Here is a 72089-nt window from a genome sequence, read left to right on the forward strand (position 1 = left end):
GACAGAAAGGATTTTTAGGAAAAGTGATATTTCAATGTTATCTTCTCCTTTTTTTCCTTGCCTATATGGCTCTATGCACTGCTTTGCCCTAAATGGGAATGATGACTTAAATACCCAAAAAACAAAAGTTTGAAAGAAAGGGCTTCAGCTTTTCAAAGTTTTGCATTTGGCATTTAATGCACTGGCATTTTAACAGTTACAGCTAATATTTATTGGTTATTCCTGACTCTTAACCTATTTAACCCTGAAACAATGCTCATCGAGAACACCATTCGGCTCGCAATTAGTAATGACAGAATACTCCTCAAAAAATAAAATGGTAGCACAGTTCATACATTTTCTTTGGTTTAACAAGTCTGTTGAGTGTTTTAAAGCTAATATATTGATGCCCTAATATATATTTTCCACTCAAATGAGTTTAAGGTTGCGTTGATTCTATGGAGACAATCTGAGCCCCTAACCATAACCTCCCAAACCCTTAGCTAGGATTAGGGTTAGGATAATTAGAAAACATAGAGGATGTTAGATGGTTTGGTTGTGTCCTAGGACACAAAGGATTTTTAGGAAAAGTGATATTTCAATGTTATCTTCCCCTTTTTTTTCTTGCCTAGATGGCTCTATGCACTGCTTTGCCCTAAATGGGAATGATGACTTAAATACCCTAAAAGCAAAAGTTTGAAAGAAAGGGCTTCAGCTTTTCAAACTGTTGCATTTGGCATTTAATGTACTGGCATTTTAACAGTTACAGCTAATATTTATTGGTTAATCTATTTAACCCTGAAACAATGCTCATCGAGAACACCATTCGGCTCGCAATTAGTAATGACAGAATACTCCTCAAAAAATAAAATGGTAGCACAGTTCATACATTTTCTTTGGTTTAACAAGTTTGTTGGGTGTTTTAAAGCTAATATATTGATGCCCTGAGATATATTTTCCACTCAAATGAGTGTAAGGTTGCGTTGATTCTATGGAGACAATCTGAGCCCCTAACCCTAACCTCCCAAACCCTTAGCAAGGGTTAGGGTTAGGATAATTAGAAAACACAGAGGATGTTTGATGGCATGGTTGTGTTCTAGGACAGAAAGGATTTTTAGGAAAAGTGATATTTCAATGTTATCTTCTCCTTTTTTTCCTTGCCTAGATGGCTCTATGCACTGCTTTGCCCTAAATGGGAATGATGACTTAAATACCCTAAAAGCAAAAGTTTGAAAGAAAGGGCTTCAGCTTTTCAAACTGTTGCATTTGGCATTTAATGTACTGGCATTTTAACAGTTACAGCTAATATTTATTGGTTATTCCTGACTCTTAACCTATTTAACCCTGAAACAATGCTCATCGAGAACACCATTCGGCTCGCAATTAGTAATGACAGAATAGTCCTCAAAAAATAAAATGGTAGCACAGTTCATACATTTTCTTTGGTTTAACAAGTTTGTTGAGTGTTTTAAAGCTAATATATTGATGCCCTGAGATATATTTTCCACTTAAATATGTGGAAGGTTGCATTGATTCTATGGTGACAAACTGAACCCCTAACCCTAACCTCCCAAACCCTTAGCTAGGGTTAGGGTTAGGATAATTAGAAAACATAGAGGATGGTAGATGTTATGGTTGTGTTCTAGGACACAAAGGATTTTTAGGAAAAGTGATATTTCAATGTTATCTTCACCTTTTTTTCTTGCCTATATGGCTCTATGCACTGCTTTGCCCTAAATGGGAATGATGACTTAAATACCCTAAAAGCTAAATTTTGAAAGAAAGGGCTTCAGCTTTTCAAAGTTTTGTATTTGGCATTTAATGCATTGGCATTTTAACAGTTTCAGCAAATATGTATTGGTTATTCCTGACTCTTAACCTATTTAACCCTGAAACAATGCTCATCGAGAACACCATTGGGCTCGCAATTTCTAATGACAGAATAGTCCTCAAGAAATAAAATTGTAGCACAGTTCATACATTTCCTTTGGTTTAACAAGATTGTTGAGTGTTTTAAAGCTAATATATTGATGCCCTGAGTTATATTTTTCACTCAAATATGTGGAAGGTTGCATTGATTCTATGGTGACAATCTGAGCCCCTAACCCTAACCTCCCAAACCCTTAGCTAGGATTAGGGTTAGGATAATTAGAAAACATAGAGGATGTTAGATGGTTTGGTGGTGTTCTAGGACACAAAGAATTTTTAGGAAAAGTGATATTTCAATGTTATCTTCACCTTTTTTTTCTTGCCTATATGGCTCTATGCGCTGCTTTGTCCTAAATTGGAATACTGACTTAAATACCCAAAAAGCAAAATTTTGAAAGAAAGGGCTTCAGTTTTCAAAGTTTTGCATTTGGCATTTAATGCACTGGCATTTTAACAGTTACAGCTAATATTTATTGGTTATTCCTGACTCTTAACCTATTTAACCCTGAAACAATGCTCATCGAGAACACCATTCGGCTCGCAATTAGTAATGACAGAATACTCCTCAAAAAATAAAATGGTAGCACAGTTCATACATTTTCTTTGGTTTAACAAGTTTGTTGAGTGTTTTAAAGCTAATATATTGATGCCCTGAGATATATTTTCCACTCAAATGAGTGTAAGGTTGCGTTGATTCTATGGAGACAATCTGAGCCCCTAACCCTAACCTCTCAAACCCTTAGCTAGGGTTAGGGTTAGGATAATTAGAAAACACAGAGGATGTTTGATGGCATGGTTGTGTTCTAGGACAGAAAGGATTTTTAGGAAAAGTGATATTTCAATGTTATCTTCTCCTTTTTTTCCTTGCCTATATGGCTCTATGCACTGCTTTGCCCTAAATGGGAATGATGACTTAAATACCCAAAAAGCAAAAGTTTGAAAGAAAGGGCTTCAGCTTTTCAAAGTTTTGCATTTGGCATTTAATGCACTGGCATTTTAACAGTTACAGCTAATTTGTATTGGTTATTCCTGACTCTTAACCTATTTAACCCTGAAACAATGCTCATCGAGAACACCATTCGGCTCGCAATTAGTAATGACAGAATACTGCTCAAAAAATAAAATGGTAGCACAGTTAATACATTTTCTTTCGTTTAACAAGTTTGTTGAGTGTTTTAAAGCTAATATATTGATGCCCTGAGATATATTTTCCACTTAAATATGTGAAAGGTTGCATTAATTCTATGGTGACAAACTGAACCCCTAACCCTAACCTCCCAAACCCTTAGCTAGGGTTAGGGTTAGGATAATTAGAAAACATAGAGGGTGGTAGATGGTATGGTTGTGTTCTAGGACACAAAGGATTTTTAGGAAAAGTGATATTTCAATGTTATCTTCACCTTTTTTTTCTTGCCTATATGGCTCTATGCGCTGCTTTGCCCTAAATTGGAATACTGACTTAAATACCCAAAAAGCAAAATTTTGAAAGAAAAGGCTTCAGCTTTTCAAAGTTTTGCATTTGGCATTTAATGCACTGGCATTTTAACAGTTACAGCTAATATTTATTGGTTATTCCTGACTCTTAACCTATTTAACCCTGAAACAATGCTCATCGAGAACACCATTCGGCTCGCAATTAGTAATGACAGAATAGTCCTCAAAAAATAAAATGGTAGCACAGTTCATACATTTTCTTTGGTTTAACAAGTTTGTTGAGTGTTTTAAAGCTAATATATTGATGCCCTGAGATATATTTTCCACTTAAATATTTGGAAGGTTGCATTGATTCTATGGTGACAAACTGAACCCCTAACCCTAACCTCCCAAACCCTTAGCTAGGGTTAGGGTTAGGATAATTAGAAAACATAGAGGATGGTAGATGTTATGGTTGTGTTCTAGGACACAAAGGATTTTTAGGAAAAGTGATATTTCAATGTTATCTTCACCTTTTTTTCTTGCCTATATGGCTCTATGCACTGCTTTGCCCTAAATGGGAATGATGACTTAAATACCCTAAAAGCTAAATTTTGAAAGAAAGGGCTTCAGCTTTTCAAAGTTTTGTATTTGGCATTTAATGCATTGGCATTTTAACAGTTTCAGCAAATATGTATTGGTTATTCCTGACTCTTAACCTATTTAACCCTGAAACAATGCTCATCGAGAACACCATTGGGCTCGCAATTTCTAATGACAGAATAGTCCTCAAGAAATAAAATTGTAGCACAGTTCATACATTTCCTTTGGTTTAACAAGATTGTTGAGTCTTTTAAAGCTAATATATTGATGCCCTGAGTTATATTTTCCACTCAAATATGTGGAAGGTTGCATTGATTCTATGGTGACAATCTGAGCCCCTAACCCTAACCTCCCAAACCCTTAGCTAGGATTAGGGTTAGGATAATTAGAAAACATAGAGGATGTTAGATGGTTTGGTTGTGTTCTAGGACACAAAGGATTTTTAGGAAAAGTGATATTTCAATGTTATCTTCACCTTTTTTTTCTTGCCTAGATGGCTCTATGCACTGCTTTGCCCTAAATTGGAATACTGACTTAAATACCCAAAAAGCAAAAGTTTGAAAGAAAGGCTTCAGCTTTTCAAAGTTTTGCATTTGGCATTTAATGCACTGGCATTTTAACAGTTACAGCTAATTTGTATTGGTTATTCCTGACTCTTAACCTATTTAACCCTGAAACAATGCTCATCGAGAACACCATTCGGCTCGCAATTAGTAATGACAGAATAGTCCTCAAAAAATAAAATGGTAGCACAGTTCATACATTTTCTTTGGTTAAACAAGTTTGTTGAGTGTTTTAAAGCTAATATATTGATGCCCTGAGATATATTTTCCACTCAAATATGTGGAAGTTTGCATTGATTCTATGGTGACAATCTGAGCCCCTAACCCTAACCTCCCAAACCCTTAGCTAGGATTAGGGTTAGGATAATTAGAAAACATAGAGGATGTTAGATGGTATGGTTGTGTTCTAGGACACAAAGGATTTTTAGGAAAAGTGATATTTCAATGTTATCTTCACCTTTTTTTTCTTGCCTAGATGGCTCTATGCACTGCTTTGCCCTAAATGGGAATGATGACTTAAATACCCTAAAAGCAAAAGTTTGAAAGAAAGGGCTTCAGCTTTTCAAACTGTTGCATTTGGCATTTAATGTACTGGCATTTTAACAGTTACAGCTAATATTTATTGGTTATTCCTGACTCTTAACCTATTTAACCCTGAAACAATGCTCATCGAGAACACCATTCGGCTCGCAATTAGTAATGACAGAATACTCCTCAAAAAATAAAATGGTAGCACAGTTAATACATTTTCTTTGGTTTAACAAGTTTGTTGAGTGTTTTAAAGCTAATATATTGATGCCCTGAGATATATTTTCCACTTAAATATGTGGAAGGTTGCATTGATTCTATGGTGACAAACTGAACCCCTAACCCTAACCTCCCAAACCCTTAGCTAGGGTTAGGGTTAGGATAATTAGAAAACATAGAGGGTGGTAGATGGTATGGTTGTGTTCTAGGACACAAAGAATTTTTAGGAAAAGTGATATTTCAATGTTATCTTCACCTTTTTTTTCTTGCCTATATGGCTCTATGCGCTGCTTTGCCCTAAATTGGAATACTGACTTAAATACCCAAAAAGCAAAATTTTGAAAGAAAGGGCTTCAGTTTTCAAAGTTTTGCATTTGGCATTTAATGCACTGGCATTTTAACAGTTACAGCTAATATTTATTGGTTATTCCTGACTCTTAACCTATTTAACCCTGAAACAATGCTCATCGAGAACACCATTCGGCTCGCAATTAGTAATGACAGAATACTCCTCAAAAAATAAAATGGTAGCACAGTTCATACATTTTCTTTGGTTTAACAAGTTTGTTGAGTGTTTTAAAGCTAATATATTGATGCCCTGAGATATATTTTCCACTCAAATGAGTGTAAGGTTGCGTTGATTCTATGGAGACAATCTGAGCCCCTAACCCTAACCTCCCAAACCCTTAGCTAGGGTTAGGGTTAGGATAATTAGAAAACACAGAGGATGTTTGATGGCATGGTTGTGTTCTAGGACAGAAAGGATTTTTAGGAAAAGTGATATTTCAATGTTATCTTCTCCTTTTTTTCCTTGCCTATATGGCTCTATGCACTGCTTTGCCCTAAATGGGAATGATGACTTAAATACCCAAAAAGCAAAAGTTTGAAAGAAAGGGCTTCAGCTTTTCAAAGTTTTGCATTTGGCATTTAATGCACTGGCATTTTAACAGTTACAGCTAATTTGTATTGGTTATTCCTGACTCTTAACCTATTTAACCCTGAAACAATGCTCATCGAGAACACCATTCGGCTCGCAATTAGTAATGACAGAATAGTCCTCAAAAAATAAAATGGTAGCACAGTTCATACATTTTCTTTGGTTTAACAAGTTTGTTGAGTGTTTTAAAGCTAATATATTGATGCCCTGAGATATATTTTCCACTTAAATATGTGGAAGGTTGCATTGATTCTATGGTGACAAACTGAACACCTAACCCTAACCTCCCAAACCCTTAGCTAGGGTTAGGGTTAGGATAATTAGAAAACATAGAGGATGGTAGATGTTATGGTTGTGTTCTAGGACACAAAGGATTTTTAGGAAAAGTGATATTTCAATGTTATCTTCACCTTTTTTTCTTGCCTATATGGCTCTATGCACTGCTTTGCCCTAAATGGGAATGATGATTTAAATACCCTAAAAGCTAAATTTTGAAAGAAAGGGCTTCAGCTTTTCAAAGTTTTGCATTTGGCATTTAATACACTGGCATTTTAACAGTTACATTTAATATGTATTGGTTATTGCTGACTCTTAACCTATTTAACCCTGAAACAATGCTCATCGAGAACACCATTCGGCTCGCAATTAGTAATGACAGAATACTCCTCAAAAAATAAAATGGTAGCACAGTTCATACATTTTCTTTGTTGGGTGTTTTAAAGCTAATATATTGATGCCCTGAGATACATTTTCCACTCAAATGAGTGTAAGGTTGCGTTGATTCTATGGTGACAAACTGAACCCCTAACCCTAACTTCCCAAACCCTTAGCTAGGGTTAGGGTTTGGATAATTAGAAAACACAGAGGATGTTTGATGGCATGGTTGTGTTCTAGGACAGAAAGGATTTTTAGGAAAAGTGATATTTCAATGTTATCTTCTCCTTTTTTTCCTTGCCTATATGGCTCTATGCACTGCTTTGTCCTAAATGGGAATGATGACTTAAATACCCAAAAAGCAAAAGTTTGAAAGAAAGGGCTTCAGCTTTTCAAAGTTTTGCATTTGGCATTTAATGCACTGGCATTTTAACAGTTACAGCTAATTTGTATTGGTTATTCCTGACTCTTAACCTATTTAACCCTGAAACAATGCTCATCGAGAACACCATTGGGCTCGCAATTTCTAATGACAGAATAGTCCTCAAGAAATAAAATTGTAGCACAGTTCATACATTTTCTTTGGTTTAACAAGATTGTTGAGTGTTTTAAAGCTAATATATTGATGCCCTGAGTTATATTCTCCACTCAAATATGTGGAAGGTTGCATTGATTCTATGGTGACAATCTGAGCCCCTAACCCTAACCTCCCAAACCCTTAGCTAGGGTTAGGGTTAGGATAATTAGAAAACATAGAGGATGTTAGATGGCATGGTTGTGTTCTAGGACAGAAAGGATTTTTAGGAAAAGTGATAATTCAATGTTATCTTCACCTTTTTTCTTGCCTATATGGCTCTATGCGCTGCTTTACCCTAAATTGGAATGATGACTTAAATACCCAAAAAGCAAAAGTTTGAAAGAAAGGGCTTCAGCTTTTCAAAGTTTTGCATTTGGCATTTAATGCACTGGCATTTTAACAGTTACAGCTAATTTGTATTGGTTATTCCTGACTCTTAACTTATTTAACCCTGAAACAGTGCTCATCGAGAACACCATTCGGCTCGCAATTAGTAATGACAGAATACTCCTCAAAAAATAAAATGGTAGCACAGTTCATACATTTTCTTTGGTTTAACAAGTTTGTTGAGTGTTTTAAAGCTAATATATTGATGCCCTGAGATATATTTTCCACTTAAATATGTGGAAGGTTGCATTGATTCTATGGTGACAAACTGAACCCCTAACCCTAACCTCCCAAACCCTTAGCTAGGGTTAGGGTTAGGATAATTAGAAAACATAGAGGATGGTAGATGGTATGGTTGTGTTCTAGGACACAAAGGATTTTTAGGAAAAGTGATATTTCAATGTTATCTTCACGTTTTTTCTTGCCTATATGGCTCTATGCACTGCTTTGCCCTAAATGGGAATGATGACTTAAATACCCTAAAAGCAAAAGTTTGAAAGAAAGGGCTTCAGCTTTTCAAAGTTTTGTATTTGGCATTTAATGCACTGGCATTTTAACAGTTACAGCTAATTTGTATTGGTTATTCCTGACTCTTAACCTATTTAACCCTGAAACAATGCTCATCGAGAACACCATTCGGCTCGCAATTAGTAATGACAGAATACTCCTCAAAAAATAAAATGGTAGCACAGTTCATACATTTTCTTTGGTTTAACAAGTTTGTTGAGTGTTTTAAAGCTAATATATTGATGCCCTGAGATATATTTTCCACTCAAATGAGTGTAAGGTTGCGTTGATTCTATGGAGACAATCTGAGCCCCTAACCCTAACCTCCCAAACCCTTAGCTAGGGTTAGGGTTAGGATAATTAGAAAACATTGAGGATGTTAGATGGTATGGTTGTGTTCTAGGACAGAAAGGATTTTTAGGAAAAGTGATAATTCAATGTTATCTTCACCTTTTTTCTTGCCTATATGGCTCTATGCGCTGCTTTACCCTAAATTGGAATGATGACTTAAATACCCAAAAAGCTAAATTTTGAAAGAAAGGGCTTCAGCTTTTCAAAGTTTTGTATTTGGCATTTAATGCATTGGCATTTTAACAGTTTCAGCAAATATGTATTGGTTATTCCTGACTCTTAACCTATTTAAACCTGAAACAATGCTCATCGAGAACACCTTTGGGCTCGCAATTTCTAATGACAGAATAGTCCTCAAGAAATAAAATTGTAGCACAGTTCATACATTTTCTTTGGTTTAACAAGATTGTTGAGTGTTTTAAAGCTAATATATTGATGCCCTGAGTTATATTTTCCATTCAAACATGTGGAAGGTTGCATTGATTTTATGGTGACAATCTGAGCCCCTAACCCTAACCTCCCAAACCCTTAGCTAGGGTTAGGGTTAGGATAATTAGAAAACATAGAGGATGTTAGATGGTATGGTTGTGTTCTAGGACACAAAGGATTTTTAGGAAAAGTGATACTTCAATGTTATCTTCACCTTTTTTTTCTTGCCTAGATGGCTCTATGCACTGCTTTGCCCTAAATGGGAATGATGACTTAAATACCCTAAAAGCAAAAGTTTGAAAGAAAGGGCTTCAGCTTTTCAAACTGTTGCATTTGGCATTTAATGTACTGGCATTTTAACAGTTACAGCTAATATTTATTGGTTATTCCTGACTCTTAACCTATTTAACCCTGAAACAATGCTCATCGAGAACACCATTCGGCTCGCAATTAGTAATGACAGAATACTCCTCAAAAAATAAAATGGTAGCACAGTTCATACATTTTCTTTGGTTTAACAAGTTTGTTGAGTGTTTAAAGCTAATATATTGATGCCCTGAGATATATTTTCCACTCAAATGAGTGTAAGGTTGCGTTGATTCTATGGAGACAATCTGAGCCCCTAACCCTAACCTCCCAAACCCTTAGCTAGGGTTAGGGTTAGGATAATTAGAAAACACAGAGGATGTTTGATGGCATGGTTGTGTTCTAGGACAGAAAGGATTTTTAGGAAAAGTGATATTTCAATGTTATCTTCTCCTTTTTTTCCTTGCCTATATGGCTCTATGCACTGCTTTGCCCTAAATGGGAATGATGACTTAAATACCCAAAAAGCAAAAGTTTGAAAGAAAGGGCTTCAGCTTTTCAAAGTTTTGCATTTGGTATTTAATGCACTGGCATTTTAGCAGTTACAGCTAATGTGTATTGGTTATTCCTGACTCTTAACCTATTTAACCCTGAAACAATGCTCATCGAGAACACCATTCGGCTCGCAATTAGTAATGACAGAATAGTCCTCAAAAAATAAAATGGTAGCACAGTTCATACATTTTCTTTGATTTAACAAGTTTGTTGAGTGTTTTAAAGCTAATATATTGATGCCCTGAGATATATTTTCCACTTAAATATGTGGAAGGTTGCATTGATTCTATGGTGACAAACTGAACCCCTAACCCTAACCTCCCAAACCCTTAGCTAGGGTTAGGGTTAGGATAATTAGAAAATATAGAGGGTGGTGGATGGTATGGTTGTGTTCTAGGACACAAAGGATTTTTAGGAAAAGTGATATTTCAATGTTATCTTCACCTTTTTTTTCTTGCCTAGATGGCTCTATGCACTGCTTTGCCCTAAATGGGAATGATGACTTAAATACCCTAAAAGCAAAAGTTTGAAAGAAAGGGCTTCAGCTTTTCAAACTGTTGCATTTGGCATTTAATGTACTGGCATTTTAACAGTTACAGCTAATATTTATTGGTTATTCCTGACTCTTAACCTATTTAACCCTGAAACAATGCTCATCGAGAACACCATTCGGCTCGCAATTAGTAATGACAGAATACTCCCCAAAAAATAAACTGGTTGCACAGTTCATACGTTTTCTTTGGTTTAACAAGTTTGTTGAGTGTTTTAAAGCTAATATATTGATGCCCTGAGATATATTTTCCACTCAAATGAGTGTAAGGTTGCGTTGATTCTATGGAGACAATCTGAGCCCCTAACCCTAACCTCCCAAACCCTTAGCTAGGGTTAGGGTTAGGATAATTAGAAAACACAGAGGATGTTTGATGGCATGGTTGTGTTCTAGGACAGAAAGGATTTTTAGGAAAAGTGATATTTCAATGTTATCTTCACCTTTTTTTCTTGCCTATATGGCTCTATGCACTGCTTTGCCCTAAATGGGAATGATGACTTAAATATCCTAAAAGCAAAAGTTTGAAAGAAAGGGCTTCAGCTTTTCAAAGTTTTGTATTTGGCATTTAATGTACTGGCATTTTAACAGTTACAGCTAATATTTATTGGTTATTCCTGACTCTTAACCTATTTAACCCTGAAACAATGCTCATCGAGAACACCATTCGGCTCGCAATTAGTAATGACAGAATACTCCTCAAAAAATAAAATGGTAACACAGTTCATACATTTTCTTTGGTTTAACAAGTTTGTTGAGTGTTTTAAAGCTGATATATTGATGCCCTGAGCTATATTTTCCACTTAAATATGTGGAAGGTTGCATTGATTCTATGGTGACAAACTGAACCCCTAACCCTAACCTCCCAAACCCTTAGCTAGGGTTAGGGTTAGGATAATTAGAAAACATAGAGGGTGGTAGATGGTATGGTTGTGTTCTAGGACACAAAGGATTTTTAGGAAAAGTGATATTTCAATGTTATCTTCACCTTTTTTTTCGTGCCTATATGGCTCTATGCGCTGCTTTGCCCTAAATTGAAATACTGACTTAAATACCCAAAAAGCAAAATTTTGAAAGAAAAGGCTTCAGCTTTTCAAAGTTTTGCATTTGGCATTTAATGCACTGGCATTTTAACAGTTACAGCTAATATTTATTGGTTATTCCTGACTCTTAACCTATTTAACCGTGAAACAATGCTCATCGAGAACACCATTCGGCTCGCAATTAGTAATGACAGAATACTCCTCAAAAAATAAAATGGTAGCACAGTTCATACATTTTCTTTGATTTAACAAGTTTGTTGAGTGTTTTAAAGCTAATATATTGATGCCCTGAGATATATTTTCCACTCAAATATGTGGAAGGTTGCATGGATTCTATGGTGACAAACTGAACCCCTAACCCTAACCTCCCAAACCCTTAGCTAGGGTTAGGGTTAGGATAATTAGAAAACATAGAGGATGGTAGATGGTATGGTTGTGTTCTAGGACACAAAGGATTTTTAGGAAAAGCGATATTTCAATGTTATCTTCACCTTTTTTTCTTGCCTATATGGCTCTATGCACTGCTTTGCCCTAAATGGGAATGATGACTTAAATATCCTAAAAGCAAAAGTTTGAAAGAAAGGGCTTCAGCTTTTCAAAGTTTTGTATTTGGCATTTAATGCATTGGCATTTTAACAGTTTCAGCAAATATGTATTGGTTATTCCTGACTCTTAACCTATTTAAACCTGAAACAATGCTCATCGAGAACACCTTTGGGCTCGCAATTTCTAATGACAGAATAGTCCTCAAGAAATAAAATTGTAGCACAGTTCATACATTTTCTTTGGTTTAACAAGATTGTTGAGTGTTTTAAAGCTAATATATTGATGCCCTGAGTTATATTTTCCACTCAAACATGTGGAAGGTTGCATTGATTTTATGGTGACAATCTGAGCCCCTAAACCTAACCTCCCAAACCCTTAGCTAGGGTTAGGGTTAGGATAATTAGAAAACATAGAGGATGTTAGATGGTATGGTTGTGTTCTAGGACACAAAGGATTTTTAGGAAAAGTGATACTTCAATGTTATCTTCACCTTTTTTTTCTTGCCTAGATGGCTCTATGCACTGCTTTGCCCTAAATGGGAATGATGACTTAAATACCCTAAAAGCAAAAGTTTGAAAGAAAGGGCTTCAGCTTTTCAAACTGTTGCATTTGGCATTTAATGTACTGGCATTTTAACAGTTACAGCTAATATTTATTGGTTATTCCTGACTCTTAACCTATTTAACCTGAAACAATGCTCATCGAGAACACCATTCGGCTCGCAATTAGTAATGACAGAATACTCCTCAAAAAATAAAATGGTAGCACAGTTCATACATTTTCTTTGGTTTAACAAGTTTGTTGAGTGTTTTAAACCTAATATATTGATGCCCTGAGATACATTTTCCACTTAAATATGTGGAAGGTTGCATTGATTCTATGGTGACAAACTGAACCCCTAACCCTAACCTCCTAAACCCTTAGCTAGGGTTAGGGTTAGGATAATTAGAAAACATAGAGGGTGGTAGATGGTATGGTTGTGTTCTAGGACACAAAGGATTTTTAGGAAAAGTGATATTTCAATGTTATCTTCACCTTTTTTTTCTTGCCTATATGGCTCTATGCGCTGCTTTGCCCTAAATTGGAATACTGACTTAAATACCCAAAAAGCAAAATTTTGAAAGAAAAGGCTTCAGCTTTTCAAAGTTTTGCATTTGGCATTTAATGCACTGGCATTTTAACAGTTACAGCTAATATTTATTGGTTATTCCTGACTCTTAACCTATTTAACCCTGAAACAATGCTCATCGAGAACACCATTCGGCTCGCAATTAGTAATGACAGAATACTCCTCAAAAAATAAAATGGTAGCACAGTTCATACATTTTCTTTGGTTTAACAAGTTTGTTGAGTGTTTTAAAGCTAATATATTGATGCCCTGAGATATATTTTCCACTCAAATGAGTGTAAGGTTGCGTTGATTCTATGGAGACAATCTGAGCCCCTAACCCTAACCTCCCAAACCCTTAGCTAGGGTTAGGGTTAGGATAATTAGAAAACACAGAGGATGTTTGATGGCATGGTTGTGTTCTAGGACAGAAAGGATTTTTAGGAAAAGTGATATTTCAATGTTATCTTCTCCTTTTTTTCCTTGCCTATATGGCTCTATGCACTGCTTTGCCCTAAATGGGAATGATGACTTAAATACCCAAAAAGCAAAAGTTTGAAAGAAAGGGCTTCAGCTTTTCAAAGTTTTGCATTTGGCATTTAATGCACTGGCATTTTAACAGTTACAGCTAATTTGTATTGGTTATTCCTGACTCTTAACCTATTTAACCCTGAAACAATGCTCATCGAGAACACCATTCGGCTCGCAATTAGTAATGACAGAATAGTCCTCAAAAAATAAAATGGTAGCACAGTTCATACATTTTCTTTGATTTAACAACTTTGTTGAGTGTTTTAAAGCTAATATATTGATGCCCTGAGATATATTTTCCACTTAAATATGTGGAAGGTTGCATTGATTCTATGGTGACAAACTGAACCCCTAACCCTAACCTCCCAAACCCTTAGCTAGGGTTAGGGTTAGGATAATTAGAAAACATAGAGGATGGTAGATGGCATGGTTGTGTTCTAGGACAGAAAGGATTTTTAGGAAAAGTGATAATTCAATGTTATCTTCACCTTTTTTCTTGCCTATATGGCTCTATGCGCTGCTTTACCCTAAATTGGAATGATGACTTAAATACCCAAAAAGCTAAATTTTCAAAGAAAGGGCTTCAGCTTTTCAAAGTTTTGCATTTGGCATTTAATACACTGGCATTTTAACAGTTACATTTAATATGTATTGGTTATTGCTGACTCTTAACCTATTTAACCCTGAAACAGTGCTCATCGAGAACACCATTCGGCTCGCAATTAGTAATGACAGAACACTCCTCAAAAAATAAAATGGTAGCACAGTTCATACATTTTCTTTGGTTTAACAAGTTTGTTGAGTGTTTTAAAGCTAATATATTGATGCCCTGAGATATATTTTCCACTCAAATGAGTGTAAGGTTGCGTTGATTCTATGGAGACAATCTGAGCCCCTAACCCTAACCTCCCAAACCCTTAGCTAGGGTTAGGGTTAGGATAATTAGAAAACATAGAAGACGGTAGATGGTATGGTTGTGTTCTAGGACACAAAGGATTTTTAGGAGAAGTGATATTTCAATGTTATCTTCACCTTTTTTCTTGCCTATATGGCTCTATGCACTGCTTTGCCCTAAATGGGAATGATGACTTAAATACCCTAAAAGCAAAAGTTTGAAAGATAGGGCTTCAGCTTTTCAAAATTTTGTATTTGGCATTTAATGCATTGGCATTTTAACAGTTTCAGCAAATATGTATTGGTTATTCCTGACTCTTAACCTATTTAACCCTGAAACAATGCTCATCGAGAACACCATTGGGCTCGCAATTTCTAATGACAGAATAGTCCTCAAAAAATAAAATTGTAGCACAGTTCATACATTTTCTTTGGTTTAACAAGATTGTTGAGTGTTTTAAAGCTAATATATTGATGCCCTGAGTTATATTTTCCACTCAAATATGTGGAAGGTTGCATTGATTCTATGGTGACAATCTGAGCCCCTAACCCTAACCTCCCAAACCCTTAGCTAGGGTTAGGGTTAGGATAATTAGAAAACATAGAGGATGTTTGATGGCATGGTTGTGTTCTAGGACAGAAAGGATTTTTAGGAAAAGTGATATTTCAATATTATCTTCACCTATTTTTTCTTGCTTATACTGTATGGCTCTATGCGCTGCTTTGCCCTAAATTGGAAAGATGACTTAAATACCCAAAAAGCAAAATTGTGAAAGAAAGGCTTCAGCTTTTTTAAAGTTTTGCATTTGGTATTTAATACACTGGCATTTTAACAGTTACTGTTAATATGTACTGGTTATTCCTGACTCTTAACCTATTTAACCCTGAAACAATGCTCATCGAGAACACCATTCGGCTCGCAATTAGTAATGACAGAATAGTCCTCAAAAAATAAAATGGGAGCACAGTTCATACATTTTCTTTGGTTTAACAAGTTTGTTGAGTGTTTTAAAGCTAATATATTGATGCCCTGAGATATATTTTCCACTCAAATGAGTGTAAGGTTGCGTTGATTCTATGGAGACAATCTGAGCCCCTAACCCTAACCTCCCAAACCCTTAGCTAGGGTTAGGGTTAGGATAATTAGAAAACATAGAAGATGGTAGATGGTATGGTTGTGTTCTAGGACACAAAGGATTTTTAGGAGAAGTGATATTTCAATGTTATCTTCACCTTTTTTTCTTGCCTATAATGCTCTATGCACTGCTTTGCCCTAAATGGGAATGATGACTTAAATACCCTAAAAGCAAAAGTTTGAAAGAAAGGGCTTCAGCTTTTCAAAATTTTGTATTTGGCATTTAATGCATTGGCATTTTAACAGTTTCAGCAAATATGTATTGGTTATTCCTGACTCTTAACCTATTTAACCCTGAAACAATGCTCATCGAGAACACCATTGGGCTCGCAATTTCTAATGACAGAATAGTCCTCAAGAAATAAAATTGTAGCACAGTTCATACATTTTCTTTGGTTTAACAAGATTGTTGAGTGTTTTAAAGCTAATATATTGATGCCCTGAGTTATATTTTCCACTCAAATATGTGGAAGGTTGCATTGATTCTATGGTGACAATCTGAGCCCCTAACCCTAACCTCCCAAACCCTTAGCTAGGGTTAGGGTTAGGATAATTAGAAAACATAGAGGATGTTAGATGGCATGGTTGTGTTCTAGGACAGAAAGGATTTTTAGGAAAAGTGATAATTCAATGTTATCTTCACCTTTTTTCTTGCCTATATGGCTCTATGCGCTGCTTTACCCTAAATTGGAATGATGACTTAAATACCAAAAAAGCTAAATTTTGAAAGAAAGGGCTTCAGCTTTTCAAAGTTTTGCATTTGGCATTTAATACACTGCCATTTTCACAGTTACATTTAATATGTATTGGTTATTGCTGACTCTTAACCTATTTAACCCTGAAACAGTGCTCATCGAGAACACCATTCGGCTCGCAATTAGTAATGACAGAATAGTCCTCAAAAAATATAATGGTAGCACAGTTCATACATTTTCTTTGGTTTAACAAGTTTGTTGAGTGTTTTAAAGCTAATATATTGATGCCCTGAGATATATTTTCCACTTAAATATGTGGAAGGTTGCATTGATTCTATGGTGACAAACTGAACCCCTAACCCTAACCTCCCAAACCCTTAGCTAGGGTTAGGGTTAGGATAATTAGAAAACATAGAGGGTGGTGGATGGTATGGTTGTGTTCTAGGACACAAAGGATTTTTAGGAAAAGTGATATTTCAATGTTATCTTCACCTATTTTTCTTGCCTATATGGCTCTATGCACTGCTTTGCCCTAAATTGGAATACTGACTTAAATACCCTAAAAGCAAAATTTTGAAAGAAAGGGCTTCAGCTTTTCAAAGTTTTGCATTTGGCATTTAATGCACTGGCATTTTAACAGTTACAGCTAATATTTATTGGTTATTCCTGACTCTTAACCGATTTAACCCTGAAACAATGCTCATCGAGAACACCATTCGGCTCGCAATTAGTAATGACAGAATACTCCTCAAAAAATAAAATGGTAGCACAGTTCATACATTTTCTTTGGTTTAACAAGTTTGTTGAGTGTTTTAAAGCTAATATATTGATGCCCTGAGATATATTTTCCACTTCAACATGTGTAAGGTTGCGTTGATTCTATGGAGACAATCTGAGCCCCTAACCCTAACCTCCCAAACCCTTAGCTAGGGTTAGGGTTAGGATAATTAGAAAACACAGAGGATGTTAGATGGTATGGTTGTGTTCTAGGACACAAAGGATTTTTAGGAAAAGTGATATTTCAATGTTATCTTCACCTTTTTTTTCTTGCCTATATGGCTCTATGCACTGCTATGCCCTAAATGGGAATGATGACTTAAATACCCTAAAAGCAAAAGTTTGAAAGAAAGGGCTTCAGCTTTTCAAAGTTTTGCATTTGGCATTTAATGTACTGGCATTTTAACAGTTACAGCTAATATTTATTGGTTATTCCTGACTCTTAACCTATTTAACCCTGAAACAATGCTCACCGAGAAGACCATTCGGCTCGCAATTAGTAATGACAGAATAGTCCTCAAAAATAAAATGGTAGCACAGTTCATACATTTTCTTTGGTTTAACAAGTTTGTTATGTGTTTTAAAGCTAATATATTGATGCCCTGAGATATATTTTCCACTTAAATATGTGGAAAGTTGCATTGATTCTATGGTGACAAACTGAACCCCTAACCCTAACCTCCCAAACCCTTAGCTAGGGTTAGGGTTAGGATAATCAGAAAACATAGAGGATGGTAGATGGTATGGTTGTGTTCTAGGACACAAAGGATTTTTAGGAAAAGTGATATTTCAATGTTATCTTCTCCTTTTTTTCTTGCCTATATGGCTCTATGCACTGCTTTGCCCTAAATGGGAATGATGACTTAAATACCCTAAAAGCAAATGTTTGAAAGAAAGGGCTTCAGCTTTTCAAAGTTTTGTATTTGGCATTTAATGCATTGGCATTTTAACAGTTTCAGCAAATATGTATTGGTTATTCCTGACTCCTAACCTATTTAACCCTGAAACAATGCTCATCGAGAACACCATTGGGCTCGCAATTTCTAATGACAGAATAGTCCACAAGAAATAAAATTGTAGCACAGTTCATACATTTTCTTTGGTTTAACAAGATTGTTGAGTGTTTTAAAGCTAATATATTGATGCCCTGAGTTATATTTTCCACTTAAATATGTGGAAGGTTGCATTGATTCTATGGTGACAAACTGAACACCTAACCCTAACCTCCCAAACCCTTAGCTAGGGTTAGGGTTAGGATAATTAGAAAACATAGAGGATGGTAGATGTTATGGTTGTGTTCTAGGACAGAAAGGATTTTTAGGAAAAGTGATATTTCAATGTTATCTTCTCCTTTTTTTCCTTGCCTATATGGCTCTATGCACTGCTTTGGCCTAAATGGGAATGATGACTTAAATACCCAAAAAGCAAAAGTTTGAAAGAAAGGGCTTCAGCTTTTCAAAGTTTTGCATTTGGCATTTAATGCACTGGCATTTTAACAGTTACAGCTAATTTGTATTGGTTATTCCTGACTCTTAACCTATTTAACCTTGAAACAATGCTCATCGAGAACACCATTCGGCTCGCAATTAGTAATGACAGAATAGTCCTCAAAAATAAAATGGTAGCACAGTTCATACATTTTCTTTGGTTTAACAAGATTGTTGAGTGTTTTAAAGCTAATATATTGATGCCCTGAGATATATTTTCCACTCAAATGAGTGTAAGGTTGCGTTGATTCTATGGAGACAATCTGAGCCCCTAACCCTAACCTCCCAAACCCTTAGCTAGGGTTAGGGTTAGGATAATTAGAAAACACAGAGGATGTTTGATGGCATGGTTGTGTTCTAGGACAGAAAGGATTTTTAGGAAAAGTGATATTTCAATGTTATCTTCTCCTTTTTTTCCTTGCCTATATGGCTCTATGCACTGCTTTGCCCTAAATGGGAATGATGACTTAAATACCCAAAAAGCAAAAGTTTGAAAGAAAGGGCTTCAGCTTTTCAAAGTTTTGCATTTGGCATTTAATGCACTGGCATTTTAACAGTTACAGCTAATTTGTATTGGTTATTCCTGACTCTTAACCTATTTAACCCTGAAACAATGCTCATCGAGAACACCATTCGGCTCGCAATTAGTAATGACAGAATAGTCCTCAAAAATAAAATGGTAGCACAGTTCATACATTTTCTTTGGTTTAACAAGTTTGTTGAGTGTTTTAAAGCTAATATATTGATGCCCTGAGATATATTTTCCACTCAAATGAGTGTAAGGTTGCGTTGATTCTATGGAGACAGTCTGAGCCCCTAACCCTAACCTCCCAAACCCTTAGCTAGGGTTAGGGTTAGGATAATTAGAAAACATAGAGGATGGTAGATGGTATGGTTGTGTTCTAGGACACAAAGGATTTTCAGGAAAAGTGATATTTCAATGTTATCTTCACCTTTTTTTCTTGCCTATATGGCTCTATGCACTGCTTTGCCCTAAATGGGAATGATGACTTAAATACCCTTAAAGCAAAAGTTTGAAAGATAGGGCTTCAGCTTTTCAAAGTTTTGAATTTGGCATTTAATGCATTGGCATTTTAACAGTTACAGCTAATATTTATTGGTTATTCCTGACACTTAACCTATTTAACCCTGAAACAATGCTCATCGAGAACACCATTCGGCTTGCAATTAGTAATGACAGAATAGTCCTCAAAAAATAAAATGGTAGCACAGTTCACACATTTTCTTTGGTTTAACAAGTCTGTTGAGTGTTTTAAAGCTAATATATTGATGCCCTGAGATATATTTTCCACTCAAATGAGTGTAAGGTTGCGTTGATTCTATGGAGACAATCTGAGCCCCTAACCCTAACCTCCCAAACCCTTAGCTAGGGTTAGGGTTAGGATAATTAGAAAACACAGAGGATGTTTGATGGCATGGTTGTGTTCTAGGACAGAAAGGATTTTTAGGAAAAGTGATATTTCAATGTTATCCTCTCCTTTTTTTCCTTGCCTATATGGCTCTATGCACTGCTTTGGCCTAAATGGGAATGATGACTTAAATACCCAAAAAGCAAAAGTTTGAAAGAAAGGGCTTCAGCTTTTCAAAGTTTTGCATTTGGCATTTAATGCACTGGCATTTTAACAGTTACAGCTAATTTGTATTGGTTATTCCTGACTCTTAACCTATTTAACCCTGAAACAATGCTCATCGAGAACACCATTCGGCTCGCAATTAGTAATGACAGAATAGTCCTCAAAAATAAAATGGTAGCACAGTTCATACATTTTCTTTGGTTTAACAAGTTTGTTGAGTGTTTTAAAGCTAATATATTGATGCCCTGAGATATATTTTCCACTCAAATGAGTGTAAGGTTGCGTTGATTCTATGGAGACAATCTGAGCCCCTAACCCTAACCTCCCAAACCCTTAGCTAGGGTTAGGGTTAGGATAATTAGAAAACACAGAGGATGTTTGATGGCATGGTTGTGTTCTAGGACAGAAAGGATTTTTAGGAAAAGTGATATTTCAATGTTATCTTCTCCTTTTTTTCCTTGCCTATATGGCTCTATGCACTGCTTTGCCCTAAATGGGAATGATGACTTAAATACCCAAAAAGCAAAAGTTTGAAAGAAAGGGCTTCAGCTTTTCAAAGTTTTGCATTTGGCATTTAATGCACTGGCATTTTAACAGTTACAGCTAATTTGTATTGGTTATTCCTGACTCTTAACCTATTTAACCCTGAAACAATGCTCATCGAGAACACCATTCGGCTCGCAATTAGTAATGACAGAATAGTCCTCAAAAATAAAATGGTAGCACAGTTCATACATTTTCTTTGGTTTAACAAGTTTGTTGAGTGTTTTAAAGCTAATATATTGATGCCCTGAGATATATTTTCCACTCAAATGAGTGTAAGGTTGCGTTGATTCTATGGAGACAGTCTGAGCCCCTAACCCTAACCTCCCAAACCCTTAGCTAGGGTTAGGGTTAGGATAATTAGAAAACATAGAGGATGGTAGATGGTATGGTTGTGTTCTAGGACACAAAGAATTTTTAGGAAAAGTGATATTTCAATGTTATCTTCACCTTTTTTTCTTGCCTATATGGCTCTATGCACTGCTTTGCCCTAAATGGGAATGATGACTTAAATACCCTTAAAGCAAAAGTTTGAAAGATAGGGCTTCAGCTTTTCAAAGTTTTGAATTTGGCATTTAATGCATTGGCATTTTAACAGTTTCAGCAAATATGTATTGGTTATTCCTGACTCTTAACCTATTTAACCCTGAAACAATGCTCATCGAGAACACCATTGGGCTCGCAATTTCTAATGACAGAATAGTCCTCAAGAAATAAAATTGTAGCACAGTTCATACATTTTCTTTGGTTTAACAAGATTGTTGAGTGTTTTAAAGCTAATATATTGATGCCCTGAGTTATATTTTCCACTCAAATATGTGGAAGGTTGCATTGATTCTATGGTGACAATCTGAGCCCCTAACCCTAACCTCCCAAACCCTTAGCTAGGGTTAGGGTTAGGATAATTAGAAAACATAGAGGATGTTAGATGTTATGGTTGTGTTCTAGGACACAAAGGATTTTTAGGAAAAGTGATATTTCAATGTTATCTTCACCTTTTTTTTCTTGCCTATATGGCTCTATGCACTGCTTTGCCCTAAATGGGAATGATGACTTAAATACCCTAAAAGCAAAAGTTTGAAAGAAAGGGCTTCAGCTTTTCAAACTGTTGCATTTGGCATTTAATGTACTGGCATTTTAGCAGTTACAGCTAATATTTATTGGTTATTCCTGACTCTTAACCTATTTAACCCTGAAACAATGCTCATCGAGAACACCATTCGGCTTGCAATTAGTAATGACAGAATACTCCTCAAAAAATAAAATGGTAGCACAGTTCATACATTTTCTTTGGTTTAACAAGTTTGTTGAGTGTTTTAAAGCTAATATATTGATGCCCTGAGATATATTTTCCACTTAAATATGTGGAAGGTTGCATTGATTCTATGGTGACAAACTGAAACCCTAACCCTAACCTCCCAAACCCTTAGCTAGGGTTAGGGTTAGGATAATTAGAAAACATAGAGGATGTTAGATGGTATGGTTGTGTTCTAGGACAGAAAGGATTTTTAGGAAAAGTGATATTTCAGTGTTATCTTCACCTTTTTTTTCTTGCCTATATGGCTCTATGCGCTGCTTTGCCCAAAATTGGAATACTGACTTAAATACCCAAAAAGCAAAATTTTAAAAGAAAGGGCTTCAGCTTTTCAAAGTTTTGCATTTGGCATTTAATGCACTGGCATTTTAACAGTTACAGCTAATATTTATTGGTTATTCCTGACTCTTAACCTATTTAACCCTGAAGCAATGCTCATCGAGAACACCATTCGGCTTGCAATTAGTAATGACAGAATACTCCTCAAAAAATAAAATGGTAGCACAGTTCACACATTTTCTTTGGTTTAACAAGTTTGTTGAGTGTTTTAAAGCTAAATTATTGATGCCCTGAGATATATTTTCCACTCAAATGAGTGTAAGGTTGCGATGATTCTATGGAGACAATCTGAGCCCCTAACCCTAACCTCCCAAACCCTTAGCTAGGGTTAGGGTTAGGATAATTAGAAAACACAGAGGATGTTTGATGGCATGGTTGTGTTCTAGGACAGAAAGGATTTTTAGGAAAAGTGATATTTCAATATTATCTTCTCCTTTTTTTCCTTGCCTATATGGCTCTATGCACTGCTTTGCCCTAAATGGGAATGATGACTTAAATACCTAAAAGCAAAAGTTTGAAAGAAAGGGCTTCAGCTTTTCAAAGTTTTGCATTTGGCATTTAATGCACTGGCATTTTAACAGTTACAGCTAATTTGTATTGGTTATTCCTGACTCTTAACCTATTTAACCCTGAAACAATGCTCATCGAGAACACCATTCGGCTCGCAATTAGTAATGACAGAATAGTCCTCAAAAATAAAATGGTAGCACAGTTCATACATTTTCTTTGGTTTAACAAGTTTGTTGAGTGTTTTAAAGCTAATATATTGATGCCCTGAGATATATTTTCCACTCAAATGAGTGTAAGGTTGCGTTGATTCTATGGAGACAATCTGAGCCCCTAACCCTAACCTCCCAAACCCTTAGCTAGGGTTAGGGTTAGGATAATTAGAAAACACAGAGGATGTTTGATGGCATGGTTGTGTTCTAGGACAGAAAGGATTTTTAGGAAAAGTGATATTTCAATGTTATCTTCTCCTTTTTTTCCTTGCCTATATGGCTCTATGCACTGCTTTGCCCTAAATGGGAATGATGACTTAAATACCCAAAAAGCAAAAGTTTGAAAGAAAGGGCTTCAGCTTTTCAAAGTTTTGCATTTGGCATTTAATGCACTGGCATTTTAACAGTTACAGCTAATTTGTATTGGTTATTCCTGACTCTTAACCTATTTAACCCTGAAACAATGCTCATCGAGAACACCATTCGGCTCGCAATTAGTAATGACAGAATAGTCCTCAAAAATAAAATGGTAGCACAGTTCATACATTTTCTTTGGTTTAACAAGTTTGTTGAGTGTTTTAAAGCTAATATATTGATGCCCTGAGATATATTTTCCACTCAAATGAGTGTAAGGTTGCGTTGATTCTATGGAGACAATCTGAGCCCCTAACCCTAACCTCCAAAACCCTTAGCTAGGGTTAGGGTTAGGATAATTAGAAAACACAGAGGATGTTTGATGGCATGGTTGTGTTCTAGGACAGAAAGGATTTTTAGGAAAAGTGATATTTCAATGTTATCTTCTCCTTTTTTTCCTTGCCTATATGGCTCTATGCACTGCTTTGCCCTAAATGGGAATGATGACTTAAATACCCAAAAAGCAAAAGTTTGAAAGAAAGGGCTTCAGCTTTTCAAAGTTTTGCATTTGGCATTTAATGCACTGGCATTTTAACAGTTACAGCTAATTTGTATTGGTTATTCCTGACTCTTAACCTATTTAACCCTGAAACAATGCTCATCGAGAACACCATTCGGCTCGCAATTAGTAATGACAGAATAGTCCTCAAAAATAAAATGGTAGCACAGTTCATACATTTTCTTTGGTTTAACAAGTTTGTTGAGTGTTTTAAAGCTAATATATTGATGCCCTGAGATATATTTTCCACTCAAATGAGTGTAAGGTTGCGTTGATTCTATGGAGACAATCTGAGCCCCTAACCCTAACCTCCCAAACCCTTAGCTAGGGTTAGGGTTAGGATAATTAGAAAACACAGAGGATGTTTGATGGCATGGTTGTGTTCTAGGACAGAAAGGATTTTTAGGAAAAGTGATATTTCAATGTTATCTTCTCCTTTTTTTCCTTGCCTATATGGCTCTATGCACTGCTTTGCCCTAAATGGGAATGATGACTTAAATACCCTAAAAGCAAAAGTTTGAAAGAAAGGGCTTCAGCTTTTCAAAGTTTTGCATTTGGCATTTAATGCACTGGCATTTTAACAGTTACAGCTAATATTTATTGGTTATTCCTGACTCTTAACCTATTTAACCGTGAAACAATGCTCATCGAGAACACCATTCGGCTCGCAATTAGTAATGACAGAATACTCCTCAAAAAATAAAATGGTAGCACAGTTCACACATTTTCTTTGGTTTAACAAGTCTGTTGAGTGTTTTAAAGCTAATATATTGATGCCCTGAGATATATTTTCCACTCAAATGAGTGTAAGGTTGCGTTGATTCTATGGAGACAATCTGAGCCCCTAACCCTAACCTCCCAAACCCTTAGCTAGGGTTAGGGTTAGGATAATTAGAAAACACAGAGGATGTTTGATGGCATGGTTGTGTTCTAGGACAGAAAGGATTTTTAGGAAAAGTGATATTTCAATGTTATCTTCTCCTTTTTTTCCTTGCCTATATGGCTCTATGCACTGCTTTGCCCTAAATGGGAATGATGACTTAAATACCCAAAAAGCAAAAGTTTGAAAGAAAGGGCTTCAGCTTTTCAAAGTTTTGCATTTGGCATTTAATGCACTGGCATTTTAACAGTTACAGCTAATTTGTATTGGTTATTCCTGACTCTTAACCTATTTAACCCTGAAACAATGCTCATCGAGAACACCATTCGGCTCGCAATTAGTAATGACAGAATAGTTCTCAAAAATAAAATGGTAGCGCAGTTCATACATTTTCTTTGGTTTAACAAGTTTGTTGAGTGTTTTAAAGCTAATATATTGATGCCCTGAGATATATTTTCCCCTCAAATGAGTGTAAGGTTGCGTTGATTCTATGGAGACAATCTGAGCCCCTAACCCTAACCTCCCAAACCCTTAGCTAGGGTTAGGGTTAGGATAATTAGAAAACACAGAGGATGTTTGATGGCATGGTTGTGTTCTAGGACAGAAAGGATTTTTAGGAAAAGTGATATTTCAATGTTATCTTCTCCTTTTTTTCCTTGCCTATATGGCTCTATGCACTGCTTTGGCCTAAATGGGAATGATGACTTAAATACCCAAAAAGCAAAAGTTTGAAAGAAAGGGCTTCAGCTTTTCAAAGTTTTGCATTTGGCATTTAATGCACTGGCATTTTAACAGTTACAGCTAATTTGTATTGGTTATTCCTGACTCTTAACCTATTTAACCCTGAAACAATGCTCATCGAGAACACCATTCGGCTCGCAATTAGTAATGACAGAATAGTCCTCAAAAATAAAATGGTAGCACAGTTCATACATTTTCTTTGGTTTAACAAGTTTGTTGAGTGTTTTAAAGCTAATATATTGATGCCCTGAGATATATTTTCCACTCAAATGAGTGTAAGGTTGCGTTGATTCTATGGAGACAATCTGAGCCCCTAACCCTAACCTCCCAAACCCTTAGCTAGGGTTAGGGTTAGGATAATTAGAAAACACAGAGGATGTTTGATGGCATGGTTGTGTTCTAGGACAGAAAGGATTTTTAGGAAAAGTGATATTTCAATGTTATCTTCTCCTTTTTTTCCTTGCCTATATGGCTCTATGCACTGCTTTGCCCTAAATGGGAATGATGACTTAAATACCCAAAAAGCAAAAGTTTGAAAGAAAGGGCTTCAGCTTTTCAAAGTTTTGCATTTGGCATTTAATGCACTGGCATTTTAACAGTTACAGCTAATTTGTATTGGTTATTCCTGACTCTTAACCTATTTAACCCTGAAACAATGCTCATCGAGAACACCATTCGGCTCGCAATTAGTAATGACAGAATAGTCCTCAAAAATAAAATGGTAGCACAGTTCATACATTTTCTTTGGTTTAACAAGTTTGTTGAGTGTTTTAAAGCTAATATATTGATGCCCTGAGATATATTTTCCACTCAAATGAGTGTAAGGTTGCGTTGGTTCTATGGAGACAGTCTGAGCCCCTAACCCTAACCTCCCAAACCCTTAGCTAGGGTTAGGGTTAGGATAATTAGAAAACATAGAGGATGGTAGATGGTATGGTTGTGTTCTAGGACACAAAGGATTTTTAGGAAAAGTGATATTTCAATGTTATCTTCACCTTTTTTTCTTGCCTATATGGCTCTATGCACTGCTTTGCCCTAAATGGGAATGATGACTTAAATACCCTTAAAGCAAAAGTTTGAAAGATAGGGCTTCAGCTTTTCAAAGTTTTGAATTTGGCATTTAATGCATTGGCATTTTAAAAGTTACAGCTAATATTTATTGGTTATTCCTGACTCTTAACCTATTTAACCCTGAAACAATGCTCATCGAGAACACCATTCGGCTTGCAATTAGTAATGACAGAATACTCCTCAAAAAATAAAATGGTAGCACAGTTCACACATTTTCTTTGGTTTAACAAGTCTGTTGAGTGTTTTAAAGCTAATATATTGATGCCCTGAGATATATTTTCCACTCAAATGAGTGTAAGGTTGCGTTGATTCTATGGAGACAATCTGAGCCCCTAACCCTAACCTCCCAAACCCTTAGCTAGGGTTAGGGTTAGGATAATTAGAAAACACAGAGGATGTTTGATGGCATGGTTGTGTTCTAGGACAGAAAGGATTTTTAGGAAAAGTGATATTTCAATGTTATCTTCTCCTTTTTTTCCTTGCCTATATGGCTCTATGCACTGCTTTGCCCTAAATGGGAATGATGACTTAAATACCCAAAAAGCAAAAGTTTGAAAGAAAGGGCTTCAGCTTTTCAAAGTTTTGCATTTGGCATTTAATGCACTGGCATTTTAACAGTTACAGCTAATTTGTATTGGTTATTCCTGACTCTTAACCTATTTAACCCTGAAACAATGCTCATCGAGAACACCATTCGGCTCGCAATTAGTAATGACAGAATAGTTCTCAAAAATAAAATGGTAGCACAGTTCATACATTTTCTTTGGTTTAACAAGTTTGTTGAGTGTTTTAAAGCTAATATATTGATGCCCTGAGATATATTTTCCCCTCAAATGAGTGTAAGGTTGCGTTGATTCTATGGAGACAATCTGAGCCCCTAACCCTAACCTCCCAAACCCTTAGCTAGGGTTAGGGTTAGGATAATTAGAAAACACAGAGGATGTTTGATGGCATGGTTGTGTTCTAGGACAGAAAGGATTTTTAGGAAAAGTGATATTTCAATGTTATCTTCTCCTTTTTTTCCTTGCCTATATGGCTCTATGCACTGCTTTGCCCTAAATGGGAATGATGACTTAAATACCCAAAAAGCAAAAGTTTGAAAGAAAGGGCTTCAGCTTTTCAAAGTTTTGCATTTGGCATTTAATGCACTGGCATTTTAACAGTTACAGCTAATTTGTATTGGTTATTCCTGACTCTTAACCTATTTAACCCTGAAACAATGCTCATCGAGAACACCATTCGGCTCGCAATTAGTAATGACAGAATAGTCCTCAAAAATAAAATGGTAGCACAGTTCATACATTTTCTTTGGTTTAACAAGTTTGTTGAGTGTTTTAAAGCTAATATATTGATGCCCTGAGATATATTTTCCACTCAAATGAGTGTAAGGTTGCGTTGATTCTATGGAGACAATCTGAGCCCCTAACCCTAACCTCCAAAACCCTTAGCTAGGGTTAGGGTTAGGATAATTAGAAAACACAGAGGATGTTTGATGGCATGGTTGTGTTCTAGGACAGAAAGGATTTTTAGGAAAAGTGATATTTCAATGTTATCTTCTCCTTTTTTTCCTTGCCTATATGGCTCTATGCACTGCTTTGCCCTAAATGGGAATGATGACTTAAATACCCAAAAAGCAAAAGTTTGAAAGAAAGGGCTTCAGCTTTTCAAAGTTTTGCATTTGGCATTTAATGCACTGGCATTTTAACAGTTACAGCTAATTTGTATTGGTTATTCCTGACTCTTAACCTATTTAACCCTGAAACAATGCTCATCGAGAACACCATTCGGCTCGCAATTAGTAATGACAGAATAGTCCTCAAAAATAAAATGGTAGCACAGTTCATACATTTTCTTTGGTTTAACAAGTTTGTTGAGTGTTTTAAAGCTAATATATTGATGCCCTGAGATATATTTTCCACTCAAATGAGTGTAAGGTTGCGTTGATTCTATGGAGACAATCTGAGCCCCTAACCCTAACCTCCCAAACCCTTAGCTAGGGTTAGGGTTAGGATAATTAGAAAACACAGAGGATGTTTGATGGCATGGTTGTGTTCTAGGACAGAAAGGATTTTTAGGAAAAGTGATATTTCAATGTTATCTTCTCCTTTTTTTCCTTGCCTATATGGCTCTATGCACTGCTTTGCCCTAAATGGGAATGATGACTTAAATACCCTAAAAGCAAAAGTTTGAAAGAAAGGGCTTCAGCTTTTCAAAGTTTTGCATTTGGCATTTAATGCACTGGCATTTTAACAGTTACAGCTAATATTTATTGGTTATTCCTGACTCTTAACCTATTTAACCGTGAAACAATGCTCATCGAGAACACCATTCGGCTCGCAATTAGTAATGACAGAATACTCCTCAAAAAATAAAATGGTAGCACAGTTCACACATTTTCTTTGGTTTAACAAGTCTGTTGAGTGTTTTAAAGCTAATATATTGATGCCCTGAGATATATTTTCCACTCAAATGAGTGTAAGGTTGCGTTGATTCTATGGAGACAATCTGAGCCCCTAACCCTAACCTCCCAAACCCTTAGCTAGGGTTAGGGTTAGGATAATTAGAAAACACAGAGGATGTTTGATGGCATGGTTGTGTTCTAGGACAGAAAGGATTTTTAGGAAAAGTGATATTTCAATGTTATCTTCTCCTTTTTTTCCTTGCCTATATGGCTCTATGCACTGCTTTGCCCTAAATGGGAATGATGACTTAAATACCCAAAAAGCAAAAGTTTGAAAGAAAGGGCTTCAGCTTTTCAAAGTTTTGCATTTGGCATTTAATGCACTGGCATTTTAACAGTTACAGCTAATTTGTATTGGTTATTCCTGACTCTTAACCTATTTAACCCTGAAACAATGCTCATCGAGAACACCATTCGGCTCGCAATTAGTAATGACAGAATAGTTCTCAAAAATAAAATGGTAGCACAGTTCATACATTTTCTTTGGTTTAACAAGTTTGTTGAGTGTTTTAAAGCTAATATATTGATGCCCTGAGATATATTTTCCCCTCAAATGAGTGTAAGGTTGCGTTGATTCTATGGAGACAATCTGAGCCCCTAACCCTAACCTCCCAAACCCTTAGCTAGGGTTAGGGTTAGGATAATTAGAAAACACAGAGGATGTTTGATGGCATGGTTGTGTTCTAGGACAGAAAGGATTTTTAGGAAAAGTGATATTTCAATGTTATCTTCTCCTTTTTTTCCTTGCCTATATGGCTCTATGCACTGCTTTGGCCTAAATGGGAATGATGACTTAAATACCCAAAAAGCAAAAGTTTGAAAGAAAGGGCTTCAGCTTTTCAAAGTTTTGCATTTGGCATTTAATGCACTGGCATTTTAACAGTTACAGCTAATTTGTATTGGTTATTCCTGACTCTTAACCTATTTAACCCTGAAACAATGCTCATCGAGAACACCATTCGGCTCGCAATTAGTAATGACAGAATAGTCCTCAAAAATAAAATGGTAGCACAGTTCATACATTTTCTTTGGTTTAACAAGTTTGTTGAGTGTTTTAAAGCTAATATATTGATGCCCTGAGATATATTTTCCACTCAAATGAGTGTAAGGTTGCGTTGATTCTATGGAGACAATCTGAGCCCCTAACCCTAACCTCCCAAACCCTTAGCTAGGGTTAGGGTTAGGATAATTAGAAAACACAGAGGATGTTTGATGGCATGGTTGTGTTCTAGGACAGAAAGGATTTTTAGGAAAAGTGATATTTCAATGTTATCTTCTCCTTTTTTTCCTTGCCTATATGGCTCTATGCACTGCTTTGCCCTAAATGGGAATGATGACTTAAATACCCAAAAAGCAAAAGTTTGAAAGAAAGGGCTTCAGCTTTTCAAAGTTTTGCATTTGGCATTTAATGCACTGGCATTTTAACAGTTACAGCTAATTTGTATTGGTTATTCCTGACTCTTAACCTATTTAACCCTGAAACAATGCTCATCGAGAACACCATTCGGCTCGCAATTAGTAATGACAGAATAGTCCTCAAAAATAAAATGGTAGCACAGTTCATACATTTTCTTTGGTTTAACAAGTTTGTTGAGTGTTTTAAAGCTAATATATTGATGCCCTGAGATATATTTTCCACTCAAATGAGTGTAAGGTTGCGTTGATTCTATGGAGACAGTCTGAGCCCCTAACCCTAACCTCCCAAACCCTTAGCTAGGGTTAGGGTTAGGATAATTAGAAAACATAGAGGATGGTAGATGGTATGGTTGTGTTCTAGGACACAAAGGATTTTTAGGAAAAGTGATATTTCAATGTTATCTTCACCTTTTTTTCTTGCCTATATGGCTCTATGCACTGCTTTGCCCTAAATGGGAATGATGACTTAAATACCCTTAAAGCAAAAGTTTGAAAGATAGGGCTTCAGCTTTTCAAAGTTTTGAATTTGGCATTTAATGCATTGGCATTTTAAAAGTTACAGCTAATATTTATTGGTTATTCCTGACTCTTAACCTATTTAACCCTGAAACAATGCTCATCGAGAACACCATTCGGCTTGCAATTAGTAATGACAGAATACTCCTCAAAAAATAAAATGGTAGCACAGTTCACACATTTTCTTTGGTTTAACAAGTCTGTTGAGTGTTTTAAAGCTAATATATTGATGCCCTGAGATATATTTTCCACTCAAATGAGTGTAAGGTTGCGTTGATTCTATGGAGACAATCTGAGCCCCTAACCCTAACCTCCCAAACCCTTAGCTAGGGTTAGGGTTAGGATAATTAGAAAACACAGAGGATGTTTGATGGCATGGTTGTGTTCTAGGACAGAAAGGATTTTTAGGAAAAGTGATATTTCAATGTTATCTTCTCCTTTTTTTCCTTGCCTATATGGCTCTATGCACTGCTTTGCCCTAAATGGGAATGATGACTTAAATACCCAAAAAGCAAAAGTTTGAAAGAAAGGGCTTCAGCTTTTCAAAGTTTTGCATTTGGCATTTAATGCACTGGCATTTTAACAGTTACAGCTAATTTGTATTGGTTATTCCTGACTCTTAACCTATTTAACCCTGAAACAATGCTCATCGAGAACACCATTCGGCTCGCAATTAGTAATGACAGAATAGTTCTCAAAAATAAAATGGTAGCACAGTTCATACATTTTCTTTGGTTTAACAAGTTTGTTGAGTGTTTTAAAGCTAATATATTGATGCCCTGAGATATATTTTCCCCTCAAATGAGTGTAAGGTTGCGTTGATTCTATGGAGACAATCTGAGCCCCTAACCCTAACCTCCCAAACCCTTAGCTAGGGTTAGGGTTAGGATAATTAGAAAACACAGAGGATGTTTGATGGCATGGTTGTGTTCTAGGACAGAAAGGATTTTTAGGAAAAGTGATATTTCAATGTTATCTTCTCCTTTTTTTCCTTGCCTATATGGCTCTATGCACTGCTTTGCCCTAAATGGGAATGATGACTTAAATACCCAAAAAGCAAAAGTTTGAAAGAAAGGGCTTCAGCTTTTCAAAGTTTTGCATTTGGCATTTAATGCACTGGTATTTTAACAGTTACAGCTAATTTGTATTGGTTATTCCTGACTCTTAACCTATTTAACCCTGAAACAATGCTCATCGAGAACACCATTCGGCTCGCAAATAGTAATGACAGAATAGTCCTCAAAAATAAAATGGTAGCACACTTCATACATTTTCTTTGGTTTAACAAGTTTGTTGAGTGTTTTAAAGCTAATATATTGATGCCCTTAGATATATTTTCCACTCAAATGAGTGTAAGGTTGCGTTGATTCTATGGAGACAATCTGAGCCCCTAACCCTAACCTCCCAAACCCTTAGCTAGGGTTAGGGTTAGGATAATTAGAAAACACAGAGGATGTTTGATGGCATGGTTGTGTTCTAGGACAGAAAGGATTTTTAGGAAAAATGATATTTCAATGTTATCTTCTCCTTTTTTTCCTTGCCTATATGGCTCTATGCACTGCTTTGCCCTAAATGGGAATGATGACTTAAATACCCAAAAAGCAAAAGTTTGAAAGAAAGGGCTTCAGCTTTTCAAAGTTTTGCATTTGGCATTTAATGCACTGGCATTTTAACAGTTACAGCTAATTTGTATTGGTTATTCCTGACTCTTAACCTATTTAACCCTGAAACAATGCTCATCGAGAACACCATTCGGCTCGCAAATAGTAATGACAGAATAGTCCTCAAAAATAAAATGGTAGCACAGTTCATACATTTTCTTTGGTTTAACAAGTTTGTTGAGTGTTTTAAAGCTAATATATTGATGCCCTTAGATATATTTTCCACTCAAATGAGTGTAAGGTTGCGTTGATTCTATGGAGACAATCTGAGCCCCTAACCCTAACCTCCCAAACCCTTAGCTAGGGTTAGGGTTAGGATAATTAGAAAACACAGAGGATGTTTGATGGCATGGTTGTGTTCAAGGACAGAAAGGATTTTTAGGAAAAGTGATATTTCAATGTTATCTTCACCTTTTTTTTCTTGCCTATATGGCTCTATGCACTGCTTTGCCCTAAATGGGAATGATGACTTAAATACCCAAAAAGCAAAAGTTTGAAAGAAAGGGCTTCAGCTTTTCAAAGTTTTGCATTTGGCATTTAATGCACTGGCATTTTAACAGTTACAGCTAATTTGTATTGGTTATTCCTGACTCTTAACCTATTTAACCCTGAAACAATGCTCATCGAGAACACCATTCGGCTCGCAATTAGTAATGACAGAATACTCCTCAAAAAATAAAATGGTAGCACAGTTCATACATTTTCTTTGGTTTAACAAGTTTGTTGAGTGTTTTAAAGCTAATATATTGATGCCCTGAGATAAATTTTCCACTTAAATATTTGGAAGGTTGCATTGATTCTATGGTGACAAACTGAACCCCTAACCCTAACCTCCCAAACCCTTAGCTAGGGTTAGGGTTAGGATAATTAGAAAACATAGAGGATGGTAGATGTTATGGTTGTGTTCTAGGACACAAAGGATTTTTAGGAAAAGTGATATTTCAATGTTATCTTCACCTTTTTTTCTTGCCTATATGGCTCTATGCACTGCTTTGCCCTAAATGGGAATGATGACTTAAATACCCTAAAAGCTAAATTTTGAAAGAAAGGGCTTCAGCTTTTCGAAGTTTTGTATTTGGCATTTAATGCATTGGCATTTTAACAGTTTCAGCAAATATGTATTGGTTATTCCTGACTCTTAACCTATTTAACCCTGAAACAATGCTCATCGAGAACACCATTGGGCTCGCAATTTCTAATGACAGAATAGTCCTCAAGAAATAAAATTGTAGCACAGTTCATACATTTCCATTGGTTTAACAAGATTGTTGAGTGTTTTAAAGCTAATATATTGATGCCCTGAGTTATATTTTCCACTCAAATATGTGGAAGGTTGCATTGATTCTATGGTGACAATCTGAGCCAATAACCCTAACCTCCCAAACCCTTAGCTAGGATTAGGGTTAGGATAATTAGAAAACATAGAGGATGTTAGATGGTTTGGTTGTGTTCTAGGACACAAAGGATTTTTAGGAAAAGTGATATTTCAATGTTATCTTCACCTTTTTTTTCTTGCCTAGATGGCTCTATGCGCTGCTTTGCCCTAAATGGGAATGATGACTTAAATACCCTAAAAGCAAAAGTTTGAAAGAAAGGGCTTCAGCTTTTCAAACTGTTGCATTTGGCATTTAATGTACTGGCATTTTAACAGTTACAGCTAATATTTATTGGTTATTCCTGACTCTTAACCTATTTAACCCTGAAACAATGCTCATCGAGAACACCATTCGGCTCGCAATTAGTAATGACAGAATACTCCTCAAAAAATAAAATGGTAGCACAGTTCATACATTTTCTTTGGTTTAACAAGTTTTTTGAGTGCTTTAAAGCTAATATATTGATGCCCTGAGATATATTTTCCACTTAAATATGTGGAAGGTTGCATTGATTCTATGGTGACAAACTGAACCCCTAACCCTAACCTCCCAAACCCTTAGCTAGGGTTAGGGTTAGGATAATTAGAAAACATAGAGGGTGGTGGATGGCATGGTTGTGTTCTAGGACAGAAAGGATTTTTAGGAAAAGTGATATTTCAATGTTATCTTCACCTTTTTTTCCTTGCCTATATGGCTCTATGCGCTGCTTTGCCCTAAATTGGAATACTGACTTAAATACCCAAAAAGCAAAATTTTGAAAGAAAGGGCTTCAGCTTTTCAAAGTTTTGCATTTGGCATTTAATGCACTGGCATTTTAACAGTTACAGCTAATATTTATTGGTTATTCCTGACTCTTAACCTATTTAACCCTGAAACAATGCTCATCGAGAACACCATTCGGCTCGCAATTAGTAATGACAGAATACTCCTCAAAAAATAAAATGGTAGCACAGTTCATACATTTTCTTTGGTTTAACAAGTTTGTTGAGTGTTTTAAAGCTAATATATTGATGCCCTGAGATATATTTTCCACTTAAATATTTGGAAGGTTGCATTGATTCTATGGTGACAAACTGAACCCCTAACCCTAACCTCCCAAACCCTTAGCTAGGGTTAGGGTTAGGATAATTAGAAAACATAGAGGATGGTAGATGTTATGGTTGTGTTCTAGGACACAAAGGATTTTTAGGAAAAGTGATATTTCAATGTTATCTTCACCTTTTTTTCTTGCCTATATGGCTCTATGCACTGCTTTGCCCTAAATGGGAATGATGACTTAAATACCCTAAAAGCTAAATTTTGAAAGAAAGGGCTTCAGCTTTTCGAAGTTTTGTATTTGGCATTTAATGCATTGGCATTTTAACAGTTTCAGCAAATATGTATTGGTTATTCCTGACTCTTAACCTATTTAACCCTGAAACAATGCTCATCGAGAACACCATTGGGCTCGCAATTTCTAATGACAGAATAGTCCTCAAGAAATAAAATTGTAGCACAGTTCATACATTTCCATTGGTTTAACAAGATTGTTGAGTGTTTTAAAGCTAATATATTGATGCCCTGAGTTATATTTTCCACTCAAATATGTGGAAGGTTGCATTGATTCTATGGTGACAATCTGAGCCAATAACCCTAACCTCCCAAACCCTTAGCTAGGATTAGGGTTAGGATAATTAGAAAACATAGAGGATGTTAGATGGTTTGGTTGTGTTCTAGGACACAAAGGATTTTTAGGAAAAGTGATATTTCAATGTTATCTTCACCTTTTTTTTCTTGCCTAGATGGCTCTATGCACTGCTTTGCCCTAAATGGGAATGATGACTTAAATACCCTAAAAGCAAAAGTTTGAAAGAAAGGGCTTCAGCTTTTCAAACTGTTGCATTTGGCATTTAATGTACTGGCATTTTAACAGTTACAGCTAATATTTATTGGTTATTCCTGACTCTTAACCTATTTAACCCTGAAACAATGCTCATCGAGAACACCATTCGGCTCGCAATTAGTAATGACAGAATACTCCTCAAAAAATAAAATGGTAGCACAGTTCATACATTTTCTTTGGTTTAACAAGTTTTTTGAGTGCTTTAAAGCTAATATATTGATGCCCTGAGATATATTTTCCACTTAAATATGTGGAAGGTTGCATTGATTCTATGGTGACAAACTGAACCCCTAACCCTAACCTCCCAAACCCTTAGCTAGGGTTAGGGTTAGGATAATTAGAAAACATAGAGGGTGGTGGATGGCATGGTTGTGTTCTAGGACAGAAAGGATTTTTAGGAAAAGTGATATTTCAATGTTATCTTCACCTTTTTTTCCTTGTCTATATGGCTCTATGCGCTGCTTTGCCCTAAATTGGAATACTGACTTAAATACCCAAAAAGCAAAATTTTGAAAGAAAGGGCTTCAGCTTTTCAAAGTTTTGCATTTGGCATTTAATGCACTGGAATTTTAACAGTTACAGCTAATATTTATTGGTTATTCCTGACTCTTAACCTATTTAACCCTGAAACAATGCTCATCGAGAACACCATTCGGCTCGCAATTAGTAATGACAGAATACTCCTCAAAAAATAAAATGGTAGCACAGTTCATACATTTTCTTTGGTTTAACAAGTTTGTTGAGTGTTTTAAAGCTAATATATTGATGCCCTGAGATATATTTTCCACTCAAATGAGTGTAAGGTTGCGTTGATTCTATGGAGACAATCTGAGCCCCTAACCCTAACCTCCCAAACCCTTAGCTAGGGTTAGGGTTAGGATAATTAGAAAACACAGAGGATGTTTGATGGCATGGTTGTGTTCTAGGACAGAAAGGATTTTTAGGAAAAGTGATATTTCAATGTTATCTTCTCCTTTTTTTCCTTGCCTATATGGCTCTATGCACTGCTTTGCCCTAAATGGGAATGATGACTTAAATACCCAAAAAGCAAAAGTTTGAAAGAAAGGGCTTCAGCTTTTCAAAGTTTTGCATTTGGCATTTAATGCACTGGCATTTTAACAGTTACAGCTAATTTGTATTGGTTATTCCTGACTCTTAACCTATTTAACCCTGAAACAATGCTCATCGAGAACACCATTCGGCTCGCAATTAGTAATGACAGAATAGTCCTCAAGAAATAAAATGGTAGCACAGTTCATACATTTTCTTTGGTTTAACAAGTTTGTTGAGTGTTTTAAAGCTAATATATTGATGCCCTGAGATATATTTTCCACTCAAATATGTGGAAGGTTGAATTGATTCTATGGTGACAATCTGATCCCCTAACCCTAACCTCCCAAACCCTTAGCTAGGATTAGGGTTAGGATAATTAGAAAACATAGAGGATGTTAGATGGTATGGTTGTGTTCTAGGACACAAAGGATTTTTAGGAAAAGTGATATTTCAATGTTATCTTCACCTTTTTTTTCTTGCCTAGATGGCTCTATGCACTGCTTTGCCCTAAATGGGAATGATGACTTAAATACCCTAAAAGCAAAAGTTTGAAAGAAAGGGCTTCAGCTTTTCAAACTGTTGCATTTGGCATTTAATGTACTGGCATTTTAACAGTTACAGCTAATATTTATTGGTTATTCCTGACTCTTAACCTATTTAACCCTGAAACAATGCTCATCGAGAATACCATTCGGCTCGCAATTAGTAATGACAGAATACTCCTCAAAAAATAAAATGGTAGCACAGTTAATACATTTTCTTTGGTTTAACAAGTTTGTTGAGTGTTTTAAAGCTAATATATTGATGCCCTGAGATATATTTTCCACTTAAATATGTGGAAGGTTGCATTGATTCTATGGTGACAAACTGAACCCCTAACCCTAACCTCCCAAACCCTTAGCTAGGGTTAGGGTTAGGATAATTAGAAAACATAGAGGGTGGTAGATGGTATGGTTGTGTTCTAGGACACAAAGAATTTTTAGGAAAAGTGATATTTCAATGTTATCTTCACCTTTTTTTTCTTGCCTATATGGCTCTATGCGCTGCTTTGCCCTAAATTGGAATACTGACTTAAATACCCAAAAAGCAAAATTTTGAAAGAAAGGGCTTCAGTTTTCAAAGTTTTGCATTTGGCATTTAATGCACTGGCATTTTAACAGTTACAGCTAATATTTATTGGTTATTCCTGACTCTTAACCTATTTAACCCTGAAACAATGCTCATCGAGAACACCATTCGGCTCGCAATTAGTAATGACAGAATACTCCTCAAAAAATAAAATGGTAGCACAGTTCATACATTTTCTTTGGTTTAACAAGTTTGTTGAGTGTTTTAAAGCTAATATATTGATGCCCTGAGATATATTTTCCACTCAAATGAGTGTAAGGTTGCGTTGATTCTATGGAGACAATCTGAGCCCCTAACCCTAACCTCCCAAACCCTTAGCTAGGGTTAGGGTTAGGATAATTAGAAAACACAGAGGATGTTTGATGGCATGGTTGTGTTCTAGGACAGAAAGGATTTTTAGGAAAAATGATATTTCAATGTTATCTTCTCCTTTTTTTTCTTGCCTATATGGCTCTATGCGCTGCTTTGCCCTAAATTGGAATACTGACTTAAATACCCAAAAAGCTAAATTTTGAAAGAAAAGGCTTCAGCTTTTCAAAGTTTTGCATTTGGCATTTAATGCACTGGCATTTTAACAGTTACAGCTAATATTTATTGGTTATTCCTGACTCTTAACCTATTTAACCCTGAAACAATGCTCATCGAGAACACCATTCGGCTCGCAATTAGTAATAACAGAATACTCCTCAAAAAATGAAATGGTAGCACAGTTCATACATTTTATTTGGTTTAACAAGTTTGTTGAGTGTTTTAAAGCTAATATATTGATGCCCTGAGATATATTTTCCACTCAAATGAGTGTAAGGTTGCGTTTATTCTATGGAGACAATCTGAGCCCCTAACCCTAACCTCCCAAACCCTTAGCTAGGGTTAGGGTTAGGATAATTAGAAAACACAGAGGATGTTTGATGGCATGGTTGTGTTCTAGGACAGAAAGGATTTTTAGGAAAAATGATATTTCAATGTTATCTTCTCCTTTTTTTCCTTGCCTATATGGCTCTATGCACTGCTTTGCCCTAAATGGGAATGATGACTTAAATACCCAAAAAGCAAAAGTTTGAAAGAAAGGGCTTCAGCTTTTCAAAGTTTTGCATTTGGCATTTAATGCACTGTCATTTTAACAGTTACAGCTAATTTGTATTGGTTATTCCTGACTCTTAACCTATTTAACCCTGAAACAATGCTCATCGAGAACACCATTCGGCTCGCAAATAGTAATGACAGAATAGTCCTCAAAAATAAAATGGTAGCACAGTTCATACATTTTCTTTGGTTTAACAAGTTTGTTGAGTGTTTTAAAGCTAATATATTGATGCCCTGAGATATATTTTCCACTCAAATGAGTGTAAGGTTGCGTTGATTCTATGGAGACAATCTGAGCCCCTAACCCTAACCTCCCAAACCCTTAGCTAGGGTTAGGGTTAGGATAATTAGAAAACACAGAGGATGTTTGATGGCATGGTTGTGTTCTAGGACAGAAAGGATTTTTAGGAAAAATGATATTTCAATGTTATCTTCTCCTTTTTTTTCTTGCCTATATGGCTCTATGCGCTGCTTTGCCCTAAATTGGAATACTGACTTAAATACCCAAAAAGCTAAATTTTGAAAGAAAAGGCTTCAGCTTTTCAAAGTTTTGCATTTGGCATTTAATGCACTGGCATTTTAACAGTTACAGCTAATATTTATTGGTTATTCCTGACTCTTAACCTATTTAACCCTGAAACAATGCTCATCGAGAACACCATTCGGCTCGCAATTAGTAATAACAGAATACTCCTCAAAAAATGAAATGGTAGCACAGTTCATACATTTTATTTGGTTTAACAAGTTTGTTGAGTGTTTTAAAGCTAATATATTGATGCCCTGAGATATATTTTCCACTCAAATGAGTGTAAGGTTGCGTTTATTCTATGGAGACAATCTGAGCCCCTAACCCTAACCTCCCAAACCCTTAGCTAGGGTTAGGGTTAGGATAATTAGAAAACACAGAGGATGTTTGATGGCATGGTTGTGTTCTAGGACAGAAAGGATTTTTAGGAAAAATGATATTTCAATGTTATCTTCTCCTTTTTTTCCTTGCCTATATGGCTCTATGCACTGCTTTGCCCTAAATGGGAATGATGACTTAAATACCCAAAAAGCAAAAGTTTGAAAGAAAGGGCTTCAGCTTTTCAAAGTTTTGCATTTGGCATTTAATGCACTGTCATTTTAACAGTTACAGCTAATTTGTATTGGTTATTCCTGACTCTTAACCTATTTAACCCTGAAACAATGCTCATCGAGAACACCATTCGGCTCGCAAATAGTAATGACAGAATAGTCCTCAAAAATAAAATGGTAGCACAGTTCATACATTTTCTTTGGTTTAACAAGTTTGTTGAGTGTTTTAAAGCTAATATATTGATGCCCTTAGATATATTTTCCACTCAAATGAGTGTAAGGTTGCGTTGATTCAATGGAGACAATCTGATCCCCTAACCCTAACCTCCCAAACCCTTAGCTAGGGTTAGGGTTAGGATAATTAGAAAACACAGAGGATGTTTGATGGCATGGTTGTGTTCTAGGACAGAAAGGATTTTTAGGAAAAGTGATATTTCAATGTTATCTTCACCTTTTTTTTCTTGCCTATATGGCTCTATGCACTGCTTTGCCCTAAATGGGAATGATGACTTAAATACCCAAAAAGCAAAAGTTTGAAAGAAAGGGCTTCAGCTTTTCAAAGTTTTGCATTTGGCATTTAATGCACTGGCATTTTAACAGTTACAGCTAATTTGTATTGGTTATTCCTGACTCTTAACCTATTTAACCCTGAAACAATGCTCATCGAGAACACCATTCGGCTCGCAAATAGTAATGACAGAATAGTCCTCAAAAATAAAATGGTAGCACAGTTCATACATTTTCTTTGGTTTAACAAGTTTGTTGAGTGTTTTAAAGCTAATATATTGATGCCCTGAGATATATTTTCCACTTAAATATTTGGAAGGTTGCATTGATTCTATGGTGACAAACTGAACCCCTAACCCTAACCTCCCAAACCCTTAGCTAGGGTTAGGGTTAGGATAATTAGAAAACATAGAGGATGGTAGATGTTATGGTTGTGTTCTAGGACACAAAGGATTTTTAGGAAAAGTGATATTTCAATGTTATCTTCACCTTTTTTTCTTGCCTATATGGCTCTATGCACTGCTTTGCCCTAAATGGGAATGATGACTTAAATACCCTAAAAGCTAAATTTTGAAAGAAAGGGCTTCAGCTTTTCGAAGTTTTGTATTTGGCATTTAATGCATTGGCATTTTAACAGTTTCAGCAAATATGTATTGGTTATTCCTGACTCTTAACCTATTTAACCCTGAAACAATGCTCATCGAGAACACCATTGGGCTCGCAATTTCTAATGACAGAATAGTCCTCAAGAAATAAAATTGTAGCACAGTTCATACATTTCCATTGGTTTAACAAGATTGTTGAGTGTTTTAAAGCTAATATATTGATGCCCTGAGTTATATTTTCCACTCAAATATGTGGAAGGTTGCATTGATTCTATTGTGACAATCTGAGCCCCTAACCCTAACCTCCCAAACCCTTAGCTAGGATTAGGGTTAGGATAATTAGAAAACATAGAGGATGTTAGATGGTTTGGTTGTGTTCTAGGACACAAAGGATTTTTAGGAAAAGTGATATTTCAATGTTATCTTCACCTTTTTTTTCTTGCCTAGATGGCTCTATGCACTGCTTTGCCCTAAATGGGAATGATGACTTACATACCCTAAAAGCAAAAGTTTGAAAGAAAGGGCTTCAGCTTTTCAAACTGTTGCATTTGGCATTTAATGTACTGGCATTTTAACAGTTACAGCTAATATTTATTGGTTATTCCTGACTCTTAACCTATTTAACCCTGAAAAAATGCTCATCGAGAACACCATTCGGCTCGCAATTAGTAATGACAGAATACTCCTCAAAAAATAAAATGGTAGCACAGTTCATACATTTTCTTTGGTTTAACAAGTTTTTTGAGTGCTTTAAAGCTAATATATTGATGCCCTGAGATATATTTTCCACTTAAATATGTGGAAGGTTGCATTGATTCTATGGTGACAAACTGAACCCCTAACCCTAACCTCCCAAACCCTTAGCTAGGGTTAGGGTTAGGATAATTAGAAAACATAGAGGGTGGTGGATGGCATGGTTGTGTTCTAGGACAGAAAGGATTTTTAGGAAAAGTGATATTTCAATGTTATCTTCTCCTTTTTTTCCTTGCCTATATGGCTCTATGCACTGCTTTGCCCTAAATGGGAATGATGACTTAAATACCCAAAAAGCAAAAGTTTGAAAGAAAGGGCTTCAGCTTTTCAAAGTTTTGCATTTGGCATTTAATGCACTGGCATTTTAACAGTTACAGCTAATTTGTATTGGTTATTCCTGACTCTTAACCTATTTAACCCTGAAACAATGCTCATCGAGAACACCATTCGGCTCTCAATTAGTAATGACAGAATAGTCCTCAAAAAATAAAATGGTAGCACAGTTCATACATTTTCTTTGGTTTAACAAGTTTGTTGAGTCTTTTAAAGCTAATATATTGATGCCCTGAGATATATTTTCCACTTAAATATTTGGAAGGTTGAATTGATTCTATGGTGACAATCTGAGCCCCTAACCCTAACCTCCCAAACCCTTAGCTAGGGTTAGGGTTAGGATAATTAGAAAACATAGAGGATGTTAGATGGTATGGTTGTGTTCTAGGACACAAAGGATTTTTAGGAAAAGTGATATTTCAATGTTATCTTCACCTTTTTTTTCTTGCCTAGATGGCTCTATGCACTGCTTTGCCCTAAATGGGAATGATGACTTAAATACCCTAAAAGCAAAAGTTTGAAAGAAAGGGCTTCAGCTTTTCAAACTGTTGCATTTGGCATTTAATGTACTGGCATTTTAACAGTTACAGCTAATATTTATTGGTTATTCCTGACTCTAAACCTATTTAACCCTGAAACAATGCTCATCGAGAACACCATTCGGCTCGCAATTAGTAATGACAGAATACTCCTCAAAAAATAAAATGGTAGCACAGTTAATACATTTTCTTTGGTTTAACAAGTTTGTTGAGTGTTTTAAAGCTAATATATTGATGCCCTGAGATATATTTTCCACTTAAATATGTGGAAGGTTGCATTGATTCTATGGTGACAAACTGAACCCCTAACCCTAACCTCCCAAACCCTTAGCTAGGGTTAGGGTTAGGATAATTAGAAAACATAGAGGGTGGTAGATGGTATGGTTGTGTTCTAGGACACAAAGAATTTTTAGGAAAAATGATATTTCAATGTTATCTTCTCCTTTTTTTCCTTGCCTATATGGCTCTATGCACTGCTTTGCCCTAAATGGGAATGATGACTTAAATACCCAAAAAGCAAAAGTTTGAAAGAAAGGGCTTCAGCTTTTCAAAGTTTTGCATTTGGCATTTAATGCACTGGCATTTTAACAGTTACAGCTAATTTGTATTGGTTATTCCTGACTCTTAACCTATTTAACCCTGAAACAATGCTCATCGAGAACACCATTCGGCTCGCAATTAGTAATGACAGAATAGTCCTCAAGAAATAAAATGGTAGCACAGTTCATACATTTTCTTTGGTTTAACAAGTTTGTTGAGTGTTTTAAAGCTAATATATTGATGCCCTGAGATATATTTTCCACTCAAATATGTGGAAGGTTGAATTGATTCTATGGTGACAATCTGATCCCCTAACCCTAACCTCCCAAACCCTTAGCTAGGATTAGGGTTAGGATAATTAGAAAACATAGAGGATGTTAGATGGTATGGTTGTGTTCTAGGACACAAAGGATTTTTAGGAAAAGTGATATTTCAATGTTATCTTCACCTTTTTTTTCTTGCCTAGATGGCTCTATGCACTGCTTTGCCCTAAATGGGAATGATGACTTAAATACCCTAAAAGCAAAAGTTTGAAAGAAAGGGCTTCAGCTTTTCAAACTGTTGCATTTGGCATTTAATGTACTGGCATTTTAACAGTTACAGCTAATATTTATTGGTTATTCCTGACTCTTAACCTATTTAACCCTGAAACAATGCTCATCGAGAATACCATTCGGCTCGCAATTAGTAATGACAGAATACTCCTCAAAAAATAAAATGGTAGCACAGTTAATACATTTTCTTTGGTTTAACAAGTTTGTTGAGTGTTTTAAAGCTAATATATTGATGCCCTGAGATATATTTTCCACTTAAATATGTGGAAGGTTGCATTGATTCTATGGTGACAAACTGAACCCCTAACCCTAACCTCCCAAACCCTTAGCTAGGGTTAGGGTTAGGATAATTAGAAAACATAGAGGGTGGTAGATGGTATGGTTGTGTTCTAGGACACAAAGAATTTTTAGGAAAAGTGATATTTCAATGTTATCTTCACCTTTTTTTTCTTGCCTATATGGCTCTATGCGCTGCTTTGCCCTAAATTGGAATACTGACTTAAATACCCAAAAAGCAAAATTTTGAAAGAAAGGGCTTCAGTTTTCAAAGTTTTGCATTTGGCATTTAATGCACTGGCATTTTAACAGTTACAGCTAATATTTATTGGTTATTCCTGACTCTTAACCTATTTAACCCTGAAACAATGCTCATCGAGAACACCATTCGGCTCGCAATTAGTAATGACAGAATACTCCTCAAAAAATAAAATGGTAGCACAGTTCATACATTTTCTTTGGTTTAACAAGTTTGTTGAGTGTTTTAAAGCTAATATATTGATGCCCTGAGATATATTTTCCACTCAAATGAGTGTAAGGTTGCGTTGATTCTATGGAGACAATCTGAGCCCCTAACCCTAACCTCCCAAACCCTTAGCTAGGGTTAGGGTTAGGATAATTAGAAAACACAGAGGATGTTTGATGGCATGGTTGTGTTCTAGGACAGAAAGGATTTTTAGGAAAAATGATATTTCAATGTTATCTTCTCCTTTTTTTTCTTGCCTATATGGCTCTATGCGCTGCTTTGCCCTAAATTGGAATACTGACTTAAATACCCAAAAAGCTAAATTTTGAAAGAAAAGGCTTCAGCTTTTCAAAGTTTTGCATTTGGCATTTAATGCACTGGCATTTTAACAGTTACAGCTAATATTTATTGGTTATTCCTGACTCTTAACCTATTTAACCCTGAAACAATGCTCATCGAGAACACCATTCGGCTCGCAATTAGTAATAACAGAATACTCCTCAAAAAATGAAATGGTAGCACAGTTCATACATTTTATTTGGTTTAACAAGTTTGTTGAGTGTTTTAAAGCTAATATATTGATGCCCTGAGATATATTTTCCACTCAAATGAGTGTAAGGTTGCGTTGATTCTATGGAGACAATCTGAGCCCCTAACCCTAACCTCCCAAACCCTTAGCTAGGGTTAGGGTTAGGATAATTAGAAAACACAGAGGATGTTTGATGGCATGGTTGTGTTCTAGGACAGAAAGGATTTTTAGGAAAAATGATATTTCAATGTTATCTTCTCCTTTTTTTCCTTGCCTATATGGCTCTATGCACTGCTTTGCCCTAAATGGGAATGATGACTTAAATACCCAAAAAGCAAAAGTTTGAAAGAAAGGGCTTCAGCTTTTCAAAGTTTTGCATTTGGCATTTAATGCACTGTCATTTTAACAGTTACAGCTAATTTGTATTGGTTATTCCTGACTCTTAACCTATTTAACCCTGAAACAATGCTCATCGAGAACACCATTCGGCTCGCAAATAGTAATGACAGAATAGTCCTCAAAAATAAAATGGTAGCACAGTTCATACATTTTCTTTGGTTTAACAAGTTTGTTGAGTGTTTTAAAGCTAATATATTGATGCCCTGAGATATATTTTCCACTCAAATGAGTGTAAGGTTGCGTTGATTCTATGGAGACAATCTGAGCCCCTAACCCTAACCTCCCAAACCCTTAGCTAGGGTTAGGGTTAGGATAATTAGAAAACACAGAGGATGTTTGATGGCATGGTTGTGTTCTAGGACAGAAAGGATTTTTAGGAAAAATGATATTTCAATGTTATCTTCTCCTTTTTTTTCTTGCCTATATGGCTCTATGCGCTGCTTTGCCCTAAATTGGAATACTGACTTAAATACCCAAAAAGCTAAATTTTGAAAGAAAAGGCTTCAGCTTTTCAAAGTTTTGCATTTGGCATTTAATGCACTGGCATTTTAACAGTTACAGCTAATATTTATTGGTTATTCCTGACTCTTAACCTATTTAACCCTGAAACAATGCTCATCGAGAACACCATTCGGCTCGCAATTAGTAATAACAGAATACTCCTCAAAAAATGAAATGGTAGCACAGTTCATACATTTTATTTGGTTTAACAAGTTTGTTGAGTGTTTTAAAGCTAATATATTGATGCCCTGAGATATATTTTCCACTCAAATGAGTGTAAGGTTGCGTTTATTCTATGGAGACAATCTGAGCCCCTAACCCTAACCTCCCAAACCCTTAGCTAGGGTTAGGGTTAGGATAATTAGAAAACACAGAGGATGTTTGATGGCATGGTTGTGTTCTAGGACAGAAAGGATTTTTAGGAAAAATGATATTTCAATGTTATCTTCTCCTTTTTTTCCTTGCCTATATGGCTCTATGCACTGCTTTGCCCTAAATGGGAATGATGACTTAAATACCCAAAAAGCAAAAGTTTGAAAGAAAGGGCTTCAGCTTTTCAAAGTTTTGCATTTGGCATTTAATGCACTGTCATTTTAACAGTTACAGCTAATTTGTATTGGTTATTCCTGACTCTTAACCTATTTAACCCTGAAACAATGCTCATCGAGAACACCATTCGGCTCGCAAATAGTAATGACAGAATAGTCCTCAAAAATAAAATGGTAGCACAGTTCATACATTTTCTTTGGTTTAACAAGTTTGTTGAGTGTTTTAAAGCTAATATATTGATGCCCTGAGATATATTTTCCACTCAAATGAGTGTAAGGTTGCGTTGATTCTATGGAGACAATCTGAGCCCCTAACCCTAACCTCCCAAACCCTTAGCTAGGGTTAGGGTTAGGATAATTAGAAAACACAGAGGATGTTTGATGGCATGGTTGTGTTCTAGGACAGAAAGGATTTTTAGGAAAAATGATATTTCAATGTTATCTTCTCCTTTTTTTTCTTGCCTATATGGCTCTATGCGCTGCTTTGCCCTAAATTGGAATACTGACTTAAATACCCAAAAAGCTAAATTTTGAAAGAAAAGGCTTCAGCTTTTCAAAGTTTTGCATTTGGCATTTAATGCACTGGCATTTTAACAGTTACAGCTAATATTTATTGGTTATTCCTGACTCTTAACCTATTTAACCCTGAAACAATGCTCATCGAGAACACCATTCGGCTCGCAATTAGTAATAACAGAATACTCCTCAAAAAATGAAATGGTAGCACAGTTCATACATTTTATTTGGTTTAACAAGTTTGTTGAGTGTTTTAAAGCTAATATATTGATGCCCTGAGATATATTTTCCACTCAAATGAGTGTAAGGTTGCGTTGATTCTATGGAGACAATCTGAGCCCCTAACCCTAACCTCCCAAACCCTTAGCTAGGGTTAGGGTTAGGATAATTAGAAAACACAGAGGATGTTTGATGGCATGGTTGTGTTCTAGGACAGAAAGGATTTTTAGGAAAAATGATATTTCAATGTTATCTTCTCCTTTTTTTCCTTGCCTATATGGCTCTATGCACTGCTTTGCCCTAAATGGGAATGATGACTTAAATACCCAAAAAGCAAAAGTTTGAAAGAAAGGGCTTCAGCTTTTCAAAGTTTTGCATTTGGCATTTAATGCACTGTCATTTTAACAGTTACAGCTAATTTGTATTGGTTATTCCTGACTCTTAACCTATTTAACCCTGAAACAATGCTCATCGAGAACACCATTCGGCTCGCAAATAGTAATGACAGAATAGTCCTCAAAAATAAAATGGTAGCACAGTTCATACATTTTCTTTGGTTTAACAAGTTTGTTGAGTGTTTTAAAGCTAATATATTGATGCCCTTAGATATATTTTCCACTCAAATGAGTGTAAGGTTGCGTTGATTCAATGGAGACAATCTGATCCCCTAACCCTAACCTCCCAAACCCTTAGCTAGGGTTAGGGTTAGGATAATTAGAAAACACAGAGGATGTTTGATGGCATGGTTGTGTTCTAGGACAGAAAGGATTTTTAGGAAAAGTGATATTTCAATGTTATCTTCACCTTTTTTTTCTTGCCTATATGGCTCTATGCACTGCTTTGCCCTAAATGGGAATGATGACTTAAATACCCAAAAAGCAAAAGTTTGAAAGAAAGGGCTTCAGCTTTTCAAAGTTTTGCATTTGGCATTTAATGCACTGGCATTTTAACAGTTACAGCTAATTTGTATTGGTTATTCCTGACTCTTAACCTATTTAACCCTGAAACAATGCTCATCGAGAACACCATTCGGCTCGCAAATAGTAATGACAGAATAGTCCTCAAAAATAAAATGGTAGCACAGTTCATACATTTTCTTTGGTTTAACAAGTTTGTTGAGTGTTTTAAAGCTAATATATTGATGCCCTGAGATATATTTTCCACTTAAATATTTGGAAGGTTGCATTGATTCTATGGTGACAAACTGAACCCCTAACCCTAACCTCCCAAACCCTTAGCTAGGGTTAGGGTTAGGATAATTAGAAAACATAGAGGATGGTAGATGTTATGGTTGTGTTCTAGGACACAAAGGATTTTTAGGAAAAGTGATATTTCAATGTTATCTTCACCTTTTTTTCTTGCCTATATGGCTCTATGCACTGCTTTGCCCTAAATGGGAATGATGACTTAAATACCCTAAAAGCTAAATTTTGAAAGAAAGGGCTTCAGCTTTTCGAAGTTTTGTATTTGGCATTTAATGCATTGGCATTTTAACAGTTTCAGCAAATATGTATTGGTTATTCCTGACTCTTAACCTATTTAACCCTGAAACAATGCTCATCGAGAACACCATTGGGCTCGCAATTTCTAATGACAGAATAGTCCTCAAGAAATAAAATTGTAGCACAGTTCATACATTTCCATTGGTTTAACAAGATTGTTGAGTGTTTTAAAGCTAATATATTGATGCCCTGAGTTATATTTTCCACTCAAATATGTGGAAGGTTGCATTGATTCTATTGTGACAATCTGAGCCCCTAACCCTAACCTCCCAAACCCTTAGCTAGGATTAGGGTTAGGATAATTAGAAAACATAGAGGATGTTAGATGGTTTGGTTGTGTTCTAGGACACAAAGGATTTTTAGGAAAAGTGATATTTCAATGTTATCTTCACCTTTTTTTTCTTGCCTAGATGGCTCTATGCACTGCTTTGCCCTAAATGGGAATGATGACTTACATACCCTAAAAGCAAAAGTTTGAAAGAAAGGGCTTCAGCTTTTCAAACTGTTGCATTTGGCATTTAATGTACTGGCATTTTAACAGTTACAGCTAATATTTATTGGTTATTCCTGACTCTTAACCTATTTAACCCTGAAAAAATGCTCATCGAGAACACCATTCGGCTCGCAATTAGTAATGACAGAATACTCCTCAAAAAATAAAATGGTAGCACAGTTCATACATTTTCTTTGGTTTAACAAGTTTTTTGAGTGCTTTAAAGCTAATATATTGATGCCCTGAGATATATTTTCCACTTAAATATGTGGAAGGTTGCATTGATTCTATGGTGACAAACTGAACCCCTAACCCTAACCTCCCAAACCCTTAGCTAGGGTTAGGGTTAGGATAATTAGAAAACATAGAGGGTGGTGGATGGCATGGTTGTGTTCTAGGACAGAAAGGATTTTTAGGAAAAGTGATATTTCAATGTTATCTTCTCCTTTTTTTCCTTGCCTATATGGCTCTATGCACTGCTTTGCCCTAAATGGGAATGATGACTTAAATACCCAAAAAGCAAAAGTTTGAAAGAAAGGGCTTCAGCTTTTCAAAGTTTTGCATTTGGCATTTAATGCACTGGCATTTTAACAGTTACAGCTAATTTGTATTGGTTATTCCTGACTCTTAACCTATTTAACCCTGAAACAATGCTCATCGAGAACACCATTCGGCTCTCAATTAGTAATGACAGAATAGTCCTCAAAAAATAAAATGGTAGCACAGTTCATACATTTTCTTTGGTTTAACAAGTTTGTTGAGTCTTTTAAAGCTAATATATTGATGCCCTGAGATATATTTTCCACTTAAATATTTGGAAGGTTGAATTGATTCTATGGTGACAATCTGAGCCCCTAACCCTAACCTCCCAAACCCTTAGCTAGGGTTAGGGTTAGGATAATTAGAAAACATAGAGGATGTTAGATGGTATGGTTGTGTTCTAGGACACAAAGGATTTTTAGGAAAAGTGATATTTCAATGTTATCTTCACCTTTTTTTTCTTGCCTAGATGGCTCTATGCACTGCTTTGCCCTAAATGGGAATGATGACTTAAATACCCTAAAAGCAAAAGTTTGAAAGAAAGGGCTTCAGCTTTTCAAACTGTTGCATTTGGCATTTAATGTACTGGCATTTTAACAGTTACAGCTAATATTTATTGGTTATTCCTGACTCTAAACCTATTTAACCCTGAAACAATGCTCATCGAGAACACCATTCGGCTCGCAATTAGTAATGACAGAATACTCCTCAAAAAATAAAATGGTAGCACAGTTAATACATTTTCTTTGGTTTAACAAGTTTGTTGAGTGTTTTAAAGCTAATATATTGATGCCCTGAGATATATTTTCCACTTAAATATGTGGAAGGTTGCATTGATTCTATGGTGACAAACTGAACCCCTAACCCTAACCTCCCAAACCCTTAGCTAGGGTTAGGGTTAGGATAATTAGAAAACATAGAGGGTGGTAGATGGTATGGTTGTGTTCTAGGACACAAAGAATTTTTAGGAAAAGTGATATTTCAATGTTATCTTCACCTTTTTTTTCTTGCCTATATGGCTCTATGCGCTGCTTTGCCCTAAATTGGAATACTGACTTAAATACCCAAAAAGCAAAATTTTGAAAGAAAGGGCTTCAGTTTTCAAAGTTTTGCATTTGGCATTTAATGCACTGGCATTTTAACAGTTACAGCTAATATTTATTGGTTATTCCTGACTCTTAACCTATTTAACCCTGAAACAATGCTCATCGAGAACACCATTCGGCTCGCAATTAGTAATGACAGAATACTCCTCAAAAAATAAAATGGTAGCACAGTTCATACATTTTCTTTGGTTTAACAAGTTTGTTGAGTGTTTTAAAGCTAATATATTGATGCCCTGAGATATATTTTCCACTCAAATGAGTGTAAGGTTGCGTTGATTCTATGGAGACAATCTGAGCCCCTAACCCTAACCTCCCAAACCCTTAGCTAGGTTTAGGGTTAGGATAATTAGAAAACACAGAGGATGTTTGATGGCATGGTTGTGTTCTAGGACAGAAAGGATTTTTAGGAAAAATGATATTTCAATGTTATCTTCTCCTTTTTTTCCTTGCCTATATGGCTCTATGCACTGCTTTGCCCTAAATGGGAATGATGACTTAAATACCCAAAAAGCAAAAGTTTGAAAGAAAGGGCTTCAGCTTTTCAAAGTTTTGCATTTGGCATTTAATGCACTGTCATTTTAACAGTTACAGCTAATTTGTATTGGTTATTCCTGACTCTTAACCTATTTAACCCTGAAACAATGCTCATCGAGAACACCATTCGGCTCGCAAATAGTAATGACAGAATAGTCCTCAAAAATAAAATGGTAGCACAGTTCATACATTTTCTTTGGTTTAACAAGTTTGTTGAGTGTTTTAAAGCTAATATATTGATGCCCTTAGATATATTTTCCACTCAAATGAGTGTAAGGTTGCGTTGATTCTATGGAGACAATCTGAGCCCCTAACCCTAACCTCCCAAACCCTTAGCTAGGGTTAGGGTTAGGATAATTAGAAAACACAGAGGATGTTTGATGGCATGGTTGTGTTCTAGGACAGAAAGGATTTTTAGGAAAAGTGATATTTCAATGTTATCTTCACCTTTTTTTTCTTGCCTATATGGCTCTATGCACTGCTTTGCCCTAAATGGGAATGATGACTTAAATACCCAAAAAGCAAAAGTTTGAAAGAAAGGGCTTCAGCTTTTCAAAGTTTTGCATTTGGCATTTAATGCACTGGCATTTTAACAGTTACAGCTAATTTGTATTGGTTATTCCTGACTCTTAACCTATTTAACCCTGAAACAATGCTCATCGAGAACACCATTCGGCTCGCAATTAGTAATGACAGAATAGTCCTCAAAAAATAAAATGGTAGCACAGTTCATACATTTTCTTTGGTTTAACAAGTTTGTTGAGTGTTTTAAAGCTAATATATTGATGCCCTGAGATATATTTTCCACTTAAATATTTGGAAGGTTGCATTGATTCTATGGTGACAAACTGAACCCCTAACCCTAACCTCCCAAACCCTTAGCTAGGGTTAGGGTTAGGATAATTAGAAAACATAGAGGATGGTAGATGTTATGGTTGTGTTCTAGGACACAAAGGATTTTTAGGAAAAGTGATATTTCAATGTTATCTTCACCTTTTTTTCTTGCCTATATGGCTCTGTGCACTGCTTTGCCCTAAATGGGAATGATGACTTAAATACCCTAAAAGCTAAATTTTGAAAGAAAGGGCTTCAGCTTTTCGAAGTTTTGTATTTGGCATTTAATGCATTGGCATTTTAACAGTTTCAGCAAATATGTATTGGTTATTCCTGACTCTTAACCTATTTAACCCTGAAACAATGCTCATCGAGAACACCATTGGGCTCGCAATTTCTAATGACAGAATAGTCCTCAAGAAATAAAATTGTAGGACAGTTCATACATTTCCATTGGTTTAACAAGATTGTTGAGTGTTTTAAAGCTAATATATTGATGCCCTGAGTTATATTTTCCACTCAAATATGTGGAAGGTTGCATTGATTCTATTGTGACAATCTGAGCCCCTAACCCTAACCTCCCAAACCCTTAGCTAGGATTAGGGTTAGGATAATTAGAAAACATAGAGGATGTCAGATGGTTTGGTTGTGTTCTAGGACACAAAGGATTTTTAGGAAAAGTGATATTTCAATGTTATCTTCACCTTTTTTTTCTTGCCTAGATGGCTCTATGCACTGCTTTGCCCTAAATGGGAATGATGACTTACATACCCTAAAAGCAAAAGTTTGAAAGAAAGGGCTTCAGCTTTTCAAACTGTTGCATTTGGCATTTAATGTACTGGCATTTTAACAGTTACAGCTAATATTTATTGGTTATTCCTGACTCTTAACCTATTTAACCCTGAAAAAATGCTCATCGAGAACACCATTCGGCTCGCAATTAGTAATGACAGAATACTCCTCAAAAAATAAAATGGTAGCACAGTTCATACATTTTCTTTGGTTTAACAAGTTTTTTGAGTGCTTTAAAGCTAATATATTGATGCCCTGAGATATATTTTCCACTTAAATATGTGGAAGGTTGCATTGATTCTATGGTGACAAACTGAACCCCTAACCCTAACCTCCCAAACCCTTAGCTAGGGTTAGGGTTAGGATAATTAGAAAACATAGAGGGTGGTGGATGGCATGGTTGTGTTCTAGGACAGAAAGGATTTTTAGGAAAAGTGATATTTCAATGTTATCTTCACCTTTTTTTCCTTGCCTATATGGCTCTATGCGCTGCTTTGCCCTAAATTGGAATACTGACTTAAATACCCAAAAAGCAAAATTTTGAAAGAAAGGGCTTCAGCTTTTCAAAGTTTTGCATTTGGCATTTAATGCACTGGCATTTTAACAGTTACAGCTAATATTTATTGGTTATTCCTGACTCTTAACCTATTTAACCCTGAAACAATGCTCATCGAGAACACCATTCGGCTCGCAATTAGTAATGACAGAATAGTCCTCAAAAAATAAAATGGTAGCACAGTTCATACATTTTCTTTGGTTTAACAAGTTTGTTGAGTGTTTTAAAGCTAATATATTGATGCCCTGAGATATATTTTCCACTCAAATGAGTGTAAGGTTGCGTTGATTCTATGGAGACAATCTGAGCCCCTAACCCTAACCTCCCAAACCCTTAGCTAGGGTTAGGGTTAGGATAATTAGAAAACACAGAGGATGTTTGATGGCATGGTTGTGTTCTAGGACAGAAAGGATTTTTAGGAAAAATGATATTTCAATGTTATCTTCTCCTTTTTTTCCTTGCCTATATGGCTCTATGCACTGCTTTGCCCTAAATGGGAATGATGACTTAAATACCCAAAAAGCAAAAGTTTGAAAGAAAGGGCTTCAGCTTTTCAAAGTTTTGCATTTGGCATTTAATGCACTGGCATTTTAACAGTTACAGCTAATTTGTATTGGTTATTCCTGACTCTTAACCTATTTAACCCTGAAACAATGCTCATCGAGAACACCATTCGGCTCGCAATTAGTAATGACAGAATACTCCTCAAAAAATAAAATGGTAGCACAGTTCATACATTTTCTTTGGTTTAACAAGTTTGTTGAGTGTTTTAAAGCTAATATATTGATGCCCTGAGATATATTTTCCACTCAAATATGTGGAAGGTTGCATTGATTCTATGGTGACAATCTGAGCCCCTAACCCTAACCTCCCAAACCCTTAGCTAGGATTAGGGTTAGGATAATTAGAAAACATAGAGGATGTTAGATGGTATGGTTGTGTTCTAGGACACAAAGGATTTTTAGGAAAAGTGATATTTCAATGTTATCTTCACCTTTTTTTTCTTGCCTAGATGGCTCTATGCACTGCTTTGCCCTAAATGGGAATGATGACTTAAATACCCTAAAAGCAAAAGTTTGAAAGAAAGGGCTTCAGCTTTTCAAACTGTTGCATTTGGCATTTAATGTACTGGCATTTTAACAGTTACAGCTAATATTTATTGGTTATTCCTGACTCTTAACCTATTTAACCCTGAAACAATGCTCATCGAGAACACCATTCGGCTCGCAATTAGTAATGACAGAATACTGCTCAAAAAATAAAATGGTAGCACAGTTAATACATTTTCTTTGGTTTAACAAGTTTGTTGAGTGTTTTAAAGCTAATATATTGATGCCCTGAGATATATTTTCCACTTAAATATGTGGAAGGTTGCATTGATTCTATGGTGACAAACTGAACCCCTAACCCTAACCTCCCAAACCCTTAGCTAGGGTTAGGGTTAGGATAATTAGAAAATATAGAGGGTGGTGGATGGTATGGTTGTCTTCTAGGACACAAAGGATTTTTAGGAAAAGTGATATTTCAATGTTATCTTCACCTTTTTTTCTTGCCTATATGGCTCTATGCACTGCTTTGCCCTAAATGGGAATGATGACTTAAATATCCTAAAAGCAAAAGTTTGAAAGAAAGAGCTTCAGCTTTTCAAAGTTTTGTATTTGGCATTTAAAGCATTGGCATTTTAACAGTTTCAGCAAATATGTATTGGTTATTCCTGACTCTTAACCTATTTAACCCTGAAACAATGCTCATCGAGAACACCATTGGGCTCGCAATTTCTAATGACAGAATAGTCCTCAAGAAATAAAATTGTAGCACAGTTCATACATTTTCTTTGGTTTAACAAGATTGTTGAGTGTTTTAAAGCTAATATATTGATGCCCTGAGTTATATTTTCCACTCAAATATGTGGAAGGTTGCATTGATTCTATGGTGACAATCTGAGCCCTTAACCCTAACCTCCCAAACCCTTAGCTAGGATTAGGATTAGGATAATTAGAAAACATAGAGGATGTTAGATGGTATGGTTGTGTTCTAGGACACAAAGGATTTTTAGGAAAAGTGATATTTCAATGTTATCTTCACCTTTTTTTTCTTGCCTAGATGGCTCTATGCACTGCTTTGCCCTAAATGGGAATGATGACTTAAATACCCTAAAAGCAAAAGTTTGAAAGAAAGGGCTTCAGCTTTTCAAACTGTTGCATTTGGCATTTAATGTTCTGGCATTTTAACAGTTACAGCTAATATTTATTGGTTATTCCTGACTCTTAACCTATTTAACCCTGAAACAATGCTCATCGAGAACACCATTGGGCACGCAATTTCTAATGACAGAATAGTCCTCAAGAAATAAACTTGTAGCACAGTTCATACATTTTCTTTGGTTTAACAAGATTGTTGAGTGTTTTAAAGCTAATATATTGATGCCCTGAGTTATATTTTCCACTCAAATATGTGGAAGGTTGCATTGATTCTATGGTGACAAACTGAACCCCTAACCCTAACCTCCCAAACCCTTAGCTAGGGTTAGGGTTAGGATAATTAGAAAATATAGAGGGTGGTGGATGGTATGGTTGTCTTCTAGGACACAAAGGATTTTTAGGAAAAGTGATATTTCAATGTTATCTTCACCTTTTTTTCTTGCCTATATGGCTCTATGCACTGCTTTGCCCTAAATGGGAATGATGAATTAAATACCCTAAAAGCAAAAGTTTGAAAGAAAGGGCTTCAGCTTTTCAAAGTTTTGCATTTGGCATTTAATGCACTGGCATTTTAACAGTTACAGCTAATATTTATTGGTTATTCCTGACTCTTAACCTATTTAACCCTGAAACAATGCTCATCGAGAACACCATTCGGCTCGCAATTAGTAATGACAGAATAGTCCTCAAAAAATAAAATGGTAGCACAGTTCATACATTTTCTTTGGTTTAACAAGTTTGTTGAGTGTTTTAAAGCTAATATATTGATGCCCTGAGATATATTTTCCACTCAAATATGTGGAAGGTTGCATTGATTCTATGGTGACAATCTGAGCCCCTAACCCTAACCTCCCAAACCCTTAGCTAGGATTAGGGTTAGGATAATTAGAAAACATAGAGGATGTTAGATGGTATGGTTGTGTTCTAGGACACAAAGGATTTTTAGGAAAAGTGATATTTCAATGTTATCTTCACCTTTTTTTTCTTGCCTAGATGGCTCTATGCACTGCTTTGCCCTAAATGGGAATGATGACTTAAATACCCTAAAAGCAAAAGTTTGAAAGAAAGGGCTTCAGCTTTTCAAACTGTTGCATTTGGCATTTAATGTACTGGCATTTTAACAGTTACAGCTAATATTTATTGGTTATTCCTGACTCTTAACCTATTTAACCCTGAAACAATGCTCATCGAGAACACCATTCGGCTCGCAATTAGTAATGACAGAATACTGCTCAAAAAATAAAATGGTAGCACAGTTAATACATTTTCTTTGGTTTAACAAGTTTGTTGAGTGTTTTAAAGCTAATATATTGATGCCCTGAGATATATTTTCCACTTAAATATGTGGAAGGTTGCACATATTTAAGTGAACCCCTAACCCTAACCTCCCAAACCCTTAGCTAGGGTTAGGGTTAGGATAATTAGAAAACATAGAGGGTGGTAGATGGTATGGTTGTGTTCTAGGACACAAAGGATTTTAAGGAAAAGTGATATTTCAATGTTATCTTCACCTTTTTTTCCTTGCCTATATGGCTCTATGCACTGCTTTGCCCTAAATGGGAATGATGACTTAAATATCCTAAAAGCAAAAGTTTGAAAGAAAGAGCTTCAGCTTTTCAAAGTTTTGTATTTGGCATTTAAAGCATTGGCATTTTAACAGTTTCAGCAAATATGTATTGGTTATTCCTGACTCTTAACCTATTTAACCCTGAAACAATGCTCATCGAGAACACCATTGGGCTCGCAATTTCTAATGACAGAATAGTCCTCAAGAAATAAAATTGTAGCACAGTTCATACATTTTCTTTGGTTTAACAAGATTGTTGAGTGTTTTAAAGCTAATATATTGATGCCCTGAGTTATATTTTCCACTCAAATATGTGGAAGGTTGCATTGATTCTATGGTGACAATCTGAGCCCTTAACCCTAACCTCCCAAACCCTTAGCTAGGATTAGGATTAGGATAATTAGAAAACATAGAGGATGTTAGATGGTATGGTTGTGTTCTAGGACACAAAGGATTTTTAGGAAAAGTGATATTTCAATGTTATCTTCACCTTTTTTTTCTTGCCTAGATGGCTCTATGCACTGCTTTGCCCTAAATGGGAATGATGACTTAAATACCCTAAAAGCAAAAGTTTGAAAGAAAGGGCTTCAGCTTTTCAAACTGTTGCATTTGGCATTTAATGTTCTGGCATTTTAACAGTTACAGCTAATATTTATTGGTTATTCCTGACTCTTAACCTATTTAACCCTGAAACAATGCTCATCGAGAACACCATTCGGCTCGCAATTAGTAATGACAGAATACTCCTCAAAAAATAAAATGGTAGCACAGTTCATACATTTTCTTTGGTTTAACAAGATTGTTGAGTGTTTTAAAGCTAATATATTGATGCCCTGAGATATATTTTCCACTTAAATATGTGGAAGGTTGCATTGATTCTATGGAGACAATCTGAGCCCCTAACCCTAACCTCCCAAACCCTTAGCTAGGGTTAGGGTTAGGATAATTAGAAAACACAGAGGATGTTTGATGGCATGGTTGTGTTCTAGGACAGAAAGGATTTTTAGGAAAAGTGATATTTCAATGTTATCTTCTCCTTTTTTTCCTTGCCTATATGGCTTTATGCACTGCTTTGCCCTAAATGGGAATGATGACTTAAATACCCTAAGGGCTTCAGCTTTTCAAACTGTTGCATTTGGCATTTAATGTACTGGCATTTTAACAGTTACAGCTAATATTTATTGGTTATTCCTGACTCTTAACCTATTTAACCCTGAAACAATGCTCATCTAGAACACCATTCGGCTCGCAATTAGTAATGACAGAATACTGCTCAAAAAATAAAATGGTAGCACAGTTAATACATTTTCTTTGGTTTAACAAGTTTGTTGAGTGTTTTAAAGCTAATATATTGATGCCCTGAGATATATTTTCCACTCAAATGAGTGTAAGGTTGCGTTGATTCTATGGAGACAATCTGAGCCCCTAACCCTAACCTCCCAAACCCTTAGCTAGGGTTAGGGTTAGGATAATTAGAAAACACAGAGGATGTTTGATGGCATGGTTGTGTTCTAGGACAGAAAGGATTTTTAGGAAAAGTGATATTTCAATGTTATCATCTCCTTTTTTTCCTTGCCTATATGGCTCTATGCACTGCTTTGCCCTAAATGGGAATGATGACTTAAATACCCAAAAAGCAAAAGTTTGAAAGAAAGGGCTTCAGCTTTTCAAAGTTTTGCATTTGGCATTTAATGCACTGGCATTTTAACAGTTACAGCTAATTTGTATTGGTTATTCCTGACTCTTAACCTATTTAACCCTGAAACAATGCTCATCGAGAACACCATTCGGCTCGCAATTAGTAATGACAGAATAGTCCTCAAAAAATAAAATGGTAGCACAGTTCATACATTTTCTTTGGTTTAACAAGTTTGTTGAGTGTTTTAAAGCTAATATATTGATGCCCTGAGATATATTTTCCACTCAAATGAGTGTAAGGTTGCGTTGATTCTATGGAGACAATCTGAGACCCTAACCCTAACCTCCCAAACCCTTAGCTAGGGTTAGGGTTAGGATAATTAGAAAACACAGAGGATGTTTGATGGCATGGTTGTGTTCTAGGACAGAAAGGATTTTTAGGAAAAATGATATTTCAATGTTATCTTCTCCTTTTTTTCCTTGCCTATATGGCTCTATGCACTGCTTTGCCCTAAATGGGAATGATGACTTAAATACCCAAAAAGCAAAAGTTTGAAAGAAAGGGCTTCAGCTTTTCAAAGTTTTGCATTTGGCATTTAATGCACTGGCATTTTAACAGTTACAGCTAATTTGTATTGGTTATTCCTGACTCTTAACCTATTTAACCCTGAAACAATGCTCATCGAGAACACCATTCGGCTCGCAAATAGTAATGACAGAATAGTCCTCAAAAATAAAATGGTAGCACAGTTCATACATTTTCTTTGGTTTAACAAGTTTGTTGAGTGTTTTAAAGCTAATATATTGATGCCCTGAGATATATTTTCCACTTAAATATTTGGAAGGTTGCATTGATTCTATGGTGACAAACTGAACCCCTAACCCTAACCTCCCAAACCCTTAGCTAGGGTTAGGGTTAGGATAATTAGAAAACATAGAGGATGGTAGATGTTATGGTTGTGTTCTAGGACACAAAGGATTTTTAGGAAAAGTGATATTTCAATGTTATCTTCACCTTTTTTTCTTGCCTATATGGCTCTATGCACTGCTTTGCCCTAAATGGGAATGATGACTTAAATACCCTAAAAGCTAAATTTTGAAAGAAAGGGCTTCAGCTTTTCGAAGTTTTGTATTTGGCATTTAATGCATTGGCATTTTAACAGTTTCAGCAAATATGTATTGGTTATTCCTGACTCTTAACCTATTTAACCCTGAAACAATGCTCATCGAGAACACCATTGGGCTCGCAATTTCTAATGACAGAATAGTCCTCAAGAAATAAAATTGTAGCACAGTTCATACATTTCCATTGGTTTAACAAGATTGTTGAGTGTTTTAAAGCTAATATATTGATGCCCTGAGTTATATTTTCCACTCAAATATGTGGAAGGTTGCATTGATTCTATTGTGACAATCTGAGCCCCTAACCCTAACCTCCCAAACCCTTAGCTAGGATTAGGGTTAGGATAATTAGAAAACATAGAGGATGTTAGATGGTTTGGTTGTGTTCTAGGACACAAAGGATTTTTAGGAAAAGTGATATTTCAATGTTATCTTCACCTTTTTTTTCTTGCCTAGATGGCTCTATGCACTGCTTTGCCCTAAATGGGAATGATGACTTACATACCCTAAAAGCAAAAGTTTGAAAGAAAGGGCTTCAGCTTTTCAAACTGTTGCATTTGGCATTTAATGTACTGGCATTTTAACAGTTACAGCTAATATTTATTGGTTATTCCTGACTCTTAACCTATTTAACCCTGAAAAAATGCTCATCGAGAACACCATTCGGCTCGCAATTAGTAATGACAGAATACTCCTCAAAAAATAAAATGGTAGCACAGTTCATACATTTTCTTTGGTTTAACAAGTTTTTTGAGTGCTTTAAAGCTAATATATTGATGCCCTGAGATATATTTTCCACTTAAATATGTGGAAGGTTGCATTGATTCTATGGTGACAAACTGAACCCCTAACCCTAACCTCCCAAACCCTTAGCTAGGGTTAGGGTTAGGATAATTAGAAAACATAGAGGGTGGTGGATGGCATGGTTGTGTTCTAGGACAGAAAGGATTTTTAGGAAAAGTGATATTTCAATGTTATCTTCTCCTTTTTTTCCTTGCCTATATGGCTCTATGCACTGCTTTGCCCTAAATGGGAATGATGACTTAAATACCCAAAAAGCAAAAGTTTGAAAGAAAGGGCTTCAGCTTTTCAAAGTTTTGCATTTGGCATTTAATGCACTGGCATTTTAACAGTTACAGCTAATTTGTATTGGTTATTCCTGACTCTTAACCTATTTAACCCTGAAACAATGCTCATCGAGAACACCATTCGGCTCTCAATTAGTAATGACAGAATAGTCCTCAAAAAATAAAATGGTAGCACAGTTCATACATTTTCTTTGGTTTAACAAGTTTGTTGAGTCTTTTAAAGCTAATATATTGATGCCCTGAGATATATTTTCCACTTAAATATTTGGAAGGTTGAATTGATTCTATGGTGACAATCTGAGCCCCTAACCCTAACCTCCCAAACCCTTAGCTAGGATTAGGGTTAGGATAATTAGAAAACATAGAGGATGTTAGATGGTATGGTTGTGTTCTAGGACACAAAGGATTTTTAGGAAAAGTGATATTTCAATGTTATCTTCACCTTTTTTTTCTTGCCTAGATGGCTCTATGCACTGCTTTGCCCTAAATGGGAATGATGACTTAAATACCCTAAAAGCAAAAGTTTGAAAGAAAGGGCTTCAGCTTTTCAAACTGTTGCATTTGGCATTTAATGTACTGGCATTTTAACAGTTACAGCTAATATTTATTGGTTATTCCTGACTCTTAACCTATTTAACCCTGAAACAATGCTCATCGAGAACACCATTCGGCTCGCAATTAGTAATGACAGAATACTGCTCAAAAAATAAAATGGTAGCACAGTTAATACATTTTCTTTGGTTTAACAAGTTTGTTGAGTGTTTTAAAGCTAATATATTGATGCCCTGAGATATATTTTCCACTTAAATATGTGGAAGGTTGCACATATTTAAGTGAACCCCTAACCCTAACCTCCCAAACCCTTAGCTAGGGTTAGGGTTAGGATAATTAGAAAACATAGAGGGTGGTAGATGGTATGGTTGTGTTCTAGGACACAAAGGATTTTAAGGAAAAGTGATATTTCAATGTTATCTTCACCTTTTTTTCCTTGCCTATATGGCTCTATGCACTGCTTTGCCCTAAATGGGAATGATGACTTAAATATCCTAAAAGCAAAAGTTTGAAAGAAAGAGCTTCAGCTTTTCAAAGTTTTGTATTTGGCATTTAAAGCATTGGCATTTTAACAGTTTCAGCAAATATGTATTGGTTATTCCTGACTCTTAACCTATTTAACCCTGAAACAATGCTCATCGAGAACACCATTGGGCTCGCAATTTCTAATGACAGAATAGTCCTCAAGAAATAAAATTGTAGCACAGTTCATACATTTTCTTTGGTTTAACAAGATTGTTGAGTGTTTTAAAGCTAATATATTGATGCCCTGAGTTATATTTTCCACTCAAATATGTGGAAGGTTGCATTGATTCTATGGTGACAATCTGAGCCCTTAACCCTAACCTCCCAAACCCTTAGCTAGGATTAGGATTAGGATAATTAGAAAACATAGAGGATGTTAGATGGTATGGTTGTGTTCTAGGACACAAAGGATTTTTAGGAAAAGTGATATTTCAATGTTATCTTCACCTTTTTTTTCTTGCCTAGATGGCTCTATGCACTGCTTTGCCCTAAATGGGAATGATGACTTAAATACCCTAAAAGCAAAAGTTTGAAAGAAAGGGCTTCAGCTTTTCAAACTGTTGCATTTGGCATTTAATGTTCTGGCATTTTAACAGTTACAGCTAATATTTATTGGTTATTCCTGACTCTTAACCTATTTAACCCTGAAACAATGCTCATCGAGAACACCATTCGGCTCGCAATTAGTAATGACAGAATACTCCTCAAAAAATAAAATGGTAGCACAGTTCATACATTTTCTTTGGTTTAACAAGATTGTTGAGTGTTTTAAAGCTAATATATTGATGCCCTGAGATATATTTTCCACTTAAATATGTGGAAGGTTGCATTGATTCTATGGAGACAATCTGAGCCCCTAACCCTAACCTCCCAAACCCTTAGCTAGGGTTAGGGTTAGGATAATTAGAAAACACAGAGGATGTTTGATGGCATGGTTGTGTTCTAGGACAGAAAGGATTTTTAGGAAAAGTGATATTTCAATGTTATCTTCTCCTTTTTTTCCTTGCCTATATGGCTTTATGCACTGCTTTGCCCTAAATGGGAATGATGACTTAAATACCCTAAGGGCTTCAGCTTTTCAAACTGTTGCATTTGGCATTTAATGTACTGGCATTTTAACAGTTACAGCTAATATTTATTGGTTATTCCTGACTCTTAACCTATTTAACCCTGAAACAATGCTCATCTAGAACACCATTCGGCTCGCAATTAGTAATGACAGAATACTGCTCAAAAAATAAAATGGTAGCACAGTTAATACATTTTCTTTGGTTTAACAAGTTTGTTGAGTGTTTTAAAGCTAATATATTGATGCCCTGAGATATATTTTCCACTCAAATGAGTGTAAGGTTGCGTTGATTCTATGGAGACAATCTGAGCCCCTAACCCTAACCTCCCAAACCCTTAGCTAGGGTTAGGGTTAGGATAATTAGAAAACACAGAGGATGTTTGATGGCATGGTTGTGTTCTAGGACAGAAAGGATTTTTAGGAAAAGTGATATTTCAATGTTATCATCTCCTTTTTTTCCTTGCCTATATGGCTCTATGCACTGCTTTGCCCTAAATGGGAATGATGACTTAAATACCCAAAAAGCAAAAGTTTGAAAGAAAGGGCTTCAGCTTTTCAAAGTTTTGCATTTGGCATTTAATGCACTGGCATTTTAACAGTTACAGCTAATTTGTATTGGTTATTCCTGACTCTTAACCTATTTAACCCTGAAACAATGCTCATCGAGAACACCATTCGGCTCGCAATTAGTAATGACAGAATAGTCCTCAAAAAATAAAATGGTAGCACAGTTCATACATTTTCTTTGGTTTAACAAGTTTGTTGAGTGTTTTAAAGCTAATATATTGATGCCCTGAGATATATTTTCCACTCAAATGAGTGTAAGGTTGCGTTGATTCTATGGAGACAATCTGAGACCCTAACCCTAACCTCCCAAACCCTTAGCTAGGGTTAGGGTTAGGATAATTAGAAAACACAGAGGATGTTTGATGGCATGGTTGTGTTCTAGGACAGAAAGGATTTTTAGGAAAAATGATATTTCAATGTTATCTTCTCCTTTTTTTCCTTGCCTATATGGCTCTATGCACTGCTTTGCCCTAAATGGGAATGATGACTTAAATACCCAAAAAGCAAAAGTTTGAAAGAAAGGGCTTCAGCTTTTCAAAGTTTTGCATTTGGCATTTAATGCACTGGCATTTTAACAGTTACAGCTAATTTGTATTGGTTATTCCTGACTCTTAACCTATTTAACCCTGAAACAATGCTCATCGAGAACACCATTCGGCTCGCAATTAGTAATGACAGAATAGTCCTCAAGAAATAAAATGGTAGCACAGTTCATACATTTTCTTTGGTTTAACAAGTTTGTTGAGTGTTTTAAAGCTAATATATTGATGCCCTGAGATATATTTTCCACTCAAATGAGTGTAAGGTTGCGTTGATTCTATGGAGACAATCTGAGACCCTAACCCTAACCTCCCAAACCCTTAGCTAGGGTTAGGGTTAGGATAATTAGAAAACACAGAGGATGTTTGATGGCATGGTTGTGTTCTAGGACAGAAAGGATTTTTAGGAAAAATGATATTTCAATGTTATCTTCTCCTTTTTTTCCTTGCCTATATGGCTCTATGCACTGCTTTGCCCTAAATGGGAATGATGACTTAAATACCCAAAAAGCAAAAGTTTGAAAGAAAGGGCTTCAGCTTTTCAAAGTTTTGCATTTGGCATTTAATGCACTGGCATTTTAACAGTTACAGCTAATTTGTATTGGTTATTCCTGACTCTTAACCTATTTAACCCTGAAACAATGCTCATCGAGAACACCATTCGGCTCGCAATTAGTAATGACAGAATACTCCTCAAAAAATAAAATGGTAGCACAGTTCATACATTTTCTTTGGTTTAACAAGTTTGTTGAGTGTTTTAAAGCTAATATATTGATGCCCTGAGATATATTTTCCACTCAAATATGTGGAAGGTTGCATTGATTCTGTGGTGACAAACTGAACCCCTAACCCTAACCTCCCAAACCCTTAGCTAGGGTTAGGGTTAGGATAATTAGAAAACATAGAGGGTGGTAGATGGTATGGTTGTGTTCTAGGACACAAAGGATTTTTAGGAAAAGTGATATTTCAATGTTATCTTCACCTTTTTTTTCTTGCCTATATGGCTCTATGCACTGCTTTGCCCTAAATTGGAATACTGACTTAAATACCCAAAAAGCAAAATTTTGAAAGAAAGGGCTTCAGTTTTCAAAGTTTTGCATTTGGCATTTAATGCACTGGCATTTTAACAGTTACAGCTAATATTTATTGGTTATTCCTGACTCTTAACCTATTTAACCCTGAAACAATGCTCATCGAGAACACCATTCTGCTTGCAACAAGTAATGACAGAATACTCCTCAAAAAATAAAATGGTAGCACAGTTCATACATTTTCTTTGGTTTAACAAGTTTGTTGAGTGTTTTAAAGCTAATATATTGATGCCCTGAGATATATTTTCCACTTAAATATGTGGAAGGTTGCATTGATTCTATGGTGACAATCTGAGCCCCTAACCCTAACCTCCCAAACCCTTAGCTAGGATTAGGGTTAGGATAATTAGAAAACATAGAGGATGTTAGATGGTATGGTTGTGTTCTAGGACACAAAGGATTTTTAGGAAAAGTGATATTTCAATGTTATCTTCACCTTTTTTTTCTTGCCTAGATGGCTCTATGCACTGCTTTGCCCTAAATGGGAATGATGACTTAAATACCCTAAAAGCAAAAGTTTGAAAGAAAGGGCTTCAGCTTTTCAAACTGTTGCATTTGGCATTTAATGTACTGGCATTTTAACAGTTACAGCTAATATTTATTGGTTATTCCTGACTCTTAACCTATTTAACCCTGAAACAATGCTCATCGAGAACACCATTCGGCTCGCAATTAGTAATGACAGAATACTGCTCAAAAAATAAAATGGTAGCACAGTTAATACATTTTCTTTGGTTTAACAAGTTTGTTGAGTGTTTTAAAGCTAATATATTGATGCCCTGAGATATATTTTCCACTTAAATATGTGGAAGGTTGCATTGATTCTATGGTGACAAACTGAACCCCTAACCCTAACCTCCCAAACCCTTAGCTAGGGTTAGGGTTAGGATAATTAGAAAACATAGAGGGTGGTAGATGGTATGGTTGTGTTCTAGGACACAAAGGATTTTTAGGAAAAGTGATATTTCAATGTTATCTTCACCTTTTTTTTCTTGCCTATATGGCTCTATGCGCTGCTTTGCCCTAAATTGGAATACTGACTTAAATACCCAAAAAGCAAAATTTTGAAAGAAAGGGCTTCAGTTTTCAAAGTTTTGCATTTGGCATTTAATGCACTGGCATTTTAACAGTTACAGCTAATATTTATTGGTTATTCCTGACTCTTAACCTATTTAACACTGAAACAATGCTCATCGAGAACACCATTCGGCTCGCAATTAGTAATGACAGAATACTCCTCAAAAAATTAAATGGTAGCACAGTTCATACATTTTCTTTGGTTTAACAAGTTTGTTGAGTGTTTTAAAGCTAATATATTGATGCCCTGAGATATATTTTCCACTCAAATGAGTGTAAGGTTGCGTTGATTCTATGGAGACAATCTGAGCCCCTAACCCTAACCTCCCAAACCCTTAGCTAGGGTTAGGGTTAGGATAATTAGAAAACACAGAGGATGTTTGATGGCATGGTTGTGTTCTAGGACAGAAAGGATTTTTAGGAAAAGTGATATTTCAATGTTATCTTCTCCTTTTTTTCCTTGCCTATATGGCTCTATGCACTGCTTTGCCCTAAATGGGAATGATGACTTAAATACCCAAAAAGCAAAAGTTTGAAAGAAAGGGCTTCAGCTTTTCAAAGTTTTGCATTTGGCATTTAATGCACTGGCATTTTAACAGTTACAGCTAATTTGTATTGGTTATTCCTGACTCTTAACCTATTTAACCCTGAAACAATGCTCACCGAGAACACCATTCGGCTCGCAATTAGTAATGACAGAATAGTCCTCAAAAAATAAAATGGTAGCACAGTTCATACATTTTCTTTGGTTTAACAAGTTTGTTGAGTGTTTTAAAGCTAATATATTGATGCCCTGAGATATATTTTCCACTTAAATATGTGGAAGGTTGCATTGATTCTATGGTGACAATCTGAGCCCCTAACCCTAACCTCCCAAACCCTTAGCTAGGATTAGGGTTAGGATAATTAGAAAACATAGAGGATGTTAGATGGTATGGTTGTGTTCTAGGACACAAAGGATTTTTAGGAAAAGTGATATTTCAATGTTATCTTCACCTTTTTTTCTTGCCTATATGGCTCTATGCACTGCTTTGCCCTAAATGGGAATGATGACTTAAATATCCTAAAAGCAAAAGTTTGAAAGAAAGGGCTTCAGCTTTTCAAACTGTTGCATTTGGCATTTAATGTACTGGCATTTTAACAGTTACAGCTAATATTTATTGGTTATTCCTGACTCTTAACCTATTTAACCCTGAAACAATGCTCATCCAGAACACCATTCGGCTCGCAATTAGTAATGACAGAATAGTCCTCAAAAAATAAAATGGTAGCACAGTTCATACATTTTCTTTGGTTTAACAAGTTTGTTGAGTGTTTTAAAGCTAATATATTGATGCCCTGAGATTTATTTTCCACTCAAATGAGTGTAAGGTTGCGTTGATTCTATGGAGACAATCTGAGCCCCTAACCCTAACCTCCCAAACCCTTAGCTAGGGTTAGGGTTAGGATAATTAGAAAACACAGAGGATGTTTGATGGCATGGTTGTGTTCTAGGACAGAAAGGATTTTTAGGAAAAGTGATATTTCAATATTATCTTCTCCTTTTTTTCCTTGCCTATATGGCTCTATGCACTGCTTTGCCCTAAATGGGAATGATGACTTAAATATCCTAAAAGCAAAAGTTTGAAAGAAAGGGCTTCAGCTTTTCAAAGTTTTGTATTTGGCATTTAATGCATTGGCATTTTAACAGTTTCAGCAAATATGTATTGGTTATTCCTGACTCTTAACCTATTTAACCCTGAAACAATGCTCATCGAGAACACCATTGGGCTCGCAATTTCTAATGACAGAATAGTCCTCAAGAAATAAAATTGTAGCACAGTTCATACATTTTCTTTGGTTGAACAAGATTGTTGAGTGTTTTAAAGCTAATATATTGATGCCCTGAGTTATATTTTCCACTCAAATATGTGGAAGGTTGCATTGATTCTATGGTGACAATCTGAGCCCCTAACCCTAACCTCCCAAACCCTTAGCTAGGATTAGGGTTAGGATAATTAGAAAACATAGAGGATGTTAGATGGTATGGTTGTGTTCTAGGACACAAAGGATTTTTAGGAAAAGTGATATTTCAATGTTATCTTCACCTTTTTTTTCTTGCCTAGATGGCTCTATGCACTGCTTTGCCCTAAATGGGAATGATGACTTAAATACCCTAAAAGCAAAAGTTTGAAAGAAAGGGCTTCAGCTTTTCAAACTGTTGCATTTGGCATTTAATGTACTGGCATTTTAACAGTTACAGCTAATATTTATTGGTTATTCCTGACTCTTAACCTATTTAACCCTGAAACAATGCTCATCGAGAACACCATTCGGCTCGCAATTAGTAATGACAGAATACTCCTCAAAAAATAAAATGGTAGCACAGTTCATACATTTTCTTTGGTTTAACAAGTTTGTTGAGTGTTTTAAAGCTAATATATTGATGCCCTGAGATATATTTTCCACTTAAATATGTGGAAGGTTGCATTGATTCTATGGTGACAAACTGAACCCCTAACCCTAACCTCCCAAACCCTTAGCTAGGGTTAGGGTTAGGATAATTAGAAAACATAGAGGATGGTAGATGTTATGGTTGTGTTCTAGGACACAAAGGATTTTTAGGAAAAGTGATATTTCAATGTTATCTTCACCTTTTTTTCTTGCCTATATGGCTCTATGCACTGCTTTGCCCTAAATGGGAATGATGACTTAAATACCCTAAAAGCTAAATTTTGAAAGAAAGGGCTTCAGCTTTTCAAAGTTTTGTATTTGGCATTTAATGCACTGGCATTTTAACAGTTACAGCTAATATTTATTGGTTATTCCTGACTCTTAACCTATTTAACCCTGAAACAATGCTCATCGAGAACACAATTCGGCTCGCAATTAGTAATGACAGAATACTCCTCAAAAAATAAAATGGTAGCACAGTTCATACATTTTCTTTGGTTTAACAAGTTTGTTGAGTGTTTTAAAGCTAATATATTGATGCCCTGAGATATATTTTCCACTCAAATGAGTGTAAGGTTGCGTTGATTCTATGGAGACAATCTGAGCCCCTAACCCTAACCTCCCAAACCCTTAGCTAGGGTTAGGGTTAGGATAATTAGAAAACATAGAGGATGCTAGATGGTTTGGTTGTGTTCTAGGACACAAAGGATTTTTAGGAAAAGTGATATTTCAATGTTATCTTCACCTTTTTTTTCTTGCCTAGATGGCTCTATGCACTGCTTTGCCCTAAATGGGAATGATGACTTAAATACCCTAAATTCAAAAGTTTGAAAGAAAGGGCTTCAGCTTTTCAAACTGTTGCATTTGGCATTTAATGTACTGGCATTTTAACAGTTACAGCTAATATTTATTGGTTATTCCTGACTCTTAACCTATTTAACCCTGAAACAATGCTCATCGAGAACACCATTTGGCTCGCAATTAGTAATGACAGAATAGTCCTCAAAAAATAAAATGGTAGCACAGTTCATACATTTTCTTTGGTTTAACAAGTTTGTTGAGTGTTTTAAAGCTAATATATTGATGCCCTGAGATTTATTTTCCACTCAAATGAGTGTAAGGTTGCGTTGATTCTATGGTGACAATCTGAGCCCCTAACCCTAACCTCCCAAACCCTTAGCTAGGATTAGGGTTAGGATAATTAGAAAACATAGAGGATGTTAGATGGTATGGTTGTGTTCTAGGACACAAAGGATTTTTAGGAAAAGTGATATTTCAATGTTATCTTCACCTTTTTTTTCTTGCCTAGATGGCTCTATGCACTGCTTTGCCCTAAATGGGAATGATGACTTAAATACCCTAAAAGCAAAAGTTTGAAAGAAAGGGCTTCAGCTTTTCAAACTGTTGCATTTGGCATTTAATGTACTGGCATTTTAACAGTTACAGCTAATATTTATTGGTTATTCCTGACTCTTAACCTATTTAACCCTGAAACAATGCTCATCGAGAACACCATTCGGCTCGCAATTAGTAATGACAGAATACTGCTCAAAAAATAAAATGGTAGCACAGTTAATACATTTTCTTTGGTTTAACAAGTTTGTTGAGTGTTTTAAAGCTAATATATTGATGCCCTGAGATATATTTTCCACTTAAATATGTGGAAGGTTGCATATATTTAAGTGAACCCCTAACCCTAACCTCCCAAACCCTTAGCTAGGGTTAGGGTTAGGATAATTAGAAAACATAGAGGGTGGTAGATGGTATGGTTGTGTTCTAGGACACAAAGGATTTTTAGGAAAAGTGATATTTCAATGTTATCTTCACCTTTTTTTTCTTGCCTATATGGCTCTATGCGCTGCTTTGCCCTAAATTGGAATACTGACTTAAATACCCAAAAAGCAAAATTTTGAAAGAAAGGGCTTCAGTTTTCAAAGTTTTGCATTTGGCATTTAATGCACTGGCATTTTAACAGTTACAGCTAATATTTATTGGTTATTCCTGACTCTTAACCTATTTAACCCTGAAACAATGCTCACCGAGAACACCATTCGGCTCGCAATTAGTAATGACAGAATAGTCCTCAAAAAATAAAATGGTAGCACAGTTCATACATTTTCTTTGGTTTAACAAGTTTGTTGAGTGTTTTAAAGCTAATATATTGATGCCCTTAGATATATTTTCCACTTAAATATGTGGAAGGTTGCATTGATTCTATGGTGACAATCTGAGCCCCTAACCCTAACCTCCCAAACCCTTAGCTAGGGTTAGGGTTAGGATAATTAGAAAACATAGAGGGTGGTAGATGGTATGGTTGTGTTCTAGGACACAAAGGATTTTTAGGAAAAGTGATATTTCAATGTTATCTTCACCTTTTTTTTCTTGCCTAGATGGCTCTATGCACTGCTTTGCCCTAAATGGGAATACTGACTTAAATACCCAAAAAGCAAAATTTTGAAAGAAAGGGCTTCAGTTTTCAAAGTTTTGCATTTGGCATTTAATGCACTGG

This window comes from Lepisosteus platostomus, chromosome 9 (assembly GCF_059453375.1).
Source record: "Lepisosteus platostomus isolate fLepPlt1 chromosome 9, fLepPlt1.hap1, whole genome shotgun sequence".
Taxonomy (NCBI): Eukaryota; Metazoa; Chordata; class Actinopteri; order Semionotiformes; family Lepisosteidae; genus Lepisosteus; species Lepisosteus platostomus.